At 50.1% G+C, this 71,852-nt stretch overlaps 1 long non-coding RNA gene across 1 annotated transcript; it reads right to left on the reverse strand.

Annotated features, from left to right (window-relative positions):
• Positions 1–2,569: 2,569 nt before the first annotated feature.
• Positions 2,570–25,949, reverse strand: LOC113595149 (uncharacterized). Its single transcript, XR_003415616.2, has 3 exons — positions 25,824–25,949; positions 21,457–21,526; positions 2,570–4,580 (listed from the first exon to the last, which is right to left on the reverse strand). It is a non-coding gene; the product is annotated as an uncharacterized LOC113595149 (long non-coding RNA).
• Positions 25,950–71,852: the final 45,903 nt, after the last annotated feature.

Consider the following 71,852-nt stretch of genomic DNA (forward strand, 5'->3'; position numbering starts at 1 on the left):
CCCGGGTGGCTCGGTCGGTTGAGCGTCAGACTTCAGCTCAGGTCATGATCTCGTGGTTCGTGAGTTCGAGTCCAACGTCGGGCTCTGTGCTGATAGCTCAGAGTCTGGAGGCTGCTTCGGATTCTGTGTCTCCCCCTCTCTCTGCCCCTCCCTTGCTGCTCTCTGTCTCTCTTTCTCTCAAAAATAAATTAAAAAAAAACATTTAAAAAATTTAAAAAAAGAAGTAGGATGTCTACAGAGTACAGGTACAGTGAATGGCCCCAGGACCTTTCTCCCTTCTTATCAGCAGGACACCTGGTGCCTAAGGTCACCACTGACAAGTGTCCCAAAAGCCACGACCTCCCCAAGTATTCCCATCGTTTGAGAGCAAAAGGGGAAGAAAGGAGGAACAAAAGCTGGAGGGGAGTAAGATCATTCTCCCTGCCCCAATTCTAGTGCGATTGTCTCACCAAATGTATTTATCAGATATCTACCATGTGCCAAGGACGATTTTAAAGAGTTTTATTGAAGTATACATGCTATAACACAGAATGCATATATTTAAGAAATGTACTATTTTCTAAGTTGCGACCTATGTGTTAGCCTGGAAGACCATGACCGAAAGCAAGAGAACAATGATCATCCCTCCGCCTACCCCCTCCCCCGCCCCACACCCCTACCCCAATCTGCACACGACTGCTCGTCTGATTTCTGACATAGGCTTGTTGCATATACTGTAATTCCCTAAGAACGGAATCACCCGTGTTCTGTGTGGTTTCTTTCATTTAGCACAATTATTTTCAGACCCGTCGTGTTGGAGCATGTATCCGTAGTCAATTTCCTCTGACGGCTTAGTGTTATTTCCTTATATGGACACATGGCTGCCCATGCACCTGTTGGTGGACATTCGTGCCCTTTCCATGGGCTGGTACCAATAAGGCTGCTACCAACGTTCAGGAACCAGGCTAGTAAATACTGGCAAATACCAAGAAGTGGAAAGCCTGGGCCATAGGGAAGTATATGTTTAACTTTCTATTTTTTTTTTTTTTTATTAAGTCAACCGTTTTATAAAGTGGCCATCCGGGGGCACCTGGGTGGCTCAGTCGGTTAAGCGTCCGACTCTTGATTTCGGCTCAGGCATGTCACGATCTCACGGTTCGTGGGTTCAAGCCCCACATCAGGCTCTGCTCTGACAGCACAGAGCCTGCTTGGGATTCTCTCTCTCTCTCTCTCTCTCTCTCTCTCTCTGCCTCTCTCCCATTCTCTCTCTCTCTCTCTCTCTAAAACAAAGAAATAAACTTTAAAAAAGATAAACAAAGTGGCCATCCGTTTTACTCCCCTCTAGAAAGTTCCTGTTTCTCCACATCCTCTCCTACACTTGAAAAGGTGGATTCTTTTCTTAAATCATACCCATTCCGATGGGCGTGTAAAGGTGTCTCTTACAGTTTTAATTTCCATTGCTCTGATTACTACGGACGTTGGCCATCGTTGTTCACGCACCGGCTCGCCATGCATCCATTTTGCTATGTTGGCCGTTTGGCACGAGAGCTACAAATGATGTCCTTCCGGCTGGAACTCACATACAAACGACAGAGCCATGAGTCACCGCCTGGGAGGAGAGAATTGAATATACTGGGAAAATGGGAATAAGCCTTCTGGAGAAAATGCAAGCGGCTTCCGTCCAAGCGATGCCTAATTGTTCCTCGTGTGAGATGACAGAGCTCAGCCACTGACAGTGAGGTGTGCGTCCTGCCCCTGAGGACAACTGTCCGTGGCACTAAACACAGCAAAGACCTCCTAACAGTGCCCTCCTCCCCACTGGGAGGCAAATGTGATGCAGGAAAGAGCCAGGACCCTGGTGATGTGAGTGATCTGGCCGTTCAGCTCCTGGCTGGCTGAGCGAAGGTCAGAAAATCCACCCCCAACAAGCAAGATAGTGCAAGAAGAGCAAGATAATGACCCAGGACTAGAGGGGTCCAATTGCTTAGATGGTCTCCATCCCAGTCAGACCCAATCTGTGAACTCTCAGCCTTTGAATTGCAATTGCTGGGGGGGAGGACATTTGGAGGACAAGGAGGGGCACACAGTCCCGCTTGGGGTGCAGGGAACCATAGAGCAGCCGGAAAGTGGATGCTCGTGTCGCCATCTGACCTTGGCGAGTCGTTTCAGCTCCGAGCCTCGGCGTCCCCATCGGCACCTGTTCACCAGGTGAGCGATCATCACGACAAACCCCGGAGGGGGCACTGTCGCATCTGCACGATGCTGCAGCGGCTGGGATTCAGTTAGTTTTTCCCAGAGGATAATGTGGATTCACTTTTACCAGATCCTACAGCTGGTGCTGCTGTAACTCTTACTATCTCGCGTTGACTACACGCAGGGCTCTGCTCCCTCTTTATTCTCCCAGCAGAGTCACCTCCACTTGGCAGCTGGGGAAACAGAGGCTCAGAGAGGCTCGGAGATTTGGCCAAAGTCACACAGCGGTAACGCAGGGATTCGAACCCAGGTCTGCCCACATCAGGAGCACTGTCTGTACGCACGGTGGTCTGGTGCATCTCCTCCTGCCCGTCCTCTGGCATATCTACCTCTTCAAACTGCCCTGCCTGGGGACAAATAACGATCAAGCTAACACTGGACCAGATGTCTCCATTCAGGATCGAACAGCCGGGTTTCCAGACATCACCCCAGGCTGGAGGGTCTGCTGCTCACCTCGGCCACCCTCTGCTTGCAGCGTCGGGAAGCTTCCAGCGACGGAGTGGCTGTGCGCTCGAGGCAGGCTCATTCTGGCAGTACTCCTGCTTAAGCGTCATTAAGTAGAAGTTGCTGTTTCTGCTACAGATGGGCCGCTTTGGTTTGGGGACATCGATGTGCTATGTTTAGAGATCGCATTCAGTTTAAACGTCGCAGCCTGGCTCAAAATATTCCCAGGGGCTGTAAGCATGCAATTTTCCATCTTCATCAGTATTCCTGCTGCAAAGTCCCAGGGAGGCATTGACCACATCAGAGTCTGCTCATCCCACTGGGGGATCCTCAGTGTTCTGAGAATCTAGGACTTTGCACTATCTCCTTTTCTGTCTCCATCTCTCTCCAAGTGGATTTGGACTCAGGGTCACGGACGGACTCAGGGTCATGGACTGAGCCAGACGGAGTGAATATACGGGTTGGTTCCCATGAGCCTGGGGCAGGCACAGAGAGGAGTCTCTCCATCAGTGATCATGCCCAATCCCAGGGGACATCTCAGTGGCAGGATATCTTCCCCAGGACCTTTGGAAGGCCGCTGACCGATAATTAAGCACGTGGGTTCATCACAGATTCAACAGGAGGCAGCAGAGGCAACGTTGACCTTGGGTCTGGAGACGCTGGGGTTCAAGTCCCATTTCAGCCCCGGTGTCGTTTGGAAAAGCAAATCTCCGGTGTTGACTTTGTTGATCTACATTCGCTTCGAAGGATTTATCCTACTGTAACGTTGTCCCTTCTCGGGATTTTTTTTTTTTCTAATTTCAAACCATTTACTAGACAATAAACACAGGTAATAAAGGAACTAAGCAAAGAACACCGAAGAGTGCGTCCGGAAGCCAATCCGTCCCACGGTGGCCATGCGTCGTTTCTCAAGCCGTGTGTTAGTAACGAGAATCCCCAATATTGTCATCCTTTTGGCCAGGCGGGTCTGGGCGGGAGTCTGTATCTATTTAATGTCGCCACCTCGCTGTCTCTGCAGCAATCCGGCATCACCTTGTAGCAGAGACCTCCGCCGACCATGCGGGACCCTGTTTGGGGCAGCCGGTGCCTTCCCTCCTTGGCAAGTCAGCGGGACAGCAACGTCAGGGCGGCCCCAGCATCTCACGAGCAGGCAGCCTCACCTGCCCAGACGCAGCCTGTCCCCGTGCCAAGGCGAGCCTGGTTGTACAGAGCTGCCTCTTACACGGGAGTTTCGAACAGCCGCGAGGGAGCCCCAGATGGGAACTCTCACTGGATGCAGAATCGCAGGGAGGCTGTGTGGCTCTCCCAGAAAATTAGACTGTGTTCTGTCCCATTAGGTTTCCTACGGCCCAAGCAGCTCATTGCCGAGCGGGGTGACCGGCTCCCTCTGAAATCCGTACTCCCCCCGAGAGAGAGGTGGGGACCTCACCATCCCCGTCCACGACTGAGCCGCCTCCTCGGCCGAAGGTAAGTATTTTCCAGAGACAGAGATGATGGCTCCGGGGAGACCAGGAAATGCAGCCAAGTTGCCCGAGCTCCTTCCAAGTTTTCCTGCTCCCAGTTAAAAAACCCGACAGTTTCTTCCGCCTCATATTGAACAGGCTACTTCCCTCGAGGGTATTAGTGTTATAAGCGTGCGCCTCAGATGCGGGGTGAGACCCACTATGGATTGCATTTACCAAAAATGCCTGCAAGGACGCCGTCCACATAACCTCACTGTGACATGGGGCTCTCGTTATCCCGCGGCGTGGGGCTGGTTTCCCGTCCTTGATCTTGGGCAGACGTGTGGTTCCGGTAGAAGTTACACTCTGTGACCTCTGAGGCCTCATCACAAAAGGCCCGATCCATCTTTCCAAGGAGGAAAGGTTTGGAGTTCATCAGCGTTCGTTTGGATCCTTCCTCTCCTGTTAAATAAGTGAAAATAAATTTGGCACATTTTTACAAAAACAGCATGCAGGGTGCTGGTGCGTTTTTATAGCACATTATCCCCATTCATTCGGGGATCCATTTATAGCCACCCTGTGGGGTGAGGACCGAAGAAATGACAGTCTTCCGAGATGGAGAATGCAGAATTTAGGATCTTAGGGTTTGAGGTGATTTTTTTCTTTGTTGTTGCCAAGCGTCTATGCTGCCTGACTTTTCCAGAATAAGCATCTTTTAAAATAAAAAGTGAAGTCATAACCAAAACACAAAGGGGCGTTGGCTGATGGAGGCACACATACGTTTTGCCTACAAGCTGTCACCTACCCATCACTACCCACGCCTCTAAGGAGCTCTCGAAAGGAGATTTGGGGGCGCCTGGGGGGCTCAGTCGGTGGAGCGTCCGACTTCGGCTCAGGTCCTGATCTCACGGTCTGTGAGTTCGAGCCCCGCGTCGGGCTCTGTGCAGACAGCTCGGAGGCTGGAGCCTGCTTCTTTGGATTCTGCGTCTCCCTCGCTCTCTGCCCCTCCCCCACTCACACTCTGTGTGTGTGTGTGTGTGTGTGTGTGTGTGTGTCTCAAAAATAAATAAAAACACTCAAAAATAAGAAAATGTCGTCTTGAGAGGAAGTAAAATCACAGCCGTGAAAAGTGCTGGAATCAGGACCGTACTGTGCAGGAACAGGTGTAGCAACCACTCGCCCCTGGGTCCCTGGCAGCCGCAGGCACGGTTCCGGCCGGACCGCATGCCAGAACTGGTTGGTGCTCCTGGCTGGTTCCTGGTAAACTTTTGAACTCTCTCCCTTCTCCTCTCTCTCTTCCTGTGTGTGTGTGTGTGTGTGTGTGTGTGTGTGTGTTTAAAGCATACAGACCTAAAACGGACCTGTATTATTAATTTTCATTTGCTTACTATAGGCTAAGCATTTTATTCTTTAATATTATGTTATGTTTATATTATACCTGATAATTTTATTTCTATCTTATATTTCCATTATTTTATAGCACTGATGGCCTTGGTAGTCAGGACTCCACGTCATGGTGAAACGCCAGTCCTCCTACCCACAGTGACAGGATTATGTCTTCGATGAGAACGTCACTGTCTGGGACATTCTCACTCACCTGTCTCCCCTTGTCACTCACCACTAACAACACATAACAACTGCAGTCACCCAGCCTGTGACACATGTGGCCGCAGTAGCTGCTTTTGAAGTGGGTCATAAATATTAGAGATTGTGGCAGAACCTTTAAGAATTTGTCATGTCCTGTCCTCACCCCAGAATCACCCAGAATTCTATACCCGGCTGACGAACAGCCATTTTTCTTATGGGCTTGTTGATCTGGGTCCATTTTTTCCAATTCACCTTAAGAAACTGCACATCTGTGAAGGTTGTCCTGAAAAGATGCGGGTCAATTGAACCAAATACCTTTCTAGTTTATTCTCCCTCTTCTCTTACATTTAGCTGGCTCCCATCCCATCTGCTCCCTGGGATCAATCATTTTGTATTTCTTTGCTTCTGAGTGTGGGCTAAGAAATGACTTCACATATAAACGCTGTTCTGTGGCCACCGTGGCAGTGTAGCTGACAAGATGCTGGTTGGCATTCCTGTGCTATAAGGAGGCACAGATGTGGGCAGATGGCTAGCGCGGGGCACGATGGCAGTGTGGCCCCCACTCTGCAGGGATCCCATGTCCTCAGTGCTTACAAAGGGCGCTGCTCACTCTAGTTTACGCAAAAGCATCAAGGCCAACTTGCCCCAGGTTTATTCTGGAAACCAACAGCCATCATCCAGACCCTGGTCGGGTGACAGACTCAAACAAATACCTATAAATTTACTTTGGGATTCAGACCTACAAAAGCTTATGAGGTAAGAGTTAATCAAAGATAACTTTTGAAGATAGAAGAACCTATTTCTTGTTCTAATAAACAGGAACTAATCATACTACCTAATGTAAACCTTTATTGTTCTTGATCACCATAAAAATCTATTGAAAACTAATTAAAACTAATTAGAGTCAGAATTTCTGCTATATGCAGTATAGAATAGTCAATATACTCAGTAAACAACTCTGACCAGTATGTACTGGGGACTAAGTGTGATCTGTAGAGAAAGTGGATGGATGAACGGATGGATGGATGTGTGGGTGGCTGGATGGATAAATGGATGGATGGATGGATGGATGGATGGATGGATGTCTTGGTGGTTGGATGGATGGGTGGGTGGGTGGAGGGGTGGACAGATGGATGAATGGATTGATTAACCACTGGTCTGATCCTTTCATGTGAAAGTTGGGAACACAGGCCTAGAGACTGAATCTGACCTACCAAAGGACGTACCTCTTTCTCACAGACATAGGTTCCAGCTATCTATTCAGACATGTCCTTTCTGAGTATCTTAGTCTGTTCTGATTATTATAACAAAACACCACAGACTGGGCGGCTTCAACATCAGAAATGTATTTCTCACAGTTCTGGAGGTGGCAGTCCAAGATCAAGGTCCAGGTGAGGCCCACTTCCTGGATTGTAGAGGGCTGCCTTCTTCCCAAGTTCTGACATAGAGAGCGGGGAGGGAGAGAGAGAGAGAGAGAGAGAGAGAGAGAGAGAGAGAGAGAATGCACACACCTGGGTGTCTCTCCTTATAATTCTATCAGCTGGGGCTCTGCCCTATGACTTCATTTCAATTACTTCCCCATAGGTGCTATCATCAAATACAGCCATATCGGGGGTCAGGATTTCAACCTACGGATTTGGGGAGAGGGGAACACGATTCAGTCTATAGTGACTATAGATTCCATTAAAAAAAAAACAAGCAAAATCACAGGCTAAGTCATTTCAGTCCTTCCTCTCCTCAGAGAGCAGAAGTAGTCAGCATTTTAGGACAAGGAGTCCCCTCCTTCTGTCAAGAACCATCCTGTGCCCTGTCACAGTAAATGCTCCCACAGCAGCTGAGCAAATGATATAGCTCCATCCCTAAGACTTAACATGCCTCCAGCAAGTCCCTGGCCTCCAGGGTCACATCCCCTGCAGGTCCCTGGATAGAGTGTTTCACACTCAAAACAGTGAACAGACCCCAGCCAAGTCTAAAGCCAGACAGGTAGGCGTCAACGCCCTCTGCCTCGAGCTTAAGCCCTAGCCTGTATCACAAGAGGGGCGGTGGGTTTGGAAAGAGGAATTCACACAATGGCTGCCAACACCAGATGTGTCTCATGCACCCTCTAAGAGCCGGGAAGCCATATTTGGAGGATGCAGGAAAGAACAGGCTAATAGAAGTTTAAAGAGGAGCCTTGGAAGGGATGCTGGAGACAGAAGACTGAGCTGCCATCACTCTCTCTGAATTGGCAGATCATAGTTCTGACAAATGTGCTGAAGGAAATTACAGGGCTGTGGGGAGGGAGCTGAGCGCTGTCCTAAACCATGGGCTCCAAACTCTACAACCGGGAGACGCTGGCCGTCAGGAAGATTCCTCTGCCTTTCTTGTCACCTTGCACCACTCCGTTTGTCTTTCAGACTTGGATCCATTGCCACCTCGACAGGTGTCTTTAGACTTCTCTCTTGCTTCTGTCCCTGTTTCACAGAAACAGATTTCCCTTTCCATTTGTTTGCTTTAATGTGGGCTGTTTCTCCCGGAGCGGGCTCAGAAAACCCACCCCTCCACTCTCAAGCAAGCATCGATCATTCTGGATTCTTCCCCAGGATCAGCCCTGGTCCCCACCAGCACAAAAGTGCTATCCCAACTCCCCACTCCACATAAATCCATGAGGGCAAGTTCCTGTCATACTCGCTTTGAACAGAAACAAATTAAAAATCCAGGATGCCCCGATGATCGGGTTTGAATTTTCACCCAGTGTTCAGCATCTGACCAATACTAACTTAAGCTGAGCAAATTTAAGACCCCCAAATAAATTTTGCCTCAATAAAAGAAATAATAAATTCAGGTCCTAGTAGAAAAAATATATGGGTTTTATTGAGAAACATAAATCAGGTGAACTAGAAGAGTTACTTATTTTAGCAAAATAATTTTTCAGAATTCTCTCTCAGAAGGCAAGAGATTGGATTGGGTGAGATAGACAATATACCCCATAAATCAGAATAATTGCATTATTTCACTATCTCGGTGGCTCAGTTTTCTCCTGACAAAATTTTTTAAATTGGAAGATCATTTTTTACATTTAAAACATTTTATAATACAGTCAGCCACCTGTAAATGATAGCTATATACATATATATATGTTCTATAGAACTACAAATACTTCCATATAATTACTAAGATATATATGTAATTCTAAATTTATGTTAATGTGGAAATGCTGAGGTTCAGAGCCAATAGCCAAGGAATTCTTGAGATGTCTTTGGTACAAAAAGGTGGCTTTATTAAAGCACGGGGACAGGGCCCGTGACAGGGGTTGTGAGGGGTGACTGATTATATACTTTCAAGCTGGGAGGGGGTTAGGGACAGCACATGTCTTCAAGGAATCTTGGAAACAAGGTTTCCAGGACCCTGAGGGGGGCTAGCCATTGTTAGGAAAAGGTCATTTATCACTGTTTAGTAAACCCTCAGCTATGAGATCCTTCAGATGTATATCAGGGGGCCATATGCTTGGAGGATGATTGCTAACATATATTTTGGGATGTAGAGATAAAGGAAGTTTCCAGAGCGATTTTTATATGATAAAGTAGACTCATGGGATCCTGGAGGCCAGGATAACGTTAAGCTAAGATTGTCTTTTGCTCCTAGCAGAGTGTCATCATTAAGGCAGCTGAGGTCCTAGAGGAAGATCATTCTACCTGTTTTCAGGACCTGTCAATGGGCTGTAGTAGGGAAATTTACTTTTTTTGATTTTGCCTTTGTCTCCCACATCATATATAATTTATATACACATATATATTTAGATAAGATAAATGTATATACATATCATTTATATTTATATGTTAATATAAATGACATATGTGTGTGTGTATATATACACACATGTATATAATTCTAAAAAGTTGGCTGTGAATTCACGGTTGACTCAAAACTCAATGGATACTATGGGGATCAGGCCATCAGGCCATAAATTAGCACCTGCACGGGGTTGCAGTGGTTTTTGAGAGACCAAGCAGGAAATTGGAGCTAGAGTCACGGTTTCCCAAGTCCCATTGTTAAGTGGGCAGATCTTGCCTTTTGAAATACACTCAGCCCTCCACGTAGGATAAGCTCCCATCCACCAACAACTATAAATTTGGCTGAAGAAGAAGATTAAATTTTATTATGTTCCATACAAATCATTTTCAAGTCCTAAAACGGGGCAGGTAATTAGACTGAATTCTCAGATCCCTTTCTATCCGCTGGGCCGGTGTGAGAAAATCAAGCTATAAACAGCAGTGGCATCTAGAAAGGAGATGTCTCCGCTGGCGTCTAGGCTTCCATTATCAAGCTATCAATTTTTATATAACTATTTTCAAATACTATTCCTTTCTTCTTTTACTCTTTAAAAACAGGCTCGTATCATCATATGTCTCCACTCTATTTTTATTACCCACCCTCTCCAAATCCTAACTCAAACGCATTGTGGTTGCATTAGAAGGTAGACAGATTATGGCACGTTTCCATCACCGAATATCAAAACCAGAGCTAAGCCACCTTGCACGTATGCTACACTCAAGATTTATGAGAGCGATATTGAGTAAAGTTTAATTAATGATGCAAACAACACCATTGTGCTCCGGGGACATTTAACTCCAACCATCTGCTTGGCACGGACACACACAAAAATTAATTTCTTCTCATCATCACAAGGAAAGGTATAGGGAGAATTAAGATATGTTTTCAGACCTTCTTCTTGGTCCAACATCTGTTGAAAGAAATATGCATTTTGGTGGTCGGGAGTTATTAAAATAAAGGAACTGACATATTAGTTGCTAACTAAGGATCAAACTTTGTGCTGGGCCTTGAGCACACTTACCTCATTTAATGAGCTTTTCCCCTGGATGTGTTGGACGGGGGTGGTGGCCATCTCTCCAGATCCCCGTGCACCCCATCTCTTTCTATTTATAGCACTATGATGGATTGCATCATTAGCCTCCACTTTTACACCTGCTGTCATGGGAAGATGCCAATTCGTCCCATCAAAAGGCCCTTTTGACTTGGAATTCAACCATGAGCCTTGCTTTGGCCACAAGAAAGAGACATAAGTATTGGGGATCCACATCTGAGTCTCAGATTTCTCAGTACATCCACGGTCATTTCTATCATGTATTACCTCATTTAAAAAAAAAAGAAAGAAAGAAAGAAAAGAAAACCATTGGTGTTCTTGTTGCTCTGCTGGGCTCCTGTGGGCCTCTGACAATGCCTGGAGAAGAGTGTGGCTGTGCTAGCCCACTGGTGACAGGGGGACAAGGACAGATGCGTGAGAAGGAGAGCATCTCCAACTCAGCCACCTCACAGATGTTGGAGGGAAAATAAATGAGTAATTTTAATATATCTTTTTTTTTAAGTTTGAAACAATCACAAAGTCACACAACAGTTACAAGTATAGTGCAAGAAATTAGGGATGCATGGGTGGCTCGGTGGGTTAAGCATCCGACTCTTGGTTTCAGCTCAGGTCACAATCCTATGGTTTCATGGGTTCACGCCCCATGTCCGGCTCTGCGCTCGAGTCTGCTTGGGGTTCTCTCTCTCCCTCTGTCTCTGCCCCTTCCCCACTCGCACTGTCTCTGTATGTCTCAATTTAAACAATTAACTTAAAAAAAAGAAATTATTTTTCCCCCGAACTGAACAAGAGCAAATTGCCAATCTAATGCCTCAACCCTTTAAACAACTGAAGTGTGTGTTTCCTACACCAAGAACAAAACCACCAAAGCCTCACGACAGCCATCAACATCTTCACACCCACACATTACTGATATTTAAGAGTCAAACTTCATTCAGCTTTTTCCAAATGTCACAGTCATGTCCTTACAGCAAAGCAGCCAATCCTGCATTATGGGCCATTGGTGGGAACCTTCTGAACCTTCTCTTTCTACTGGATTGCTGGATTGCTACTCTAAGTGACCAGATGCTGACGGTGGTGTCTGTGAGCGCCTGGGGGGGACCTCCGTCCACGCTGCCACAGAGAATAGCCGAGCCGTGGAGAAATTATTCACTGATTTTCTCTCCAGCATCTGTGGGGTGGCCGAGCTCCTGCTAGAGAGGCTCTCTGACGTGTATCTGTCTGTGTGCCCCTGACGCGGGGCACAGCCCTTGAGCATCCAGACCCAAGGACACAATGAGGCACTAGACCGAGTGGCCACAAGGTGCCAACTCAAAAACAACTTCTACCTGGAATCCCAGAGCACCCATCTGGAAAGAAGGTGTTCTTTTCTCTTTTGGTCAGGGAGTCTGAATGTTGCTGCTTGGGGTTTTATCAAACAGCCATTCTCTACCTCTCCCTACTGTGCCGACTCACAGTAAATGTTTATAATGGTTTATTATCGCGAGTGTAAACCCTAGCTCAGCCACTTCCTAGCTCTCAGCCTGTGTAACTTCATCTTTCGGTGTCTCAGTTTATCCATCCATAAAATAGGTACTGGAAAGGCTGGATGGCCCCATGACAGTCCCAGTGCCCAATCCACTACAGATGTTCCACGATGTCTCATATATACGGAACACCGTCAGGGCTCTATATAATTACCAGCACTATTGTGGATAGTGTGCCTCAGGTTGCCTAACAGAGCCACAAGCCCACAAGGCCCCCCATGTAAGCAGAAGAGGAAAAAGACAACGGAAATCCAGCTACCAGGACTTCCGATATTTACTGTAAATTAAAAATGATCCAATCAGACATTTCCAGGAGAAAAAAAAAAAAGCTCAACTTGAACTTTAATTATCTACAAAGACAGTCTCCTGTGACCTACACATCCCTTTGCTGCTAGAGGGAATTTTCTGATTAACTCCGTTTTCCATTAAAACACAAGTATTAATCCACTATGGGAACACGAACCCAGTCACTTAATACTCGTGATGCACACAATAGAAACAAATTAGTGTGAGTGTGTTAGAAAATACTCAGTTACTCCACGAAAATATGACTTTTTAAAAGTTAAATTAATTAGGCTTATTTCATTTTTGTTGCCTTCTAATAAGGTCATTTATAAGAAAATAAACTCAGGCTTAAGAAGACAGTATATTTCACGGATTGAAGCAAGTAAGGCAGGAGGCTTCCAAATGAGAACCCATGACCAGGCAAAATTCAGCAATTTAATGATTATTAAATTAAGCCCAGAAACTTAGTATTATTTTTAATTGCTTGGGATTTTGATTAATCACCGTCTTTAGGACACAGATTAGTGATTCGCATACCAAGGCTTCCATCCATCACTTGCCTGCTCCTTTTCCATTTTCAGTGATGATTTATCAGCTCCTGAGTGGAATTAAAGATTCTAGGTAATCCCTAACATCCCCCTTTGTGTGGAAGAGAGGAAGTGCATTATTTCACAAAGGCTACATCTCCCCTGCCCGTGCCTACTGGGTTTTTGTTTAATCTGAGCTCAGCAGAGACCAAGGAGGTGGTAGGCTGCCCTGATGTCACAGTATGACACTCTAGGTCTTGTCATGCAATGACGTAATGCATTCTATCTACAGAGCGCTTAGCACATCGGAAGGACTTTCCATATAGTGCTATAAATAGAAAAAGATGGAACCTGGCTTGTCCATGAGATGGCAGTCTAAAATAATGATCCAAATTCCTTTTCAGCTCATTCTGCAACCGAGGACATGCTGAAAAGAGCTAAAAATTCTTTGCATTATTGACCCAACCCACGGCCAGTCTGTAAAGCTCGACCATAGCCACATTGCTACATGGTTCAACAACTTGGGATGAGATTGCTTTGTTTAATCAGCCAGGACTTACTGAGAACCACTTGGATGCCAAGCACTTGCCTGGACACTAGCACTTCCTAGAGGAAAACGAGGTCCCTATGATCATGCAGCTTATTTTTTTTTTTTTAGAGCAAAACAGACCGTTAATCAAATAAGTAGACAACATGTGAGATGGTAATAAATGCAAAGAAGAAAAATAGATGCATAAAGAGGAGGAAGGGATAAAGAGTGAGGACAAGGGTTGTTATTTTAAATAGGGCGGTCATAGAATGCTTTACTGAAAAGGCACCAGTGGAGGTGACAACGGGCATGCATGATGACAACGACATTGGTGATGACCACAGGTGTCCTCTGTTGTGGCTGTATTCACCACGTGGCATGCCACGTCGGAATCTTACAACCCTGCAGAGTAGATTCTGTTACAGACTCCTATTTTAAGGGGAACACAAGGTTAAATTCCCTTTTTCAAAGTCACCCCATAGTGACTGTGTTGCCACTGAAGCATTTTTTTTAATCATGGACCTGCTGGCACCTGGTATGGAGTGATAGCAACCAAACACCATGACTCATTCTAGCTGACTGCTTAGGAGTGCACTAAGTTGAAAAGGGCATAGTCACTGGTGGATGTATGTTTAGATACCAGGAAGATCTCCCATCACTTCCTGCATTCCATCAGAGCCAATGCTTCACCTGACCAGTGTTTGATCTAGGCATTGTCTGCCTTGTTCTAGTCATCTTTCAGAAGATGCCGGGAGCATTCGAGAAGTGCTGTGGCATTTCATGGCCATACCTTGCTGCAAATACTAGATGAATGACAAAATTTAAGCTGGATGTTTTCCAGACACCTGCTGGTGACCAGAGTGCATCTACATATAACAATCCACAATGTCTGAGCAGCAGGACTTTCTTGGTCCTCCATGCTTTCCTGTCAACTGGCTGGTCACACCGGGAAGCTAGCAAGGAAGAGAGGGTAGACTAAGACTGGGGACGGTGGAAATAAGTTCCAGGAATCCGGGGAGGGGTCAGAGACACACGTAATTAGTTAGACATATTCAGTGAATGACGAGACACCTTGAGTGAAAGGTAAAGCCCGGCTAAATAAGGGCAATTAAATCCAGCCAATGACAGTAAAGAACCCAGATGCCACTGGTCACTGCTCACTGTTTGGAAGTGGAAAGAGCAGAAATGATTGCAATTTATGGCTGAAGATGTTTTTAAGAATCAGTAAGTAGCCACCTCAGGGAATTGTGCCACTCTGTCTGCCTGCTATGTTCTTGCTCCAAAATTTCTGTAGCTGACTCCTTGCTATTCAAGTTGCCACTCAAGAGAAGCTTTTCCTGACCTTCCTCCCAAAGCCACCTGGCTTCCTCCAGGCTACTTCAATTACATTATCTGATTCTTTGGCATCATCAAATTATCCTTGGCTTAATTACTCGTGTATTTATTCATCTGTGTGCCTGCTGTCTTTTCTGCTAGAATCTAATGTCCTAGAAATTAGGAATCTCGCCTTCCACACGAGCTGCTGTTTTCTTAACGTGTAGCACAGTGCTTGGCACATAGTGGTTACTCAATAAATGAATGGCCCTTACAAGTGAAGAAGCTGGGGAAGAGCAATGAAGTAACTTGTCTAAGGTCATGGACATTCCCAGGGGCAGAGCTAGGTCTCAAATTTAAGACTCTTGGCTATTGGTAGGTTCTGCTTTCCAGACTCCTGGTGAAAAAAAAAATCCTTTCCTATGGATGTTTAATGGTGGATGTCAAACTGAATTGTGATGTTTTGCAGATAACAGTCCTGGGAAAGATTATACGTATTTCTTGCTTTGTTTTGTTTGCTCAGGAAAGTTGTGCTACTCAGATGGTTCGGCACTGAGGCTCTTCTGGGGCACACAGATTTCACCTCCAGAAGAAAATCTGGAAATGTTTTTTCTTCTACAGATGACATTAACAATTTAGAAAATGGTTTGAAACATAAAGGCATTTCACAGAAATGCCAATAAGACTTAGCAAATCTCATTAATGAGATATACTAACTTGGAAATTACCACGATCCTATTTCCCAGTGAAACTATTGTAATTAAGTCAGCGCGTGTCTGTGTTATTTAGAAAAATGAGTAATTACACTATGCCCTTGAGACATATTACTAATTGGGTGCATTGAGCTAACACTTTCGCAATCTTGCCTGGTACTGAACTTGATAATCTGATGCCCAGGACCACACTCAGGGCAATGGACTGCCTCCTACAAGAACACAGTAGTGCCCCAGCAACACTGCTGGTGAACTTGAGGTCACACAGCAAAATGACAACTGACATACACTCCAACTGTTGCTGATTATGAACGGCACAATGCTTTTAATTCAACACACAATGACTAAGTAACACCGACATATCAGGCCTGTGAGGAACACAGGCTTTATGGGTGGCATGTGTCCACACGGCAAGTTGGCTGCAGAAGGGTATTAAAAAGGGTCAAAACTCAAAGATGCATTAGTATCACAAAATACGGTATCTGAGCTTACAAGAAAATTTGACTCCAGTATCTAAAGCAGATACGGCACATACAAAGGAAGTCAAATCTAGCTCCTGACCCATTCAGTACCTCAAAGATGAATAAGCCTAGAGATCTAATGTGTAGCTATGGTTAGTAACACTGCATTGAATACTGGAAGTTTTCCAAGAGGGTAGATTGCATATGGCCTCAACACACGTGCAAAACTGGTAATGACATCAGGAGATGTGCCAATTAGCTCAACTGTAGTAACCAGTCGCTAGAAATATAATACGTATAATGTATATGTAATACGTAATCATGTTGTACACCTTAAATATGTACAATTTTTACACTGGGACATTTTAATGAATGAGAAAGAGTGTTTATCAGGACGCCTGGGTGGCTCATTCGGTTAAGCGTCCGACTTTGGCTCAGGTCATCATCTCACAATTCGTGAGTTCAAGCCCTGCTTCGGGCTCTGTGCTGACAGCTCAGAGCCTGGGGCCTGCTTCGGATTCTGTCTCTCTCTCTCTCTTTCTCTCAAAAATAAATAAGCATTAAAAAATTTAAAAAAAAAAGTGTTTATCTGACCAAAAGGGAAAGAGATAAACAGTCTTGCATTCATTGTCCCTTCGAATTACATCCCTCCAGAAGTTCTAGGCAGGTTGTGACTAAAACTTTTCTTTCCAGCTGAGATGTTAGTGTCTCTGCCTATAGGAACTGAGTGTTTCTTCTGTTGATTATCCCCTGAATGCACAATTGTGAGTCCCCCAAGACCAGACAATCACAGCAATGTACAGAGAAGATTGATCATCAGAAAATGTACCAAGGTGGAAGAAAGGACTATCAACAAACAGTCAAGACAGTCCTTATCTTTAAAAAGGAAGAGGAGGGGCGCCTGGGTGGCTCAGTCAGTTAAGCGTCCGACTTCGGCTTAGGTCATGATCTCATGGTCCGTGGGTTCGAGCCCCGCGTGGGGCTCTGTGCTGACAGCTCAGAGCCTGGGGTCTGCTTTGGATTCTGTGTCTCCCTCTCTCTCTGACCCTCCCCCATTCATGCTCTGTCTCTCTCTCTCTCTCTCTCAAATATAAATTTAAAAAAATTTTTTAAAAATTAAAAAAAATAAAGAAAAAAACAAAAGGGAGAGGAAACAGTGTTCTGAGATGCCCATCATATTAGAAACCCACCCCATCACCATCTATCCCCGTGATGGCAACACTGATGAGCAAATGCAGCCACTCAGACTACAAGTGTCATGAATATCGGTGGATTGTGAATATACGCTTAAGAAATATTCTTCCACCAATGAAGACCCACTTGTTACCCAAGTAAGATGTGAGGTGACTCTTCTGGGTCAGAGTAGGCTTGAAAGAGCTATCAGATGGATGCTTTCTTTAACTCACGTTAATAATTTGATTACGTCCTGCCATTCTCAATACAGAAGACCTGAGTTCTTACCTTACTATCTTTAAGGCAGGAGGAACATGACACTCCTGAGATCGTCATGGGGGGTCAAGTAGCCTTACTGAGGAAAAACCCAATTGTGAAACAGTCATTCCACTCCTAACTTTGGCTAGTTAGTTCAACAACAAAGGGCACTGGATCTTGGACAAAGGGCTGCAGGTAGCTCCAGAAAGAATCCCCGCCATCATGGGACATCCAGTTTGGATTACACAAGCTGTTGATGGTGAGCTACGGTTATCCGTGCCTTTCGTACAGAGAAAGAAAGCACGACTGTACCAGAAGTAGTCTTATTCAGGAAGTCCTCCAGAGTTGCATAACTCGGTTTATATACAGAACAGTTACATATATATGCACACACTCACACATATACATGTGTGTGTGTATATACCCAAATAAAACAGAAAAAGTGTGTGTGTGTAAATATATATGTAAAATAAATATATATGTAATAAATATGTCTAGAAAACATTGTATACATACACGTTTTCTGCTTTATTTTCAATACTTTCTATCGCCATGTGTTCAAATTTACTAGTATTTTTTTTTAATTTTTTTTTCAACGTTTATTGATTTTTGGGACAGAGAGAGACAGAGCATGAACGGGGGAGGGGCAGAGAGAGAGGGAGACACAGAATCGGAAACAGGCTCCAGGCTCTGAGCCATCAGCCCAGAGCCCGACGCGGGGCTCGAACTCCCGGACCGCGAGATCGTGACCTGGCTGAAGTCGGACGCTTAACCGACTGCGCCACCCAGGCGCCCCAACATTTACTAGTATTTAAAAAAAAATTTTTTTAATGTTTACTTATTTTTGAGAGAGAGAGAGAGACAGAGTGCGAGCGGAGGAGGGGTAGAGAGAGACACACACACACACAGAGAATCTGAAGCAGGCTCCAGGCTCCGAGCTATCAGCACAGAGCCTGACGCGGGGCTCAAACTCACGAATTGTGAGATCGTGACCTGAGCCACAGTCGGACACTTAACCAACCAAGCGACCCAGGCGCCCCGGCCAGTATCTATTTTGCCATTAACGCCCTCCAGTGAACATCTCCCTCACTGTGGTTTCCATCCTTAGAATTTGACTTGAGACTTTTTATGTCTCCCCAGCCGTTAGTGACGTGGATTTAAATCATACACTAGTGAAGCTAGAAAACAGTATGATGTGATATGTAAACGGTTTCTAAAACATTTTGCGTATGTAGTGAAAGGTCAAACGACCGAGAGAAGGCAGAGCTCCAGGAAGGGGTGTCAGTTAGCTATCGCTGAATAACACATCACCCCAAGCAGGTGACATAAGTGAATCGTAAGCATCTCTCGTGATGCTTGCTGGTCTGTGCATCTGTGGGTCAGTTCTAAAGATGCACAGATGCTTCGACCCAGGAACGTCATCGCTAGGTACACCCAAGTGCACACAGGAAACGAGTACAGCAATGTTCACTTAAGGGAACTATCTGGAGGGATCTAGTTCCCATGCAAGGAATCCGTTAGCTGACTTCCATTTCCTCGGCATTAGCTGTTAGAACACTTATTTTTTTATTGCTAATTTTTCGTTATGTTTTTGCTTATGTTTCTGCATAATTGCGTGGTTTTCATCCTCATTTACTCACATTTCCTCACCATGAGTGTTCATTAAAATATTTTAAATGAAGACTTCTTCTGCCTTTCTAACCCTGTGCGTTGGGTCTTTGCATTTAACAGCTTTTAAAATTCTTATCACAGCATTTCAAGCAGTTTGCGTGTTACATTCTATTAAGACGATTCTACCTAAGGTTGTCGCAATTCAGAGATTACAGCTTCTGCAGGATGGTTTTTTCTTTTTTTTAGGAATATATTCATATATTCACTTTGTCAGCCATCAAACACATCCCATGAGCCTACGTTTAACATCTCATTTAATAGCATAATTCGACAAAGGGGATAAAAGAAGCAATTTTTATTAATATTATGGAATGGGTTTTACAGGGGTATTAGATAGGCACATACTGTCATCCCAAAGCAAACATTTCTGTATTTCTAGCACTGCCAGCAAGGCAAAAAGAGGAAAGGGGGAGAAAGAGGCAGGACATGTGAGAACTTCTCCTAATGATGTAACTCTGGTTGTATAATGCCTTTTTTTCTCACGCAATCTTTCCAGTCTTTTCTAAAAAGAATCCAAAATTATCCTCCCAAATGTGACAAACACCATCTGTGTTGTTCTTGGGGTTTGAAAACATCACTACTTGATCGAATAGTTGAAGAAAATATATGCCCTATGCAACATCCACAGACGTTACCATTATGTGCCCAGACAGTATTTCCTGAGGGCGTAGAGACAGAAAATCTCATGGGTACTCCTGAGGCACAGTACCTGGAACAGAAAGACTATGGTGACAGCCTGGCCTCTCTCGTTTCTGGCCTCCCATAGCTTGCACCCCCCGGAATGTCTCCCGTCCTCTAAGCCTGTGTCGTTCAGGCGGGCTGGCCACAGTGATGGGTTCTGGTGGGTCTGTGATGCAAGACAAGCCAAACAGAGCCAGTGGACCAGACAGGGAAGAACGGTGTCCTCCCCAAAGTGACCACAATGGCAGGACGGACACTGGGAGCTGCTGGTGGCCAACTCGCCACCAGGAGGGAAGATCCTGCTGGAGACGATGCCAACCCAGAGGAGAGACAGGAGATAGGCTGCTAAGGACGCTGCTTGGCACCTGCACCCTGACGTCCCTGGTCCCCGCCCCCCTGCACATCTCCATCCACAGGAGGAGCCCGAGTCCCCTTTTTGCTTGAGTTTCAAAGGGCACAGCACCAAGCGGCAGCCACTGGACAAAGCCACCTGACCGACGCCACGGCAACCCAGAGGGAGTCTTCCAGTGGGGACACGAACGCACAGGACCCCAGTGCAAAACACAGAGCCAAACAGATACAACCTCTGGAGAGAGAGGAAGACCACTGGCTACCTCTCCAGCCGTCACTATCTCATACCTCATCCTTGGCAACAAGGCCTGCTCCCAACACTCCCAACTGTGAATCCTAAAAATGTCAAATATGCACCTGACCAAACCCTCTGAAGCCAGGACCCACTGGGGATCAGGTGGGATCTGAGGGGAAGACCAATGGAGGGTTTGTGGAAAGGTGGTGTTCCCTGGCAGAGACAGACAAGAAACATCTCCCTTCCCGCCTTTGGGTGAGCTGGGTGAGTTTGTGATCTCTGGAGGAGCTGCAGCTGTCTTGTGATCATGAGGAAACAAAGTTGGAGAATGACGGCCAGTGGCCTGGGTATCGTGGAGTGGAAAAATAGAAACATTCTGGATGACACCGCTGCCCCACTGGATTCACAAACCAACGGACCAACCACCTCCGGAAGTTTTGTTACGAAAGGGAATTATACCATGTCAGCCACTTTCGGGTGGCTTTCTACTAACTGCAGCTGACGTCATCATAAATAAGACACAAGTCTCGTGCCTTCTCCCTGGTTTTGCAACTGAGGCTTAGGGGATGTTCATCAGGAGTGTGCACGTTTCCAAAAGCCCCTGGGTATATAATAAGGTTGCATAAGGAAATCCTTCCTCAGTGATCGTGATGGAGCGTTGGGACTGAGAATGAGAATATTGAGTTTGGAATGATCTGGTTCTTAACCAGTGGCTATCTACTTAGAAAGTTTTGACCACTGGACCTCAGTCACCTCTTCCTCACTAAGGCAGACAGAACACAGCCCCAGACCACAGGTGTTGGGGTCGGCAAGAACAGAGCCCTCACTGCCCAACCCCACGGGTGGTGTTCCGGCCAATTCCTCCCGCACTTACACACTCACGGACCCTCTCATTAAACAAGTACTCATCAGCACTTACTGTGTGCCTAGCACCGTAGAACCCAAATCCTTTAAGGGTTGAAAAAGAAGAAAAAGCACGTTCAGGCTCTGTCATAACCACACAGCAGGAAAGCAGCTGTAGAAGATGCTAGATGCAAGTGTGTGGCTGTGTTTTGATAAAACTTCATTTACAAAACAGAGGACGGGCCGGGTTGGGCCCACAGCTGTGGTTTTCCCGCCCCCGATCTAAGAAAAGGACCCCTGATCTAAGTTTCCATGCATCTTACATGAAGGGTCCCAGGTAGATATGGCTGTGGTGCGTGAAGTCTCTGTCCATCGAATGGTGACCTCTTGGTTCTCCACCATGAAAGCAGAAAAGAAGAAAAAGACAAAAGATGAAATTATTGGGGCGCCTGGGTGGCTCAGTCAGTTAAGCGTCCGACTTCGGCTCAGGTCATGATCTCGCGGTCCGTGAGTTCGAGCCTCGCGTCAGGCTCTGTGCTGACAGTTCAGAGCCTGGAGCCTATTTCGGATTCTGTGTCTCCCTCTCTCTCTGACCCTCCCCCATTCATGCTCTGTCTCTCTCTGTCTCAAAAATAAACGTTAAAAAAATTTTTAAAAAAAGATGAAATTATTAACGGAACCCTTGGAAACTGAGGCAGGTCACCAAGCAGTTTACCAACAAGCTATATACATTCTGAACTTCATTCGCTTTGAAATGTCACATTCCTTCTGGGAAGTGCCAACAAATCACAAGGTCCATACATAATTAGCTCTGTGGAAAGTTGGAAGCCACACGTGTGGTTACAGTGTTATTCGTTCGATGAGAATTCGTGGTGCATTTGGGTGGGTTGTTGTTATTTCCTCCTCTGTCACTCAGACTTCAGTTTCGCTGAGCCACCATGCCTCAGGTCGCACAGGGGACCTTTTCCGTTCTCAGGTCTTCTCCATGGTTGGATAAGTCAGGCTGAGGAATCTGAATCTCTGCCCCAAGTGGGCCTCTCAGCCTTGGGGCTGTGGATGCAAAAAACCTTACTCCAAAAAAATCTTTGGGCAAGACTGGCTACCTGCCCCAAAAGAATTCACTCCCAGACCCTCATGGGGACCTTCCAAAAATGAAACCAAAAAACAAACAAACAAAAAAAATGAAAGTGCAGTCCATTAAGCATCTGACTCTTGACCTCTGGTCATGATCTCAAAGTTCGTGGGTTCGAGCCCTGCATCAGGCTCTGTGCTGTTGGGATTGGGGATTCTCTCTCCTTCTCTCTCTGCCCCTCCCCTTCCTGTGCTCTCCTGTGCTGCCTTCTTGGAGTGAGGAGACCATGCCCAGTTTAAAGGCTTCCCCAGAAATCCTGCTCTTAGCACAGAGACGGGCCCCTGAATGTTGGTAGCAGCTTTGTTGACGATAGTCAAAGCCTGGAAACAATCCCAGTGTCAATCAACACGTGAGGAAATAGACAAGTGGAGGTACATCCCATCCCAGCAATAAAATACCGCTCAGCAATAAAAAAAAAAAAAAGGACTAAACTACAGAGTCATGTAGTCATGCATAAATCTCATGAGCATTTGCAAGAAACCAGACCCATCACGGTGCATGAAAACACAGATAGGATATTCTAGAAAGGACAAATCCAGTTTGTAATGAAAAACAAAACAAAACAAAACTCTGTGCCTGGGCACAGAGTTCCTATGTGTACTGACTAGGAAGGACAAAAGAACAGATTTGGCTGGGGGCTGATGAGTGTTCTAGATCTTTTTTTTTTTTTTTTTTTTTTTGGAATGTGCTAGATCTTAAAAGTTTATGTATTGACTTTGAGAGACAGAGAGGGAGGGAGAGAGAGAGAATCCCAAGCAGGCACTGCACTGTCAGTGCAGGGCTCAAACTCACAAACAGCGAGACCATGACCTGAGCTATAATCAAGAGTCAGAGACTTAACCAACAGAGCCACCCAGGCGTCCCTCTATATCTTGACTGTTACGTAAGTATGTATATTTATTTAAATGATTCAAACTACACATTGAGCATGGGTGTGCTTTGCCACCTATAAATTATTTCTCCAAAAAGCTAATTAAAAAAAAAAATCCATACGTTCCATAAACCAAAGTACACGGAGCTTAAATCCATATCCCGAGTATCACCTACACTATTTTCGCCATCAGCGAATCCAAGTGTTGTCTTCTGCTGGATAGCCAGAGCCCTCAACCCCACTGCCCTACTTCTCATGTTGGAAGCTTCTGCCTAACCTCTACAAGCAGCCAGAGCGAGCCTTTAAAAAAAAAAAAATGAAATAACTCATGTTATCCCTTGGCTTAAAACCCTCCAAACACTTCCTCTAGAGGGTTTGAGGGTTTTTTTCTTGGTTTATGACACAGGTTCAGCGGTGAATCACAGAGGACACCCCCCCCCCCCACATACACACACACAGTGCGGGGCCTTAAATCAAAAACAAATGTATTTCTCGGTCAAGGCAGTGACACATAGAGGCGGCCAGCCCAGGGCTGGCATGGGAGACCCGGACAGCCCTCTTGGTGCTCTACTGTGTGAAGCTTCCATTCTTGAGGTCAACTCGTGGTCCAAGATAGATGTTGGGGCTCCAGCCATTACATCCATGCTCTGGCCACCAGAAAACAGGAAGGCACACCTCCTTCCATTAAAAACACATCAAGAAACTTTCAGGCACCACAAACGCTGACACATAGGTCGCTCATAGGGTCACATCTATCTTATGCAAAGAAGTGAGAAAATATAGTCATCACTGTGCTGAGCTATCAGGGTTCCTACAGCGAGGAAGGGAAAGGAGAATGGATTTCAGCAACCCCCCCCTCGCCCCCCGAGGCCTCAGGTGTCCATCAGGGTCTGCGGGGCTCCCGTGCCCACCTTCCCCGACTCTTGTGGGCCTTCCTCTCCAGACACCTGCCCTTCTTGGTGCACCTCCAGGCAGCAAATTGACTGCATTTTACCAGCCCTGCCCTGGCTGAACAGCCCGTCCAAGGACCCATGCTTTCCTCCTCTCGTTCCTGCTCCTACTCCAAAGCCAGCCTTCCTCAGGACCTTCAGGACCCACCACCCAAAAGAGCTCAAGCTCCTTCACTATTCCCCGACCCACCAGCCTTCCGCATTGACCCAGGGGATCTATTTTGCCTAGTCAAGTTCACAGAGAAGAAGAACGCCTTCACCCAGGGGGAAAAGGGGGGGGGGGGGCTATTTCAAACAGCAGAGAGGATGTTTGTGAAAAACGGGGCGTCGCTGGGCTGTCTGAGAACCTGCAGCTTCAGAGAAGGGCGATTTCCAGGGAATTTCCGGCTATGCGCAGTGACTTCCGGGAAGCACAACCGACTTCAATGTCACTTAGCAATGCCCCTTCCGGTGCGTTTAGAGGCCGGCGTTAGGCGGAAAGGCTCATGGGAGGAAACTAGGCGGAAGGGCTCATGGGAGGAAGCGGTTGTTAGGTGTGCCCTTGACTTTCGGGAGTCAGCTCATCCTGGGACAGGGAACCGAGGGGCCGCGCGAGCGAGGAGCAGAGGCTGTGCACCTGCAGAGCGGGGTTAGCCACCTGCCCCGCCCCCCCCCCCCCCCCCCCCCCCGCGCTCAGAGGTGCAGACCTGCAGACCCTTCAGCTCAACGTGGGCACCATTCTCCTCGGCACTTGGCCCGACCCCGAGACTCCCCGGGAGCCTGTGTCCTGCAGGGAGGGCTCAGGTGCCGACAGCTCCCAGGACCCAGAGGCCGAACCTCCCCTCCGTCCTCTCGCCGCCCGCCCTGCAGTCGCCGAATCCACCAGACCACCCCGACGCCACGTGCGCAGAATAAAACTAGTAGCAAGATAATACCAGCTGATCTCCTCTGGAACTTTCTAGGCGCTGTGCTACGTGCCGGTTAACTTCCCTCCGCTCCAAGAGTCTGTGCCTTTCTGCTACGGAGAGGGGGCAGTTCAGTTCTGTCCAGGAGAACTCGCACCCACCTCCCCCAGACGCCTGCCCCTCTGAGTCCCTCAGTCTCTACCTGAAACCCCAAATTGCTCTGAAATCAACCTCAGGTGCCCGCGGAGAGATCCCAGATTTCTGGCAAGAGACAAGCACTGTGGGCGTGCCTTCCTTTGTGGGCCATGATCGGCGCTTGGGACCCCTCAGTTGGGGACCAGGGGGCGCAAAACGCTGGGTTTCCTCGTCCTGAGTCTCCGGACGCGCAGTTCGCGCAGAGGGGCGGTGGAGCCCCACTAGTGGACGGTTCGCTCCGTCATCTGTCCTCCCTGATGGACGGAGCTGGGGCAGGGCAGGCCCTCATTTTAAGGGCCAGCACTCCCAGCCGCAGAACCTCAGTCTGACCTGGGGCGGGGCGGGGGGGGGGGGGGCGCAGAAAGCCGGCGGGGGGCGGGGCGGGGACAAGCAAAGGAACTTTCTTTCCCCTTGGGCACGCCCCCTTCCCTACTCCGGGGCGGCACCTGGGAATCTCAGGACCAGCCAGGCTAGCGCCCCGCGCGCCCCACCGCTCCCAGCGGGATCTGCCAGTCCGGGCTGGGGGCCCGCTCCCGGGGCGGCCAGCCCTGTCGCCGGGTCGCCTAACTCCAGGTTCGGGCTCCCTACTCTGGAAACGCCTGCAAATCAGGGGCAATCTCCCGAGCGCCTGCGCGACAGCCACCAGCTCCTGCCTTACCTCGACCCGGCGGCGCCCTGGGAGCGCACTTTGCGTCTCCAGTGTCAGCGCCCTGCCCCGGCCGGTCCTCCCCGATCCACCCCGGCTGGCGCTCGGCTGGCCCTACCCCCAACAACTCAGTCACGGAGCTTCGGATCCCGGCGCGCCCGCCACCGGCTGGGGTCCCGGCGGACCCAGCCCACCTGAGCCCCGCCCCCAGCCCCGCCCACCCCGTTCCGCCCCTGGCCCCGCCCCCACCCCAGGCCCGCCCAGCCCACCTGAGCTCCGCTCCTGGCGCGCTCCCCTCAGGTGCACCCTAAGCTCCTCTCCGGCCCCGCCCCGCCCCACCTAGCGCACCTGCCTTCCTCCCTGGCCCCGCCCCCAGTCCAGGCCCACCCCACCTGCCGCTCCGAGTCCCCCACAGCCTCAAGACAACACCCACCGCTCACCTCCAGCCCCTTTTCTTTCCAGGACTGCCCCCTCTCCGCTGGGCGCCTTTCGGTCCCGAGGGCCGGGTCCCACCGCCCAGGCCCCGATGCGCCCCCAGGTTGGGTGGTGAGCGCCGGGAGCCGGGAGGAGAACGCGCGGGGTGGAGCATCTCGTGGGGTCCCAAGCGGCGGTGCGGGAGGAAGACCAGGAGGGAGAACGCAGGGCCCCCTGAGGGATACCGTCCTTGGACCGAGAAACTTCCTCGCGGCAACTCCTTTCCTCGTGCTCTGCGTCGCAGCCCTGAGGATTGGACCCAGACGCTCAGCGACAGAGAGGGAGATGGCCCCTTTCAGCATCTGCCTTGCCCTTCCGAGAGGCTCTCCTGTCGCCTGTGCCCGCTAAAGTGTCTTCCTGTCCTCCGGGGCACGTGTGTCTTTCCGAGACCTCCACTGACTAGGCATTTTTGCCTGTTCTGTCCAGGCAACGTGGTGTCACTGATGTAACGCATCAGTGTGGTCTCCCCGCTCCCGGGGATGTCCCCGCAGGCCAGCTCTCTGTGGGCTGCACTTCGGCAGTGAGAAGGCGTTAGTCCAGTCCTGGGACAACACTGTAAATTAATATCGTTGTAGGGGACAAGAGCAGGCCGCCCCAAGGTGGGCTGCTTTGGTGTAAAAGTTATTTTGAGTTCAAAGCAATCCAAACTCAGCAGATTGAGGAAAAAGCTCACGTGCCCCTCCCGTTTCCCTGCCGGCCTGCGCCCCGAAGAGAGCTGTTAAGAAAGACTGCTCTTTACAAGAAACTGATCTGCATAGTAAGGCAAGCTTTGTTTTCCAAATATCTCTTCTGTCTTCCTGCTGAAGGTCTTCCTTCCCTTTGTATCCTCAGACCCTAGGGCTCTCCTTAGCTCTTATAAGCCTCACGTTGGCTCTTTGGAGTGTCCTGTCTGGCTTCCCGTGGATGACACTAAATTTGATTTTCTCCTGTTTATCTGTCTCCTATGCATTTGACTCTTAGCCCATCGAGAAGGACCTTGAAAGGCAGAGGAAATTCTTCCTCCCCAACATTGTCCATCAGCAAGCATGCAAAGATGTGTGTATATGTATGTGTACACATGCCTGTCCATGTACACGTATATGTTCTGAGATGCCGTGCAAAATATTTTTTTTAATAACTTATTGTCACGTTAGCTAACCCAGCGTATACAGTGTAGTCTCGGTTTCCGGAATAGATTCCCGTAATTCATCACCGACATACAACACCCAGTGTTCATCCCAACGAGCGCCCTCCTCCGTGCGCATTCCCCGCCCACTTCCCCTCCAGGAACCCTCAGTTTGTTCTCTGTATTTAAGCATCTCTTATGATTTGCCTCCCTCTCTGTTCGAAACAGTCTCCCTTCCCTTCCCTTCCCCTGTGATCTTCTGTGAGGTTTCTCAAATCCCACCTAGGAGTGAACACATATGATATCTGTCTTTTTCTGACTTACTGTGCACACTGTATTTAACATTGTGGGTTACAGTCAAAAACGTGATGCCAAGCACCTGGAGTGTATACGTGGCAGGAGACTCCCTGCGTGCCTGGGTAGATGTGTCTTTCACGTTCGCTGTTGCCAAACTGCTCCCCAACCTGGAGGCGCCGGTTGGCAAGTTGTGTGTGAGGTTTGAAAGTTTCTTTACTTTCTGAGAGGAGAGGATTTCCCAGAAGCTTGTCTTTGTGTATCTCATTTTGAGGTGACATACTTCTGGCTGGGTTTTATAGATCCGCAGTTGGTGTTTCGTTTTGCAGAGAAACACTCATCTTTATGGCTCACCATTTAATTTCCCTGCTGTCAGGAGGCAGAATTAAGTTATTCCTCTTTTTAAAAGAATGAGATAAGTAGGGAATCATGAATGCAAAATGCTGTATTTAAACATCAGCAGATACACTGATGGATCGGCTGTCACTGAGATTATGCTATAAACTGGAAGAAAGTAAGATTTAATCGTTTGCAAAAAAACCCAAAAATAGCGGTGAGGGATTCTGTGTACTTTGACTCTGAGTGACTCGTTACAGAGGACTGTTATTTTCCAGTTAACGGAAAGAAGAAAAAGTACAAAGTGTAGGGAAAAGCCGTTGCCTTCAAGAGCATGTGAGGTCTCCCAAAAGGCTTAAATAATTGCAAAGCTAAACACGGTCACGGGCTGACTTGTGTCCTCTCAAATTCCTGCTGAAGTCCTGACCCCCAGGACCTGACGGTGTGTCTGTATTTGGAGACGGGACTTTAAAGGAGTAATTAAGGTACCATGAGGTCAGGTGGATGGGCCCTAATCCAACATGGCTGGCGTCTTTAATAAAAGAGGGAAGACATGGGAAGACACGGTCCTCAGAAGAAACCAGTCCCCCCGACAGGAAGGTAGAAACCAGCCCCAACGACAGGAATCTTTCCTTGCCTTTTCCAGTTTTTGGTGGCTCCTGCCATTCCCTGGCTGTAGAGGAATGGCTGCCATTCCCCATATGGACTCGGCCTCTTCTCTGTGTCTTGTCCTTTTCTTACGAGGACACATGCTGTGGGGATTGAGGGTCACCCTGGCTAATCCAGGATGAGTGCATCTCAAGATCACTCACTCAGTGACCTCTGCAAAGAAGCCTTCCAAACAAACTCACATGTATAGGTTCCAGATAGACGTATCTTTTGGAAAAACCACCATTCAACCCACCACAGGGCCCACCCAGATAGTCTAGGGTGATCTCCTCATCTCGAGATCCTTAATCTGATCATATTGTAGAGACCCCACTTCCAAAGAAGGTCACATTTACAGGTTATTGGAATTAGGTATGGCCATGACTTTGGGGGGTCATTGTCATTCACCCAGTGGGGGCATTGTGGGGTTGAAATCGTTTTATCTGTGCAAAGCGCTTGCAATGGTGTCTGAGAAGGTGGCCAGTAAGTATTGACTAAATGCTTTCATTGACCACATTTGTATCAAAAATGAGGGGAAAGAGGGGCGCCTGGGTGGCGCAGTCGGTTAAGCGTCCGACTTCAGCCAGGTCACGATCTCGCGGTCCGGGAGTTCGAGCCCCGCGTCGGGCTCTGGGCGGATGGCTCAGAGCCTGGAGCCTGTTTCCGATTCTGTGTCTCCCTCTCTCTCTGCCCCTCCCCCGTTCATGCTCTGTCTCTCTCTGTCCCAAAAATCAATAAACGTTGAAAAAAAAATTAAAAAAAAAATGAGGGGAAAGAGAGTTTTGAGATAAACGTGAGAGCACATTTCTTTGTAACAGAGAAGAATATTCCAATATACAGACTGCACACAACAGATTTCCAGCTGGGGCTGATCTGGAAGCCTCCCAGACTCTGTCCAATGCGTCCCTCCTTTGCTTAATTTCAATCTGTACCCCCTCCCTTCAATAAGCCACAACCAAGAGGAGAAGAGCATCTTGAATTCTGTGAATGCTTTGCTCAAACTTGACTCAGGGAACCCCCCTGAATGGACAGTTGGTGTCAGAAGTGAGGGTGGCCCTGTGGAGGGGTAGGTACCCCCTACCTTTGGTTCTTTGAGTTTTGCAGTTTGCCTCCCCCTGGCTAAGGCAACGTGATGAGTGTGGCTTCCCTTCTCCTGGGACACATGCAGATTTTCACTTAAGATTGTGACTCTCGCCGCAGGGGACCCTTCTGGCTGAGAGCTCACGCAGGGAACCGGGGTCTGAGCATTGGGGAGCCATGTCTGCCTTGGGTGATGTTCCCCCCCAGGTGCTTCGATTATTTTTCTTCTTCAAGGGAGAGAAGGGGCTTCTGCTGGTTTCCCTCTTCCCTCTTGGTAGCAGGAGACCCAGGTATGCATTGGAGGACGGTGTCTGTGGTTCAAGAGAAGCCCACCGTCGTCCAGCTGGTGGGGACACAGGGCTAGTTGGTAATGTCCGGGTCTGTAAGGGGACATGTATGAGCCCCCGTGGCCATCAACCTTCTGTATTTGGTGCCGGGGGGCGGGGGGGGGTTCTCTGCTTTGAGAGAGTTTCAACGAGCTGAGTGACGATCACTGCTGTGGATATTTTTCCACTCTGTTTTCTTGGTAACAGTTCTTTCTTAAGAAGTGAAGTTATTTTAAATTGAAATGGAGACAGCTTATAATTAAACATTTGCAATGAAAGCACATTTATCGCCAAGGTGGCCACGTCTTCCATTTTGAACAGATACCACTGAAGCTAAGTATACCACCGAAACTGCGAGAGGAATATCTACACCCTGTTAACAACGGTGGTCTCTATTCCCTCTGTTTTCCTGGGAGCCTTACCGACAGCAGAGAAGACAAGTGAAAGCCGTGACATGGTGCTGAATGGGAAAGTGCCGGGTCCATGAAAAGCATTCTCCCCTGTGGGCTTTTGTTGAATGGCCTTTTCATGAGTTGAGAAAAGTTTCCTCTATTGATGGTGTTGGCTGGTTTGGGAAAATACCATTCCTTCCCTATGAATCCTCTGGACCATTTCCTTTAAAGATGAAATTAGGGAGTGTCTGGGTGGCTCAGTTGGTTAAGCGTCCGACTCTTGATTTCGGCTCAGGTCATGATCTCATGGCTTGAGGGATCGAGCCCTATGTCGGGCTCTGTGCTGACAGCATGGGGGAGCCTGCTTGGGATTCTCTCTTTCTCTCTCTCTCTCTCTGCCCCTCCCTCACATGTGCACACACGCACTCTCTCTCTCAAAAAAAAAAAAAAGTTAAGAAAAATAAAGATGAAATTAGCTGTTGGAATAAAATCTCACTTTTATGCCTGCTTTACCTTTGGGATTTTTTTTTTTATTTTTAGTGGGAAATTTAAAAAGCAGTACAAGGTGCCAAGTAACTCAGCATGGCACTCTTGGTCATTTATTCCAGGGAAATGAAAACTTATGCGTGCGCGTGCACACACACACGCACACACATACACACACAGACCTGCGTATGAATCCTCATAGCAGTTTTATTCGTAGTAGGCAACAATTGGAAACAACTCAAATATCTTCAGTGGGTGAGTGGTTACATTTGGCACATCCCAAATCCCAAACGGGATCCCCCAATTTTTCATCCTATATGAACCCCTTAATATAACAATCTTGAAGGGAGAAAATTATAGGGAAGGAGGACAGATTTGTGGTGGCCAGGACCTAGGGACTGGCAGGGACACAGGGACAATTGGAAGGATGGGCTCTGGAATTAAGGTGGACATGATGTGGTGAGGAAGCTACTCTTGCTTGTGGTGGTGATTAGACACATTTTCACGGGTGAAAAAAATTACGTGGACCTCCCGCGTCTTTATTCCGTGCATTTCTTCCCTGCTTGAGTCCCACGATGCTTCTTGTTACAAAACCTAATAAGTGGTTTTATTGTTTCAAATGCCGCACATCTTATTATCTCACTTGAAAGCCAGTGCTCGCTAATGCACGTTGCTGCCTACGTTGTAAAATTCATTGGGTTTATTCCTCCTGGTCTGCATTGGGATTTATAGTTTCTCTCTATTATGAAATGAACATGGTTTTCTGCCATGAACAATGACAAGAACCAAGATCTCAAATCGTGTGACGTGTTTGTTTGTTTGTTTTTAACGTGTGTGTACGTGTACTTGACGTGCTGCATTCCGTATGTCCTCTTTGGGTCTAGATCGTGGGGAAAGTGTCCGAACGATATGAAGGACACAAGTGCACAGTGCTATCCAGCACCCTTGCAAATTATTGAAAACGATGTAGACCCCCACCTTGAGCATCTGTTGCCGTGGAACAAGCGGTACCACCACTTAGCCACCCGAAACAGCCAGTAATTATTGTCTCACAGCTTGTGTGGGTCAAGCATGTACCCACGGTGGCTTTGCTGGATGTCTCTGGTTCAGGGTCTCTCACGACGTTGTGGTCAAGCTGTCAGATGGGGGCGCGGTCGCGTCAAGCTCGACCAGGAATGGAAGTCCCTTCAAGCTCACTCATTGGTCATTGACAGGCCTCGGTTCCTTGCTGTCTGCTGGCCGGGGACTCGGTTCTCTACCACACGGGTTCCCGTCAGACCTGCGTGTCTTCACAACATGGTAGCCGGCTTTCCACAGAGCGAGTGATCCCAGAGACAGCAGCCAAGGAAGAGAGGGCTCAGGATGGAACTGTGGTTTTTATCACCTGATTTTTCTCTTCTGCCGTTGATCATGGGAGGGGACTGCCAAAGAGCCACTGGGACGTCCTGAGGGCTGGTGACCATGCTGTCCAAGCTCAGGAACGTGGATAAACTGCCGGGCATCACACAGTGGGGCCCCTTGCCACTGGAAACAGGAAAGAAGAGAATGTCTAGGAACTGTGGCTTCCAGAAGATACTGCTAAGTACACATTCTACCTTTTGTATCAGACAGAAGGGAAAATACAAAAACACACCTTTGTCTGCTCATCTGTATAGGAAGATGATACCCAGGAATCTAAGGCAGCTGACGCCAAGGTTGTTTACCTGAAGCAGGGGGGCCTGAGAGGAGGGCACGTGGGCAGAGGAGTAACACGTCTTCTGCATCCCGAATGGTCTTCACTTGTGGATGCAGGAGAAATGTCAACAAAGATAAGGACTAAAAAAAAATCACACCCCTAAGCGTAAAACGAACAAATGAACCCAACAGTATCTCACACAAATACGATAACAGTGCAGAAGGGAAGACACAAAACACAAACACAAAACACAAACACAAAACACAAACCAACCAACCAAACACTTAGAAGTTAATGAGAATAGAAAGGAGAGAGCTAACCGAGGCAGGGTCACCAGGAGAGGCCTCTCCAAAAGTTGACCTGTGAGGGGCGCCTGGGTGGCTCAGTCGGTTGAGCGTCCGACTTCGGCTCAGGTCATGATCTCACAGTCTGGGTTCGAGCCCCACGTCGGGCTCTGTGCTGACAGCTCAGAGCCTGGAGCCTGTTTCAGATTCTGTGTCTCCCTCTTTCTCTGACCCTCCCCTGTTCATGCTCTCTGTCTCAAAAATAAATAAACGTTAAAAAAAAAAAAAGTTGACCTGTGAGGCAAAGAAAGACAAAAAAAGAAAAACAAATCAGCCCAGCGGAACATTCTGGGTCAAGAGGACTTAACCCTGAAGGACTCGCAACACCCAACGGAAAACAACAACACCAGTACATCCTATAGGAACGTGGGCGAACACGGATATTTCCCCACGGAGGACGCACAGGTGAGAAGCACATGAACACGTGCTCAGCATCGCGAGCCACTCGGGACATGCAAGCCCAGACCACGGGAGAGAGAGCAGTACACATTAGGATGGCTGAAGCCAAAACAAGGGATGCCACCAAACGCCGGTGAGGACGCGGAGAAGTTGGATCTGTTTCAGCAGGTGGACGCTTGGGCGGGCGCTGGTATGGCCAAAACACGGAGTACCCCTCAGGCGCACAAAGGAACAGCTTCGATGTGCAGAACTGCCTGAAAGGGCACGAAGGACCAAGTGCTTAGTGCAAAACAAATACTGACCGGAAAATGTTACATCCTCTAAGACTTCACTTAATTTCCATGTTTGACATGACAGAACAGCAGAGATGGTCAGATTCGTGGTCAGCGGGGAAATGGGCAGAGGGGGCAGTGTGGTCGCTGGGTGTACCAGCCAGCTCTTCGCTACCCACGGCGGAATTCTGCATCTAATTTACCACTGGTTCCACGAATCCGAATACGGGGTTAAATCGTAGAGAGCAGCACGCACATGAACTTGGGCTAAAAAAAAAAAAAGGCTGAAATCGAATAAGGTGTACGGTCGAGTTAAGGGTTACGTATTAATATTCATTTCTTGATCTTGACATTGTACGTCTGCCACGTCAGACGTCACCGTTGTGGGGAGCATACACGGGCTCCTTGGTCCTATTTTTACAACTTCCCACAAGCCTAAACTCACTCCAAAATAAAAAGCTTACATGTAAAAAAATACGACAAAATAAGCGTATAGAAGCTACTTAAGTCTGAGAGCAGGAGGACAGATGTCCCAGAAAGGCCACCTTTCAGCAGGTTAGGGGATTTGGAGACAGCCAAAGTGCTGATTAAAAACTGCATACGCTAAAAAGAGAGACTACCTGCTTTGGTCGCACTGCATCACAGAGCTGCAATCACCAGCCATTATTTCCGAGCCAATTTTCACGCGAACAAGAGAGGCGCGTAACACACATCGGCCTTGCCGGCTCCAGCAGCGGGTAATTAAAACGCTATGCAACCCCAGCACCCCTGTCAGATTGCTCCCTAAATAAAGATGAGCCCCTAAATGTGCCAGAAATGCACATTTCTGTGGGCGCACCACAACACAACACTGGCCTCCCCCAAAGATGCGAGAAAACCCAGACAGCACTCAAGGAGTCCCGAGTAGAGCACCCTGTGGTTTTTCATCCACAAACTTATTTTAGGACTTCAGCCTGCTATATTGACACTTGCCAGTTTCTTTCCTCCTTGGCCCCAGATCACCCAGTCAACACACAGTGCGGATGACCAGCGATAACTGTCTTTGCTGGGTGATAGGAAATATATATATATATATATATATATATATATAGGAATGTATATATCATATATCCCACACAGTGGACAGCCGCCCAACACGTCCACGGCCATTCAACCACCCACCGCCAACAACCCAGCACGTGGATGCTGGTGAACACAGCCAGCAAACCCGGTTCCACAATGTTCGCTTAACGTTCTGAAGTTACGCCATTTCCCGGCACACAATAAAAATCCGGGGATAAAAGGATCGATGCTAGGATGCACGCTCTAGTAGGGAAGGTAGAAAAGGTGAAGGGAAAACCCATTAAGATGTTTAGTTCAGTTGACCCGAGTCAACTCAGGAAAACCTTTACTGATGGGTAATTTCTGAAGATGAAAGGGAAGCACAGACCCAACTAAACAAGTCCGTGAAAGAAACAAGTGGCTGTCACTCAGAGAAACAAAGCGAGAGAATCCCGAGTGTTTCTGTTGCAGACGGAATGTGACAGGGCACATTTTTAAGGCTCTGTCAATACCATTAATATTTATGACCCGTCTCGCGAAAACATCCGTCGAGAGGCACATCCATCAAAGGCTTCTGTTCGGGGATTGTTTTGTTTTGTTGGGTGATGAGTCCCAAATGACAAAATTGAGTGTTATTATATAAAGGGTTTTATTTGCCTCCGTTGTACACACACCCTTCAAGATGGCAAAATCATCAGGAGGCTGTATTCTGAGAATATATTGTTCCTTTTGAGAAGAAAAACCACCTTTCCTCTTACCAGGTGAACTAAGTTATTTCCTGCGCCCGGCCTCCAAGGCGCCGCCTCCAAGCTGACCATAGAGGGACCACCCCTTTCCACAGTTGGGGGGCGCTGGTTAAGACCCTTTCTTTCCACCAGCTCCCGCACCCATTTGAAACCCAGAGACATAAGATGCATTCCTATGCCCAGGGGAACCTAGATCTTTCTCTATAATGATGTAATTCTGGGTTCCCTTGTGGGTGAAATGAGACAACAATATATGCCCACTGTTTGTCCCATGACATGGGTCTAGTGAACGTCAACCGCCGCTTCTCTTCAGCATACCAGTGCCCTTAAAGGGGGGACCCTTAAGAGTAATGGTGACCTTGAGAATACTCTGTAACCAGGGGGCCAGGGTCACTGACCAGTTGGATTAGATGCGGCTGTAAAGAATCCTTAGGCCCCTGCCCTCCCCCCGCACCCCGGAGGGAAACGCGCAGGAAACGTTGCAATGCACTCCCCCCTCCTTTTTTTTTTTTTTTTTTTTTTTGCATATCTTAGCGCGGCGCCCTGCACACCTCTCCCCAAAGGGCCTTAATTTCACAACCGGCAAGACGGCGATTCTGATTGGCTCCTGCGGCTCCTGCCCAAACGGACCGTCCCCGGGGCGCCCACTAGATGGCGCGCGCAGACCAGCTTGTGGCCACACCTGCCCCGCGCTCCCCTCCCCCTGGAAGGTCCCTGCACACCTGCCCCTGCGCAGTCTTCTTCCCACCTACCTACCTACCTTCCTCCTCAAGCCCTTGCCCCCTCCCCGCCCCCCGGGGGGCCACGTGTGAGCCAGGAAGGCGCCCCCCGCAGCCCCACCCCGCGCTCAGCGCGGCACCTGCCGTGGGGCACCTGCCTCGGGCACCTGTCAGCCCGGAAAGGTGTCGCCTCCCTCCGCCAGCCCCACCCCCCGCCCTGCCGCTGGGTGGAGGCCCTGCTCCATGGTTGTCACGGAAAAGGACGCATGCTCGCTGCAAACATTCCAAAGGGCTCCAGGAAACCTCAGAATCCCGGCAGCCCCGGCAGGGCCTTCGCTGACGTTCTAGACGCGTCCCTCCACATCTAAGTCCACGACCCTGCACAGAGATGGCCGGACGAGTGGACGGCAGACGACCTCGTGCTTTCTAACAATGACGTCATCCTCTGTGCGCCGCTACTTTCTCAAGTGCTAAGTTTCCCGTTTTGCTTAGATTTAACAGAAGGCAGTGAATCCAATGTGAAATGTCTGAGCTTCAAAAACCAATCACTACAAGATACGCTGATCGTTGAAACACCTTGCTGTGGTCCGGCGGAAAGTTCCAGGCAAAACGAGTCACTGACTGGAGCGCCACCTTATGTCTATTATTATACTGTTTCATTTATTTATATGTTTGTATTTATTTATTTACTTATTTTATTTATGTTTTCAGATTATTGGGGCATAAGTGGCAAATAAAAATTGTGTGCATTGATGGTATACAGGGTGATGTTCTGATGTACACATACATCGTGGAACGATTACCACAATCAAGCTAGTTAGTAGCAGTGACCTCACGTAGTCACCATTTTCTGTGTACGTGTGCGTGCGTGTGGCGAGACCACTGAGGATCTACCCTCTTAACAACTTTCAAATATACAACACAGTATCGCTAACTGAAGTCCGTCCTGCCCACTAGATCCCCAGCATTCACCCATCTTATTCATAACTGAGACTTTGTGCCCTTGACCAACATCTCCCCGTTTCCTGCAGCCCCCACCCCCTGGCAAACATCACTGTGTGTTTCTATGCATTCAGCTCTTTTAGATTCCACGCAAAAATGAGATCAGTGTTTGTCTTTCTGGGTCTGGCTTATTTCACGTCGCATAATGTCCTCCAGATTCATCCATGTTGTTCCGAATGGCCGGGTTTCCTTCTTTTTAAAAGATGACTAGTGTTCGTATATCTATTCCTATATATCACATTTTATTTGTCGACTCATCCATTGGCCGTTTAGGTTGTTTCCTTACCTTAGCGGTTGTGAATAACGCTGCTGTGAACGTGGGTCCGCACATACCTCTCTGACACAGGACAGCGTCTGAGCTGTCCAATGTGGCGGCCGTTGGTCACAGGTGGTTATTTAAAGTAAAATTAACTGACATTAAATACCATTAAGATTCAGTTCCTCAGTTGCACTAGCCGCATTTCAAGTGCCAGAAAGCCACGTGTAGCTGGTGGTGACCTTATTAGCACAGATAAAGAATTTTCTGTCACTGAAGACAGTGCTGGCCTTAACTGACTCCCTTCTTTGACAGATGCGTGAACGGTGCCCTTGGACTCCTTCCCACTTTCCTCTGCTTAGATTTATTAGTTTTACATATATTTTTGTGCTTAAATTTGTCACATTTGCAGAAGCTGACGCCTCACTCCAATGCTAATCCATTCTTCACATCCTCCATTAAGCACCCCCCTAACTTCACCAGTCACCACGGTTCCAGAAAGGATGGGTCTGATCTTTGATCACCGAAGGCCCCTTTTTGTTGAGAGCTTTCCACTTTTTATTCCTTTAGTCTCAGTTTAATGAGGTCCCGGGGGGAGAAATGAGATAAACCAAGTGGTCAGCCGCTGTGTTGGACCAGAAGTCCTGAAATGCTTGGTGAACTGGGGAGTGCCGTTCAGATGTGGGGGACAGGTGGCCAGTCCTTCCTTCCACACACCCGATGGAGGGCCCGTGTGCTGGACTCCACGGTGGGAGCCAGGACGGGTGAGGGAGACTCACTTCTTGGCATCGGTGAAGGCAGCAGGGACCTTCCATCCAAGGGGGAGAATTCTCCTGCTTTTGGGGGAAGGTTCTTTCATGGAGGAGGAAGTATTCCGTCCCACAGTCAAAGACCAAGCGAAACCATTGACACCCTTGGGTGGAGCTACCCTTACCTTCATTTATTTATTGAGACCCAGCTGGAGAAGCTGCTGGTTCTCTTCTGAGACCAGGAGCCAGACTTTGGAGCAGCCCCAGGGAAGGGGTGCTGTGGCCTCGGGGGGGAGGTCTGCCACCTCTCCACCTTTCCCAGGACCACGTTTGACCTTGGAAGATGTCACCGTGGCTGGTGACGATCATGCAGTCCTCCCCTCCCTGCCAGGGAGCTCACAGAGGAGGAAGAAACCAGCACTAGAATCTGTGGGCAGCAAGAAACAGGATGCCCTAGTGTCTAGGGTGGGAGTCCCTTCCCCTGAGCACCCTGTGGGTCCCCCTGGGGCTGCTCTGAGTCTCCATCTGAGGGCAGCCAAAGAAAATTATGGCAAGGTGGCCCCTGTTCCCCTCCACATGTCGGGCTGGCCCTGACCTTGCTGGCCCTCTGACCGGCTAGGAGGGGAGGGGACAGGTGCTCTGAGCATTGCCTGTGATGGGGCTGAGTCCGCCCAGTCCTCCACAGAGGCAGTGACAGGCTGCTGTCCAGGGTGCTTATCAGTCACAGAGGCTGTCTATGCCATGGAGACGCGTTTCCCAGGTGCAAAGGGCCAGGGCAACCCAGCAGGCTGGGTGTTCTTGCAGTCTTCCTAATCATAAGCCTCCTGGGGACAGGACCCCATCACATCACATGTTTATAACCCCCCCCCCATGCCTACAACAGTGCTATGGACACCACAGGGCGAGGGGCTTAAAGTCAAATTTCTCCAGGAACTGTGTTCGGACGGGGGTGAGTGAAGGTCATGGAGGTAGGAGAAAAGTGAGTGAGGGAGGCCCTTGACTGGGGCTCATTCCCACCTACAGGGGACGCCATTTGGCTCCCCTGTCTCCAGGGGACAGTCACAGTCCAGGATTTCTCACTGCTCCACGTTTTCATGATGGCCGTAAATTTTTAAGATGAATTTAGTTTTCTAATTTTTAATTGTTATCTCAAATCTTTTCTTTTGAGTTTATTTTATTTATCTTGAGAGAGACAGAGACAGCTGAGTGGGGAGGGGCAAAGAGAGAGGGAGGGAGAGAGAATCCCCAGCAGGCTCCACACTGTCAGCGCAGAGCCCAAAGCAGGGCTCGAACCCACAAACTGCGAGATCATGACCTGAGCCGCAACCAAGAGTCGGACGCTTAACCACTGAGCCACCCCAGTGCCCCTGTAACTGATTTAAAGCGAAGTCAAGTTTGTCTTCAGATCCAGGTGCCCGATGACATCATCCTCGGGAGGTTTCTTTCGTTGGATTTCCCGTTGCACACATCACTCACTCTCTCTTCTGTTCGTGCACTCGTACGATACACAGATTCCCAAAGTGTGTGCAGCAGACAGCATGTGGAGCAAGGGAATGACTGACAGGCTCCTGAGCCCTTCCAGTGTGGTTTCCTGGCTGGAGGGGGGTCCTTGTCTGTCCCTGTGGTTTAGCACAGGTGAGGCCAGCTGAGGTCCACCAGAATATCCCAAGGAAGACCGTGAGCTCAGGCCTGAGTTTCTTTGACAACTGCTATTTTTTCTTCTTCTATAACCCCACCCACCATCCCCTGAGGAAAAGCATGGACTGAAGACATATTTTTAATAACAAGTGCTGTAGAAGGAGAGCGGCCCCTAAATAAATCAGTTTACATTAAAAAAGTTTTTTTAACGTTTATTTTTTTTTTGAGAGAGAGAGAGAGAGAGAGAGCGCTCGTGGGGGAGGGGCAGAGAGAGAAAGAGAGGGGACAGAGGCTCCCAAGAGGGCTCTGCATTGACAGCAGTGTGCCAGACGCGGGGCTCAAACTCATGAACCATGAGATCATGACCCAAACCGAAGTCAGATGCTCTACTGACCCGAGCCACCCAGGCACCCCAAAATAGTTTACATTTTTGACCCCTTAGCCAAGCTCTCTAGATCCTGGAAGGGTTGCACAATATGCCTTGGAGGAATGCTGAAAGATGGTCCATTGGCCTCCAAGCTGCTGGGGAGACGGTAACAACATGAACTTAACTGTCCATGTGGAAATAAGACAGATATAGATACAGCGGTCGGAGGGGACGTATCTCTAGACAGTGATAACGTACGCGTGAGTTTCTTTAGGAAGCCTAGGAAATGGTTGACTATTATGGCATTTTTTGCTGTTCTTTGAGGTTTTTTTTCTTTCGTTTTTCCTTCTTTTATGTCATTTTCCGAAGACATGTTTAAATTAAAAAAAAACCATAAGGACACTTATATTAAAATCATTCCATAAAAGCCAAACAAACCGCCTCACCAAGCTCAAGGCTTGTCTAAGTCTTTCTAAGACTCCGGGAGGCAGAGGGTGACGGGCACCAGGTCTCTCTGGCACCACTTATCTTCCATTTCTGCTGCCCCTGGTGATCTCCCCGGGGACCTCGAGGGACTGATTGCTGCCCTAGGGCCTTCCAAGCCAGACAGGGGGACAATTGCTCTGGTGATGACTCCAGGAATGTGTGACTGTGTGACTGGGGGCAAGACCCCAGACATCTCTGAGCTTCCGTGTCCCCCCATCTGCCAATCAGATGTGTTTCAGTAACACAGAGAGTTCACAGATGATACCTGATTTGGATGGCAACCCTGGAGATCATTCCATCGAACTCAGCCTCCGAGGGAAACTGAGGCATCGCAGAGGCAATTTTAGCCAGCTCATTTTTTTTCCCTGTTCTCCAGACTCCGAGAAAAAATTCGTTTATGAAACCTGGCCAGGTAGGGGCTGTGCTGACTAAAACCCCACATCTCCCGAGTCCCAGCTTTCTCCTGGGATAAGGAACAACTACGTGGAGAGCCACCTGTGAAGATGACCGTGGCCTCCATTAAGTGGCCGCCACGGATTTTAGTGGCGCGGCTGCTGGATGTCACCATCCCAGCGTGGGCACACAGACCTTCAGTAGCATCAGACCAGCAAGTGCCTCTCAGGTAATTAATCATCTGTCAGAGAGTCACTTGGACGGAGGCAGTTGTTGGAAGAAGGCTCCTCCTTCTTCCATTGCCAATTGATTAAGTGTTTGGTTCCCGGTCCCTGGATTACACAGGGATTCTGATATGAGCTCCAGTTCAAAGGGCATCACTTGTGACTGTGCAAACAAGTTCCTTCTAGAGTGAAATTCCTGCTAATCACCTCTTCCAGCAACATTTGGCTTTGGAAATCTGATTTGCAAAGGGGCCGCTAAGCCAAGCTTTCGGTAATTGCTGGGATCAGGAGGTTCTCCCAGCTGCATTCTTCGTGTCGGCAGACGGAATCTTCCCTGACTCCACAGACAGCACTGCCGTCCTCCCAGCTGCTTGGAATACTAATCTAGGAGGCGTCCACGATGCTTCTACATTGCTAACAACCACATGCATCTGGTCCATGAGGAAGTCACAGTGCCTCCGCTCTCCAGAGCATATCCAGAATCCAACCACTGCCTTCCATCTACACTGCCAACACCCGAGACAAGGGCACCATCTCTTGTCAGGATGAGGTGACGCCCTCCGCGCTGGGCTCCCCGTCTGCCCCGTCACACCTTCATAGCACTTGGCACGCCCCCCAGTTGCCTCGTGACACGTGTTTGTCTGCTGACTTGTCTCTCGGTCCTCATAGGAATGTTTCTTAGTTCCAAGATGGCAGCTCATATTTGTCACCATCATCCATCCTCATGACCTAGAAGACCACTTGACATCTAGGGGGGCGTTCAGCAAATAGTTGTCAAAGAAAGAGCAGTGGGAGGAGGGGCAGAGATAGCCAAGGTCAGTCATATGGCTTTCCAAATGGGTGCTGTCTTCCAAGGAGCATATGTTCAGCCTGTGTCCTTTCTCCCTCATTCCATTCCTCTTTTCTTCTGGCTTTTCCCCTTTTCCTCTCCTCTTCACCACCCTCCCATCTTTCCAGTGACAGCTGCATTTCAGGTTGGTCAGTGGGCGTTGAGGAACAAGGCTAATTTAACCTCCCCTGGAAAGATATATCGGGATCTTCGATGCAGAGTGTGTGGGAAAGGTCCTTCGCTATAGAACCATCTAAGTAAGCACGTGATCATACACAGAGTTGGGTGCCCAGGAGACAGGTGTTGAATGAGTAAATGGAAAACATTAACAAGCTAACTAGACATGCAAGGCCAGGTAGGATAAGGGGGCAAGAGGGAGATGTGGTGAATGAGTAAGACAGCATTGGACGCTGTGGGTCACCCTAGAGGCCCTTTTTATAAAGGCTTCATCCAGAATCACACATTGTGGATAAGTGAGATGGGTGTTGAGAAAAGCAAGTTCCCTTCGACATTTCAGCAGGTTTGTTGTGACCGCTGCAAAGACTGATGAGGAATTAGACCAGAAATCAGGGCTACTTGGGGGAGTATGGCAGTCATTGAGCCAAGAGCTAATGGCAGCTTCAGCCGAAGATCGAGTTCTCCAGGGGGCATCGGTACAAAGTGGCCGTAGTCCGGAAGGAAGATCTGAGAAGGTTTGATTTTGACTTTCATATTGCATATGAGAGAATGAGGACGCCGAGATTTTTGTCTAGAAAAACAGAGAGGACCGAGCTGCAACTGACTGAGACGGGAGCGCTTTGAGGAGAAGCAGTGTTGATGAGCTTGGTAGGGCGATCATCGAGAGCGGGGGTTGGCAAACCATGACGTCAGGCCAAATCTGGCCCGCTGCCTGGTGTTGTAAATAAAGTTTTATTGGAACAAACCCACGCCTATTTGTTTGTGTATTAACAGCAGCTGCTTTCAAGCTACAACAGCAGATTGGAATATTCATTCTGAATATTTTTCTATTGCGATGTCTTCATATTATTTTCCCTTGAAGTGTATAATCTGCTGCTAATCCCATCTGGTGCATTTTTCAATTCAAATACTGTATTTTCCATCTCTTGAATTTCCATTTGAGTCTTTTATTATACCTTTTATGTCTCACCTTGTCATATCCATGCTTTCCTTTATATTCCACAGCATATAGTTGACATTAATAGTAACTATTTTAAGGTCTGTGTATGCTAAGTCAATGATCTCCATCATCCGTGGATCTGTTTCTATTGGTTGATTTTCTCTTCTGGCTATGGGTCATATTTTTATGCTTTTTATTATGCTTGGTAATTTTTTATTGGCTAATGGACAATGTGAATTTTGCATTTTTGAGACATAGATCCATTGTATTTCTTTTACCAGGATTGGACTCTTTTCTTCCATGATGTTAAGTTCCTTGCAGATCATTTGATTCTTTTGAGACTTGTTTTTAAGCTTCATTAGGGCAGGTGCAGAGTAGTCTCTGCTCTAGGGCTAATTTAGTCAAATTTTAGATTTTTAAAAGTGCGTATCTATTTCTTTTTTTGAGAGAGAGAGAGACAGAGCCTGAGTGAGCGAGGGGCAGAGAGAGAGGGAGACACAGAATCCAAAGCAGGCTCCAGGCTCTAAGCTGTTAGCACAGAGCCGGACTCGGGGCTCAAACCCATGAACCGTGAGATCATGACCTGAGCCAAGGTTGGACACCTAACCGACTGAGCCACCCAGGAACCCCTAATTCAGTCCAATTTTAAAGGGAGGACCCATCTGACAACTGTATCCAATGCAGAGTATGATATGGTCCCTCCATCTGGCTGGTGGGAATGTGGACTGTACCTAGTCACGTGTGAGTCAGAGAAGCAGTTCAATTTATGGCTTTTGGTGATGCTTTTCTTGGCCTTGGGAACTTCGACCTGTGTACACACAGACGGCACACAGCCTGAGAAGAAAGGGGGCCGATCTTTCTCCGGACACTTTCCTTCCAGCCCAGTTGCCTTAACGACCTTCACCCTTACTCTCTGTCCTTTGGGTCAGCCTGACTTCTGGATGGTTTCTTCCTCCCCTGGCTGCTACCTGGAAAATGCCTGCAGACACCCAGCTGTGACAACTGTAAGACTCACATTGTGCTGTCCCTTTCTCTCAATGAGCACGGTCTTGTGCTACCCACGGTTGCAGTATCTGAACACAGGTATGTCGTATATTTTGTCCGGTTTTCTACCCACGGGGGATAGGGAAATTCTGAGAGCAGTGAATCCCTCATGGACTGGCTTCATGGGAAAGCAGAGAGCTGCGGATTTATTTTACTTGGATAAGGCAGATCGTAACCAAATAACTGAATAAATAATTTTGAGATGGCTGTAAGTGGGCAAAAAGATAGCGTGAGTTATGCGTAAAAATAATGGCGGGAAGCAAGGAGTCAAGAAAGGCTCCCTCTCTGCAGATTAACGAGACGGTACGTGCAAAGTGCCTGCCGCAGCGACTCCAAAGATGAGGTATAGAATGGGTTTTAGGCATCGCTAGCATGTTATTATATTGATAAGCCAAGTAGGGTGGTGTTTAAGAGCATGATCTCCCGGACTTGAGACCCAGGTCTAGTATCTCACCACTTGACCTTGGACAAGCTGTCTGTCTTCATACCCTCACGTGTAATGTGGGATATGCCAAGAGCGTCTCCTCCTAAGGTTGTTGTGGGCCTTCCATAAATAAATTATGCAAGTGTGAACGGTGCCTCTACCTTGTAAACCCTCCGTCGCTCTTTCTAATCCTTGGGGTTGCCTTTCCGGGGCCTCCTGCACCGGGGGGGTACGCATCTTGTTCCGCGTGGTACCTGTGGCCACCTGGAAGGTCACACCCAGAGGTGACCCTGCTGTGCTGCGCACTTTGAAGGAAGCTCTCCCTGGCGTGCTGGCTTTGCGATTATGTCACAGTGATGGGCCGGAGCGCGGTCAGCCTCGGCTGGATGGTCACAGGTGCCCTGACGACACCGCGTCCCTGCCCTAGAGGCACCTGTGAGCCTGTTCACTTTGTTGGGAGCGGAGAGCCCCTGACTTGGGTAGCTGCAAGATGTGTCTGTCTGTCTGTCTCTTTGTTCTGTCTTTCTCACTGCCTGTGTTGGTATTTCCGTCTGCCGATCTCTCTCTGGCTGCCTTCAGGCCCTTGACTCACAGCTCCCCGCCTTGTTCTGTTTGCTTGTCCCTCGGCGTCTCCACCCTGGTGCGTTTCTTCCCTTTGTCACACAGCCAGCCGTTCTCTTCTTAGACTTCATTTACGCCTGCGTGTTCTCTGTAACTCTTTATTCCCACAACACTTCCTACCCCCCCTTCTCTCCCCTGTCCCTCCCTGTGTTTGTCTGTCCTTGTCGTCTGGTTGCTCCTGCTCCGTTTTCCCATTTTCTCTGTCCATCCGTGGGCCCCACCGAAGGACTGGGACCCGCCAGAGCCCGCAGCCAAAGCTCCCCTGCCCGCCCCAGTCCCCCCCCCCCCCCACCCCGGCACCAGGCACCAGCCAGTCCTCGGGAAAACACCGCACAGAAGGGTTTATTCATATTTAAATAAAGTCATTACTGTGGACTGGAATTTCAGTAGGTCTATGCTTTTTCCTCGGGAGGGCTTCTCTCGGTGGTGCATCTAATCGGGTTTGGGTTTTCACGGAGCAGCTGTCATTTGCTTGCTGAATCTGTGGCAAGCCCATGTTTGATTAAATTTTAATTTAGCCCAAGATGTATAAGGAGATTTATTTCACACAACAGAGTAACCGTTGTAATTAAGCGGAGCTTTGTCAAAGGGGTAGCAGTAAGGTCCAAGAGGGGAGTTCGAGAGATACTTCCATAATTATTATTTGCTGCAATGTGAGTATATACGTGGACCCCGCGGAATCAGAAGGAGCAAAGGACATCAGAAGGCAGGGGACGCAGACCAAAATTTCCCCTCGTAGGTACTGTGTCTCTCTCTCTCTCTGATTCTCTTTCTCTCGTCTCCATGACTGTCTTTCTCTCCACTTTTCTACGTCTCCAGGCTTCACCCTTCTCTGCCTTCCTACCTGCCTGCATGAGGGACTTTTCCTGTTGTTCAAAAACATGCATAACAATTACACCTCAATCACGTTAAAAAATGCAAAAAAAGAGAGAGAGAGAGAGAGAGGGTGTGTTTTCTTTTCTGTCTGTCTGTGTCTCGCTGCCTGTCTCGTTCTACAGAAGCGACGGGTCCCTTTCCGCCCAGCTCCGATCCTGCACCGGGGGTGGGTGCCCACGGCCTCGGGTCCTCTCCGAGCTCCGCTTCGCCACCAGCCAGAAACCCCGATCTCCTCCGTCGCTCTGTGCGCGGGGACTCGTTCGACCCCGGAACACAGAAACCCGATTTTGGACCTGCTGATTCCCATCGGCGACAGAGCCCTCCTAATGGGATTTAATTAATATCTGTTTGGGGTTTTGTTTTTTTGTTTTTGCCTTGAGGCTGAGATCACGGAGTCAGAGTAACACGGGCAGGTGTTATCTGGGATCCCGGACTTCAACAGCTGGAACAGCGGAGGCTCGTTCTTGCTCCCTGGCCGCGGCCGACAGGGACTGGCTGGTGCTTCACTGAGCCCCATCCTCACCCCGGGACCCGGGCCGCTGCAGCAGCCACTGTCCCCGCGGCACAGACGGGAGAGCAAGGGTTTTTGTTCTCTTTCAGCTTCTGCTTAGGAATGAGTCCTCACTGAGCTCAGTTTCTTGGCCAAACATACGCATCCAGAGGGGACAGGAGGGCAACCCGACCACGTGCCCCGGAGAGCAGGTGCACGTGCCCACCCTGTTCCCCTCTTCGATCCCCAGAAACCCTTTGAAAAATGTCTTATTTAACAGCTGAGGTGGCACAAGAGACAAAGACCTTCCTATGGTCACAGAAGCCAGGAGCTGGATGCCAACCTGCTCTTGACCAACTGACCCAAATACGTGGTCCAATATCACCACGTTTCAACCTGCTGTTTAACGTCCTAACACACGTGTGCACACGCACACACACACACATGCCCTCGTGTGTTCACACACACGCGGGCACATGCACACTCGGGGGTGCACACACGTGCGTGCACGTGCTCACACACACCTGCTCAAGGACATTTAGAGGTTGTTTCCAACATCTCCCCGTTAGAACCAGTGCTCCAGCGAATATCCTCTCCAGGCTTCCCGGGTGACGTTTTCTAAGTAAATCCCCAGGAGATGAAGTGCTAGGCTGTCCATTTTCGTGACCATCTAGAATGTCCACGTATCCCGAGCTCTGTGTAAGAGGAACATGGAGATGGAACCAACACCGTCGATTAATTTGTCCGCGGAGAGTCTGTGGGCTGGCGTCTCCTTACAATGACTCCCGGCAAATGCCAGATGCGCCCTTCTGTCACAGCCAGATTTCGTCAGTGCACGGAGTGTCCGTACTCTCCGTTAACCTTGTGTTGGCTGTGGGGAGTTCGAGGAACCTGGGGGGGATCTTGAGCCAAGGGCCAAGCAAGAATTCTGTAGACGTCCTTGGTACAAAAGGGCGATTTTATTTTTTTTTTTAATTTTTTTTTTCAACGTTTATTTATTTTTGGGACAGAGAGAGACAGAGCATGAACGGGCGAGGGGCAGAGAGAGAGGGAGACACAGAATCGGAAACAGGCTCCAGGCTCCGAGCCATCAGCCCAGAGCCCAACGCGGGGCTCGAACTCACGGACCGCGAGATCGTGACCTGGGTGAAGTCGGACGCTTAACCGACTGCGCCACCCAGGCACCCCAAGGGCGATTTTATTAAAGCACGGGGACAGGACCCGTGGGCAGGGAGCGCTGCACTAGGGTTGGGACAAGACTGACGACATACTCTTAAGCGAGCGGGGGTTAGGGAGAGTGTAAGTCTCTAAGGAATTTGAAAGCAGGGATTTGGGGACCTTGAAGGGCTCGCTGCTGTTAAGATATGGTTGCTTTTAGTCTTTAGTCACACAAAAACATTAAGGCATCAAGGCAGCCGTGAGTTCCTTGAGCAAGGTCACGTGCTACACGTTTCAGGTGTCTATCAGGGGGCCGCAGGCTGTAAGGAGATTTAATTCATGCTACATTTCTCTTGCCTTTGTTTCCATCATCAAACCCACCGGAGCGTCAATATCTACACAGGGGAGAAGGAATCACGGCTCCCTTCCCTTCCTGGAGGCAGGTGTGGAACCAACATATTCTGGCATTTCTTTCCAGCTCTGAGATCCTGCTTAGTTTCAACGGTCTCCACGGCTGAGACATCAACAGTGGCAACAGTGTTATTTAAGAAACGGTGACCGTCTATCTGAACAGCACAAAGACAGACGGAAGCCTTGTCTTGTGGTAGATGGTGAATTATTTGAAGGCTCTGGCATCACAGGATGATGCGGGGGAAACATTTAAGTGGAGCAAGAGTTTTATTGTCGTGCCAAAAGTGGGCTGGGAGTCCCTTTGGGATTCTTGAGAGGCTGTTTGGGAAAATGGGTTAAACGTCCGAGTCGCTCGTGAAAAGCTAGGCACAGGTGAACACAGCTGCAAAGAAATTTGTAAGAAAAGCATAAGCCTGGATCAGTTGTGATTTTCTTTCATTTTGGCTCATAACCTAGTCACCTCCCTTTGAAACTGTGCCTGGGAATATCACTGCAGGCCCTCTCGGAAGGCAGCGAGCATCTAGGGAGCAGAGACCAGTATTAGTCTATTCTGTTCCCCTAGTGCTGGCAGGGGTTTGCCCGGGCTCATTCTGTATTAATAAGAACGCTTTCAGGCACAAGTGTCAAAACAGAACAAAACAAAACATGTAAAAAGCAAAAACCAATTTGCACTAAGAAAGCAGTTTCTGTAGCTAAAATTTCCAGGGATGACGGGCTTCAGGAACAGCTTGACCCAGGAACCCTGCCATTATTTTCAGGAATCTGGCTCTGCTGCCCTTGAATTTCACTTGAAGCAGTCATTCAAGGGAATGAATTGGCCAGGTTGGGGTCACGGGCCCCCCTGTGTCACGGGCCCAAAGTGTCAGCACCACCCCAGGTGCACGTACGTACCTGTAGTAGGGGTGTGTGCACCCACATGGAAACTGTAACTGTCTGCTTGCTATTGAGAGGAGGAGGAGACATGCAGGGTGGGCACAATCAATGCTGGGCGGGGAAATCTGGTAATGTTCCAGTGTGCACACAAAACTTAACAAGCAATGCTCGCAATTGGATGACCGTGTTGTGTTGGAGGGAGGAAAGGAGGCCACAGGACATGACCCCGGCTGACCCTTGGCTGACCCCGGGGCTGTGGGAGGCCCCTCCGGCTCCTGTCCCTGGGATGGGGCTCTGCCTGCCGTTCCACGGTGGGAGCGGGCTTCCAGGCGGCGGCCTTGAGAGGCGTGTGGCGCTGAGACCCTATGAACTGTGCGGTGATGCCCGCTGAGGCCTCTCCGTGAACCCCAGGATGCAGGCGGGCGGGGGAGGGGGCAGACAGTGCTCCGCCCAAAAAGAGCCTGGAGTCAGGTTCTCTTGCTTGTTTGTTGCACCTGCCGCCTGGGGCTCTGCTCCTTCCGGCCTCTCTCCGCCCCCCAAGCTGGGCGGGTTTCAGATTTCACCCCCAGGCTCCTGTGTTTGCAAAGAAGTTGAATTCGGCCCTTTATTGTGGAAACAGGGTCCCAGGTTGTCTCTGTAGACAGTGTGATTATTCCTCCATCCACATTTTATCCTGCATTTGGTAAGTTACAATATCCATTCCTACAATTATTTTTTATTCATGCTGCACTCCTTAAATACACCTGTGTATAGATTTCCTCTCCCCAGTAAGGATGGAATTCGTGGAGACCTGGGCTGCGTCTTATACACTCTTGGGTTTGTCTCCAAAAGGGCATTCACAAATTCACAGAAAGTGTGGGCGTTTTGTCCACACAAAATGAACAAACCTTTCTGAAAATTTTATTTAAAAATTTTTTTAATGTTTATTTATTTTTGAGAGAGACAGCACGACCAGGGGAGGGGCAGAGAGAGAGACAGAGAGAGAGAGAGAGAATCTCAAGCAGGCTCTGCAATGACAGCACAGAGCCCATCTCGGGGCTTGAACCCACGAACCTTGAGATCATGACCCGAGCCGAAGTCAGATGCTTAACTGACTGAGCCACCCAGGCACCCCTGAAATTTCAAAGAGAAAGGAAAACAGTTTTATCTGAGCCCAAGTTAAGACAGCTGTCCGGGATCTACAATTTTCCCAAAAATAGAGTGGTCTGGGGAAGGAACATTTGGTGCAGGGTGATATATGTTTTTTACCCAAAGAGGTGCAAGTCATAATGAAGGACATTCCAGAAAGTTATAGACCTTATCTTTTGATTTTAGTATGTGCGAGGCTGTATGACTTTAATCTTATGGGAACCAGGGAGGGTTTTTTTTTTTTTCCTTATCTTTATATTTGGAATGCTTCCATTAAAAAAAAAACAAATTAGACCTACAATGTGTGCTTGGGGCAGAAACAGAGCCCCAGCTTGGAGGTTTTGAGGCTTCCTCTTGACCTTGGTAAATGTTAAAGTATAACTTCCCTAACATTAAAAGTTGAAAATCTCTTTTATCAAGGTAACTACTAAAGAATGAATGAGCCAATGAACAAATGAATGAATGAATCCAGAGGAGAGAACGCATATTTTTAAGAAGTTAATTATTTGGCTTTTCCAGATTCAATTGACATTGCTTTCAAATTCTTATTCCGAAATTGTATTTTGTAGACAAGCTGCTTTTATTTGGAGGTTTCATATCCATGAAAAGCAATCATCTGCAAAATGGAAGTAATAACTATAATGGTTATTTGTAGTATTCTTGAGAGGATCAACAGAGAAATTAAGTGCAGTAAAACCTTGGTTTGCGAGGATAATCCGTTCCAGAAACATGCTTGTGATCCAAAGCACTCATATATCCAAGCGAATTTCAAAAACCATTGGCTCAGTTGTGATCATGTGACATTCGGCATCACCTACGACTTGTATTACAAGACATTGCTTGTTCATCAAGTTAAAGTCTATTAGAAATGTTTGCTCGTCTTGTGGGACACTCGCAGAACGACCTTCTCACAATCCAAGGTTTTACTGTATAAGGAACTTGGCCCGGGGCTGGCTGCTCGTCAGTATATATAACACCTGCTGCCTCTACTATTCATGTTGGATGATCTCTTCCCCGTTCTGTGTCTGGGGACAGTGAGGACTGACTGAGAAAGCTAACTGGGGACCCACTTAGTGCCCTCCGGGAACAGTGAAAGCTAGAAGGCGATCACTGAAGCAATTATCCGTTGGGTAGAGTCTGGTGGAGGCGACCGTGTCGTTCGGGGGACCTCGCTGCTGAGCGGCATTTTGCCCGGCTTCCACCGGCTCTCTAGTTGACTTTCACTCTTCGGACGCGTGTGGAAGGAGCGCCTTTCCCAGAGTCCCTTTGTGGACCTGCCTGGTGGCTCTTTACTTCATTCCTGGAGCAACCTTTCATAGCATCGGCTGCAGTAGCTGCATGGATGCAGCCCTTGTTCATTTTCCGCCGATTCTGTTCTGAGCTCTGTACGCAGAGGGTCTCGTTAAGCCTTCACGAGGTCACCACGCGGTGGGTACCTTTGTTCTCCCCGCGTCCCACATCAGGGAACTCGGGCGCGGGGGGAGGGAAGTGCCTTGTGGCGGACCCGGGGACGGACTGTGAAAGCCGTTTGCACGCCCGCACTCCACCGCCGGCTTCACTGGGGACGCCCGGTCTGCCAGCCGCCTCCGCAGGTGGCTCCCCGTGCGACAAGCCTTGGACTTCCCGGCGAGGACGAGCGGGTGCACTCTTCCCCCAGCCTGCCTCCCCCTGCTGAGACAGCGGACAGATGGCCGGTGTGACGGCGCCGTCTGGCTCGCTCGAGGGAGTGGCCGGGAGTACAGCAGAGAAGTAGCCCTGGCCTCGCGGGGTCACTGGACCAGGGTCGGCAGCCGGAGCCTCCAGAGTCCGGTCGTGCGACAGGTGCAGTCAAACCCGCGATGGGTTCTTTCGCTTGAGTCGGACCTTCTGGGACTTGGGATCCACTGACACGGGGCCGAGCCAGGCCCAAAGCCAGACCGTCCAGTCCCGGAGCCTGTGCGCGAGACCTCCCCCCGCACAGCTTCCCACGCACCAGGTTCCGTCCCCGGTTCCGGGGATGTGACGAGGTCAGAACAAAGGCGGCCGAGACCTGGGGAGTCTACGGTCTGATGAGTAGTTAGACATGGAAACACAAGCACCCGATGAACACGGGCTGAGCATCGGGGGTGGGTTCCCGCAGGGCAGACTGGGCACGCCGTCCGTCCACACCGTGGCGGGCAGAGGAGCCCCGTTCCCCCCAAGAAGCGGGTGTGGAGGCTGAGACAGGCGGGTGTGGTGAGGGCGCTGCGTGGCTGTGAGCAGGGGTGAGGGTGAGGACTGGGGAGAGGTCTGGGGGGCTCCCGTGGGAGGGGCAGTGGGGGGGGCGAGAGAGCCGGAGGCGGGGTCAGGGTCAGATGGCCGCGGGCCGCGAGTGTGGACTTAATCTTAAGAACAAAGGGCAGGAGGCTTTCCAAGAGTTGCAACCTAGGGGAGAAACACTGCGAGTTCCGCTGCCATACGAAGGATGCTCTTCACCTGTCGTGGGGGGCGTGGACACGGGAGGTGGGTGGGCAGCCGTGGTGGCTGTCCACGCGCAAGACAGGGTCTCCGTGGCGGTGGTCGTGGGGGCAGCAAGAAGGTGGCAGGCGGGGGAGAAGTCCCGAAGGTGGCCCCCGCGGGACCCCGGGGATCGGCAGCGGGAGACAGACGCTGCCGTGGGGCCCGCAGATCCCTGGGCTTGGAGGGGACCCTGGTGACGGAACGGGGCTGGCGGTCGGCTCCGGATGGCAGAGGTTGCTTTTCCGCGACCGGTTCTCCTTGTTCTGTGTGTGGTTACTTTCCTCCTCCTCCTCCTCCTTCTTTTTTGTAAAGAATCTTTTTTCTAAATGTGTCTTTTTGGGAGACAGAGAGAGAGAGAGCGCGTGTGAGCGAGCTAGTGGGGGAGGGGCAGAGAGGGAGAGAGAGGATCCAAAGCGGGCTCTACGCTGACAGCACAGAGCCCGATGTGAGGCTGTGAGATCGTGACCCGAGCCAACACTGGCCGCTTAACCGACTGAACCGCCAGGCGCCCCAGTTACCGGTCTTAATTTGAAACTACAGCGAGGGCCGCGTTCACGGTGTTGATGAGCTGGGAGGACAGGCGGCCGCCCACCGAGTGACCCTGGAGCGGAGATCTGGGGACTGTTGGAGAGCACCCCGTGTGGTGTGGGAGCCCGGCCGCAGGCTGGAGCGAGGGGGCTGGTGGCAGGAAGGGTCCTGGGAGGGGTGACCATGCCCCTGTCCGTGGGGGCGGAGGAGGGAGTGCGGCTGTCGGGCCCCGGGAGCTCAGCCTGGGATGCACCGTCCCCGGCTTCCCAGAACTGCCGAGCCGCGGGGCCTCCGCACTGGGTCCAGGCAGACGGAGTCTCAATGGCAGGGGGAGAGGGACGGTGGCAGTGGCCTGCTCACGGGCTCCCCTGTGTGTGACCTGCGCCCTCTGCTCTCCCGCGCAGGACACGGAGGTGCTGAACACGGCCGTCCTCACCGGGAAGGCCGCCTCGGTTCCTGTCAAGGTCGTGGCCATTCAGGAGGACGGCTCCGTGGTGGACGTGTCCGCGGCTGTGGAGTGCATGTCTGCGGATGAAGACGTCGTTGAGGTACGAGGGGTCTCTCCGCTGGGCCTCCCAAGGGGCCGGGCCTCTTGGGGGCCCCTCCCCCTGTCCCAGGGTCCCGTGGGGGACCACACTGAGGAGTGGGGGGCCTGGCTGGACCTGGAGGGGCCGTGCAGGTGCGCTGCTTCCCTCGCGGAGTGGGGACCCCTGGCACCTCGAGCAGAAATATTTCTCTGTCTCTGTCTCTGTCTCCAAATACCTTCTCAAATCGTGCCAACTCCCCTCGTCATACACGATTTCCCGGTGTATTTTCTCTAAGTGATTCACTTTTTAAACTGGGAGGTCAATTTTAGCCTCACTGCATGACAAGAGAACCTTGACCTTGATGTACTTTTTTTTTTTTTTAACTTGCATTAAATTGGATGACTGGTGACAACATGTTAGGTGTCACCGAACATGAGCATCACGTCCCGGCTCACAGTGTGAGGAGTCGGCGGTGGGGTCTCTCTGCCGGTCCCATCGTTCGAGACCGCGCATTCAGCCAGGCACCGGCCCCGCCGATTCCTTGCGGAGCTCTCTCCCTGCGTCATCAGATTTAGAGTTCCTGCCTACCTTGGGCACACTGGTTGGCCACTTCCTGTGCTGCAGACGCTTCGTGGAGAAAAGGCTCAAAGCCTCAGAAGGTCTTTTCTCTCCTAAGTCGCTAAGGGCACCCCCGGGGCCCATTCATCTTAGAGAAAACCATAATGCTGAGCATGCCGTCTTTCCTGACATTCCACTGGCTCTGCTTACAGGTTGAAGGAAACTGGGGCTCAGGCTTAAGGACCTCACACGCAGTGTGTTTTCTGGCAGCAGAGAGAACAGGTCTGGGAGGGGCTCTCTGGTCTGGGAGGGGCTGATTGTACACGAGCCTTTGATGGAGCCTGTGCCTTAAGTCAGAGATGCCTGGGGAAGAAGCAATGAGTTTTGTGTAAGGCATATTTACAAACGAACCCTACGGAACCCAAATTGGGGGCGGCCCAGTCCTGGTGTTGGAACATGACTTCTCCCTGGAGACAGGAGAGGGTGTTGCTTAAAGCCTGTGCCCACAGCCCTGCCCCCCTGGGCACATTTGATCCGACCAACCGAAGCCTTGGCTATTCAGAGTCTAGAAAACTCCGCACCACCAGCCGTCTGTTCCAGAACGGCAACGACAAGAGGGCTGATGATTCATTTCCCTCTGTCGCCTTCGACAATCCACGTTGCTTATCACTCCCACGTCATTTGCACTGAAGGGTGACAGAAATCGCAGAGTTTGGAGACAGGCTGTACCAGTGTCCTAAGGTCGCCAGGGCCCAAGCAAACGGCTCACCTGTGCGGCGCCCCAAACCTGTGCCCCCTCCCGAGGGCCTCCCCAGGATGGGGTCCCCAGGCTCCTGCCCCGTAGGACTCCACCCTCCAGAGGCCAAGGCCAAGCCCCTGGACGGCTGGGCTCCAATTCCTGCACTGCAGTCACGGGAGCGTGTTCAACAGACCCTCTGTTCCGACTTGACAGACAAACCAGTTGGGAAAACGGGAGTGATGTGCTCCGTGGCCACTCCCGCAGCTGCGTGGAGACGGGACTTTCTTTCCAGAAAAGCACAGCCTGACCTTCAGAGGAACATACTGAAGTCACCAAAGTCAGCTGCCTCATCCCCTCCGTGGGCTGTGCCAGCTTCTGTTCCAAACCTTGGGGCCCGTAGCAACCAAGGAGGTTTAATTAATTAGCGGTATGGCATTTTCCAGGCCGTGATGCCAGTCCTGGGGATGCGTTTCGCCACTACCTCTAGGGGACTGGCCGTGTCCAGAGTTGTGCTGTCCTTCCGCCAACGCGGTGTGTCCCAGGGGCCTCTCTAACAGCAGACGCTTTTCAGCACCGTGCGGAGAAGTCCCCCGCCTCCGCCGGTCCGTGGTATTTTCAGTCCTGTGCAAGTGCAGGGAAGGCCGGCCGTTCCCAGGGAACAGTCTTGTGGGGATTGCCAGGGTCTCCTAGAAATTCTGCAACAAAAGATTGCCCATGGGGCAAACGCTGTGCAGTGAGGTTTCAGCTGCAGGGAGAAAGCGCGCATTTGGGAAAAGGTCCACTGCGATACCCTGAAAGCAAACTTGACTTTTGATCTCAGACCTGGGACCAGGGTGGGGTGTGCGGGGCACTGGGGGCCGTCGCGGAGTCTGGAATCTGGAAGAATGCAGTGATGTTCAGACACTGGAAACTTGACCTGATCTAACAGGGTGAAGAAAAGTCCTACTTTTGTGTTTATTGATTGATTGATTGATTGATTTTCATGTTTTATTTTATTTTTGAGAGAGGGAGAGAGAGAGAGAGAGCCCCAGCAGGGGAGGGGCAGAGAGAGAGGGAGACACAGAATCCGAAGCAGGCTCCAGGCTCTGAGCTGTCAGCCCAGAGCCCGAGGCGGGGCTCGAACCCACGAACCGTGAGATCATGGCCTGAGCCAAAGTCGGACGCTCAGCCGACCGAGCCACTCACTAGCACAGACTTTGGGAGACACAGCTTAACAGCAACGTCAGTGTGAAAAAGCCTTGACATTTTTCTGAGTGGTGATGAGACCCAGTGAGTCAACTGTTTGAGGAGATTGTTGTGAAGGCAGACTTGATCTTCGTGGGCATTAATCGGTGCATGACCCCGGGTTAGAGGTCACACACGTGCTGACCACAGGCCAGGTCTAACCCAGAGAGGGTGTGTGTGTGTGTTCGGCAATTTTAAAATGGAATCAACTACCACCGTGTCCAAACTGCCCTTTTCACCTTGAAATCTGGATTCCCAGCTCCTCTTGGGCAACGACGCGTTTGGGCCACCCTGGGTCCTTACTTCTGCCCGTCAGCGTCCTCTGGGGCTGCTGGGTCCAAGCCATGTGTAGACGGATGCAGGCCCCACCCTCCCCCTCCCCCCTCTCATTCCCCCACGGAGGCTGGCGGGGCATTTGTCATTTCTCGTCGCCCTCTTGCTGCTGGTTTTCTGAAAGCACATTTCGGGGGAAAGTGAGGTATTTCTCGTGCCCTGGATTCTATAAAAAGTCAGCCACAAATGCTGATCTCACTCAGTCACCCTGACCGGAATCTTGTGTCTTTCTAGGCGCGGGGGGGGGGGCAGCACTGGACGCTGGACTGTACTCTGCTCAAGGGTGTTGGGCGGGGGGAGGTACCGGGTGTCAGTGACAGAGGGGTGGTCGGAGCCCGTGTGAGCGTGGGGCCTGGTGAGAAGGAAAGGGACAGGGGTGGGGTGAAGAGGGACACAGGACAGCTCTCTCTAAGCCTTCCAGGGGCCACCGTTCGGGAGACAGAGTACATCTGTGCCATTTAAGTCCCCAGAGTGGAAATCAAAAAGAAGCCGTTCTAGCTCAGTCGAAAGACAAAGAAGTCAGAGGCAGGGAATCCTCTGGTCAAGATTTCAGTCCGAAGATGTCCGCTCAAATCCCGACTCCACCTTCCTCTCTACTTGACCTTGGACAAACTGCTTAACATCTCTGAGCGCAGCGTCCTGACCCATACAATGAGACGATAATTGTATAGTGGAAAGATTTGTTCTAATACCAGAAGGTAAGGCAAACTTGCCGATACTCAAGGTAATCCCTGAAAATCCTTTCAAGGACACCTTAGCTTTTAGAAGGCTCCCCCCATAAAACAGTTGGTGTGTTTGTTTATTTTTCTCCTTAATTTCTTGCATTTGGGGCGTGGGCAAATTTCCTGCGGCAATGTATGGCCAGGGTTAGATTTGCAGGTGGTGTCGATAGAATCACAAATAAATAAGATCAGGGAGAAGCTGAAAATGTGTTCAATTTTTCCCTCTCTGTCATATTCTTTTCTCCTCTGTATCTTCTGATGGAAGTGTTATGAAGGAAATCTACATTTATTCTGAGCATAGATACTTGGATTATTATTAAACGGTTAAAATGGTATATGAAACTATTCCAGGGAGGGATCTGGGGGGAAGGTAAAATAAAATAATGTTTATAAAGGGGTCACACAGTGCTGGAGGTGCATTATTTCAGCAAATATTGTATCTATATCTATATGGCATCGACATCTGTATCTTTATATCTACACAGCTGAACCTGTAGTTGACCGAAGGACCCTTTACTCATGATGTGTCCCATGTGCCAGCCCAGGGTCTGATACACATATGGTCCCCAAGGAATATTGGTTGAACGTGTGAATGAAGAAATGAGACAGTGATTCAGAGATGGAGAAAGCTGTTTCAAGGATGCCATCCAGTTTGTCGGACTGTCACGAGTGAACGTCTTGTCAGGGAAGCTCCTCAAAGAGACATGGGCGGGCTTGGGTCAAAGGGATGGACGTTGGGTGCCGCCTTGAACTTGAGTCCTTAGTTCCAATGGTTAGAGGTCTTCTTCCGTTCATGTGGAATGCTGTTATTCTAGGAGCCCTTGCTGTGCGTGTGCAACGTGGAGGGAAACGTACAGAGCCGTAGAACACGCCCAGATGCACCGGAAGCAGCTTCCATGAGTAGGCGCTTACGTGGTGGTTAATGCATATTAGTGGCCAACATTCACGGGGCCCTCATGGGACAGGTACTCTTTCAACAAAGCACATCCCGAGTGCTGACATGTTTAACACTCACAGCAAGCCCTCAGTGTACGTAATACTACCACTCACGCTGTGTAGACACGGTAATGGAGGCACAGAGGGGTTAGATATCTCCCTGAAGGTCACCCAGCTGGGGAGTGTGACAACCGGACTTCCAGTGTAACTGGCTGACACCAGGGCCTGGGGGCTTAACCCCTGGGCACCGGGGGAGGTTCTTACGAGCTGGTAGCGAAAGGCCACGCCTACCGCTCACCCATCAGAGAATCAGCCCCCCCCCCCCCGCACCCTTTTCCAAACGGTAAAAATACCATACCCCCAGGAAGACACCTTCTGCGATTTTAGTCAAGTGTCTTTGGAAGTCTTCACGGGACAGAAAATCGTGTGACAGGGTGTGGCTATGTATTGTCATCTTTGAGCGTCTGTCTTCCTAGTCAGCTCATGCTCGTGGACTTGTGGTCTTAATTTGATGAATGACTGTGCTGCTGGTCCCTTAACTGAGGTCCCCTGCACGCCCTTCGTCGGCCGGTACGCCAGGCCGAGTGTCTTCAGCTGGATGTGATCCGTGGCAACCACACAGAGCCCCGTGGCACCCCTGGGGAAAACCGTCAGCTTTGAGATATCCGCTGCATTTCCAGGGTTAACGTTCGGCAGCTCCGAGAGGGCTCTGTGGCCAAGTTTTCGTCAAGTTTGAGTCTTCCAAGGTGTAACAGAAGGAACGTATTTCTTAGAATCAAACAATGCTCTCGAGAGACAGGATCGAACTGCCATCATTGAGCTAAGAATACCATCCTTCAGATGGGTGGCGCTTGGACAGGTGTGGTAGCTAGTTGGGTCTGGCGGTGATAACTCGAATTCTCTCATTAGTTATTTTTGGGCATTTTGTTTGCGTGTTTGCAAGTCACAGAAGCCCGGGTCTCCCTTGCTGGAACCCCTGAAGAGAATGTGTTGGCTCACGTTGCTAACAGGGTCCCGGATGACTTCGAGCCAGATTGGACCAGAAACTGACCAGGATTTGGTTTCTCTCTGCCCCTTGGTTCCGATACCCTCTGTCTTGCGTGTATTCTTAGATGGACTCCTCCTGTACGCATCTCCCAGCCGCTCAGGGGTTTCTGCCCCTTCATATTCGAGCCAGAAAAATGAAGCTTCTCTTCTCTAACTCTGTCAACAAGAGTCCCAAGTGGAACTGGGTCTAGCGTCTGTTCTTGATCCGGTGGCTCTGTGGCCAAAAAATGGGATATGAGCCTCGGTCTTGCCTGGGTCGTGTATCGACCTCTGGGCTGGAGATGGGACGAATTTAACCTGAAATACATGATGGAAGAATTGGGGAGCAGGGCGGTACAGATCCACAGGGACATTTCCAGCTCCCTGTATGCCAAAAACACCTGACCCCACGCGGGTCCCCGGATAGGCTGAGTTCCTGCACGTTTTCTCCCTGTGCTGCTGCTGTTCCCTGTGCCTGGCACCTGCTCCCCAAGCCCTGCGCCTGTGGGCATCCCGGTGTCCTCTGGGGGCCCCGACTCGGTGCGGCCACCTCCTTCCTGCCGTCGTGTGCCCCCACGGGTCCTCACCTCCGTCTGTCCCTGCGTGGATAATTACGGATTCAGGACTCTGCACACTGTCCGTCCTCGTGCATGTCGAGGGCAGGGTCTGTGTCCCACGGGTGTCCCTGTCCCCAGGGTCCATCAGAGTGAACAGCCACAGCAGCACACGTCTTAGGCACACACGACACCAGGCCAGACTCCGCTCTGCTGGTTTCAGAGAAGGCACAGAGTCCGGCCCGCATGACCCCACGCGGTGGGTGTGGGCGTCACCGAATCTTACAGCTCGAAACCGAGGAGCTGTGCTCGGTGGATTTTGAGCAAACGTCAGCCCGCCGGGTGTCCAAATTCATCGCACCAAAACGTGGACGGACATTTCTTCCCGTTTCTTCGCTCGCCTGTAGACAGACTTAAAGACAGATGTGTCTGGAAGTCCAGACCTTTGGGTAAGAGTTTTGATTTTTAAGTGTTGGGAAGTCATTCCGTTGAAAGAGCTCCGTAAGCACGTCTTGCCGGGGACTGTCAGTCTGGCCCTCCCGCCCCCGGGACAGCAGGTAAATGAGAGGAAGATGCCCCCCAACCCCAGGTCGCGGGTGGGGGTGGGACGGGGGACGCTGTCAGGACCCCCCAGGTGCCGACGAGGCGGTGGGCTCAGAACAGTCTCTGCTCTGACTTCTCCTGAAAGGGTCCTTGTCGGCTCTGGGCTGCAATGGGCTTCCAAGAAGCTCTCAGACTGATCCGAATTTTATTTAGCAGGAGACACAGAGAAATCCAAAGGAGGCTTAAGGCGATGTCTCTCTCTCTCAGCGATGCTTGGCAAAAATTCCTACCGAGAACACTGTTATTCTATTTCTGGGCATGAATTTCCTTCCTTTGCCCACCACCAGGAGCCAGGTGGCTAAGAATAAGTTGTCAGGCAGCTTGGATGCTACTGCCTCATTCTGTCCATCTCGGGTCCAAGGTCCGGGGCTCCTAGAGACATATTTGTTGTGCGTTCAGTGGGAGGGGAAGGGACCCTCGTCGATGGTGTGGGGCTCTGTTCACAATGTAAACTCCCACCGTGCAGCTTTGATGGTGGGCAGAGCGTATGGGTTCTGTTGATCACACGCAACCAGAAGCAAAACGAAGACTGAAGCCGTCAGCCCTGGCACGGCGAGCCAGTGTGGTGGGCGCCCACCCAGTGCCTCCATCCGGAGAATCTGCACCCGCCTCTTGCCGTCGAACCAGGGGGCACCGGAGCTAGGACATGAGACTCATCTTTGCTTATCCAGAGCCCTTCCGGGAGGCACCGTGGCCTTGCTCAGTGAAGGAAGGGACACCTTCCCGCTGATGGGGACCTGAGACCACACAGCCCTGGGAGTCTTCCCAGCAGGGCACGGCCTCTAGTGAGCAGGAAAGATCCCGACCTTGACTTGCAGCTGGCAGACTGCTGTGGCCACCCCTCTCTCTGCGGGACTGCAGGCTGGGGCTCCAGCTGAAAGTGGGGTCCCGGTGTCCCAGGGGGAACAAGCGATGACTTGCCCAAGGTCATGCAGCCGGGAAGGAGTGGTTGAACCAAGAGCCACCCCCGGGGCTTTGTGAAGCCACACCCTTTGGCTTCCTTCTGGTGCCCTTGGGCTGGCAAATCGGCCCTTCTTCCTTCACACCCGTGCATCAGTGTGGATACCAGACGTTTCTAACAGATGAGGAAGAATTGGCCGCTGAGTCATCTCAGCTGCAGGAGACACAGAGGTGCTTCTCCGTCGACCTCCGCGTGGCACAGCCGAGCACACGACCAGAGAAGCAGCTACCCACTGGGGTCACACGGCAGTTCAGGACATAACCAGAATCGGAACTCAAGCCTGCTGCCTCCCAGCCCGCGGCTCTTGGGGGGCATCTACTGAGGACTTTGGCTTTGCTTTGTCTTTCCGGCCGGAAGCCAGCCACAACCTCTCAAGCTGGCAGGCCCGTCTTTATCTGAACGCTCTGCTCGCCAAGGCCTTTTTGCCAGATGGATTTAACTGGGGCTGCATTCCCTGGCATGGGAAGAGACGCCGCCTGAACAGACATACGTTAGGTCTCTGGGTAAACTCTTACGGGTGCGAAGGGTCCCCGAGATTTAAAAGTTTAAGAGTCACGTGTGCAGACCAAAGAAGCTGTTCTTTTCAGCCAAGCACAGACTGGCCCCAACGGCCGCCCCGTGTGCAGATGCAGTGATAGAGGGCTGGAAATCACATGGGAGCAGTAATACCTAGCAATCGTACTATTAATAATGGTAAACAGATGTTAGCTGAGGATTTACTATGTGCCCGACCGGTGGACCACCTGCAGGATTTCGTGTAAGTCTTGTCCGTCTCTAGGCTCGTCCGTCAGCCGTGCTCTGGTGAGACCATCAGTCTTGTTAGCCCACAACCCAGTACTGATGACCAGGCCGTTGTTGCCCGTGTCGTTATTATTCTAACACAGTCACCACTGGAAACATCTGTTGTTGAACATGGCACTGTGCGCAGGGCCTCGCTTGATCGGTTTCTGTTAATTGCATCCATAAATTAAGTGTTAAAGGGGACGTAGAAGCCGAGAGGAACGCGGCGAGAGTGGGGGATGGGGCGCCAGCCGGGGCCCTGGTCAGTGGTGGGAACTGAGTCTGCATTCCCCTTGGCCACCCGCTCCCCTCCATGTGCCTTTTCCCCTCGGCTCTGAGACTGGCAAAGACCATGGGAGCCGATGATCTGTGGGGCATCCAGGGAGGAACAGGTCCCAGGGGGCCGTGGAGATGTTTAGCTCTCCACTAAGCGCTGTGCCCTGAGCCTCTCGGGGAGGGAGCTCCCGCGTCCTGAGCTCCGTGCGGTCAGATGACACAGAGTGTCTCAGTTCGTCCTCAGGACGCCCTCAGGGACAGTCACCTCCAAGGGGTCGGCCACAGACATCTCCTTCCTGTCCGTCAAGGCCGAGAACAGAGCTCCTCTCTCCAGGTGATGCCAACCTCTGCCGACACAGGGGGGACTGAGGACAGGACCCCTGGCTCCCAGGCCGCCCTCCACCCAAGTCCTAGCCCCAGCCCTCCTCCTCCATCGTCTGCGGAAGTCACTGCCGTCAGGGCCCCACGGTGAGCGACCTTTGCAGCTCACTTCCGGAAGACAGACCTCAGCACAGAGCAGAGAGGGTGGCCATGCGCAAAAGTAAAGCATCCCCCTGGCTAGCGCATTATGGGACCCCATGTTTATGTCGTGGCCCGAAATAATACACGGAGCCTCCGTAGACTGTGGCAGAGGGAGAGCTTGGGGACGTTCAACCAGCAGCACCCGTGACTCTGACCCGGTGACTGGGTCCCGGGACCTGCACATTCACTTTAGCACCACTTTTCCAGGAGGGGTTTCTCTTGGCTGATGTATCTTGTTGGCTGAGTTGTAGGGTGATAGCCCTGGGGGAGATGGGTGCAGACGCCCAGCCTGATGGCCCCACCATCTGTCCTCGTGGATAAAACAATGATTCAGGTTTTGCTAATTATTTTAAGTTTATTTATTTATTTTTGAGAGAGAGAGAGAGAGAGAGAGAGAGAGAGACAGAGCATGAGCAGGGGAGGGGCAGAGAGAGAGGGAGACACAGAATCCGAAGCAGGCTCCAGGCTCCGAGCTGTCAGCACAGAGCCTGACGCGGGGCCCGAACTCGGGAACTGTGAGATCATGACCTGAGCCGAAGCCGGACAGCTTAGCTGACTGAGCCACCCAGCCGCCCTGAAATTGGAAATTTTAATGGAAGGGGTTTCAATATAAAAATTCTAAAAATATGAAATATATTGAATTAACGTTAAACTGTAATCTAATATAAACAGTGAAGATCTATGTATATGTCCCAGCCTTATTTAGTGTCCAACTCCTATATCACCTGTTATCAGTATATGGGTCCGGATTATTCCAGACCTTCATCTGGGCGTTTTCGCACACATACGGGCCTGCAGAAAACGCAGATACTTGCTGTGTGTCCGTTCGCCTTGTGTTTGTTTCGGACGGAGAGGGAGTCAGTCTGCATTGCTCTCCACCAGGCTCCTCGGTATGATGTTGGGGATGGAATCGGCATCCTCATTAGCAGCTAATTATTCCCCTGGGTTCATTACCTTTCCAGCTCTGCCTTCCTTCCCCGAGTCTCACCCCAGGGGAGGAGGTGGGGGAGGGCTTCTCTCTGCAGAGGGGGGTGGACTCCCTGAGCCAAGGAGAGCGTGAGCTTTCTCCCTCCAGGCCATCACCCTCACCTTCCGCCCATCGGCCCTCCACCTCCTACCCCTGCAAAGAGGCTGCGGACGGACCACATGATCCGGGAGGCCCTGGGTGGGCGAGCCAAGACCACAGAGCCTTCCTCCCATCACGGAGAAGGTTCCAGGGGAAAAAGCCCACGAAAACGCACATACGCACAGAATGCTCGATTTCCCTCTGGGGGAGGGCGAGGCTGTCCTAGGACTGAGAGTCGGTAAGAAGGACGCAGTGATTCCCCGTGTTTCCTTCCCTGTCGTTTGCTTGAACAGATTGCCTTGGCGACTTCACGTACCAGATTGCGATCGGAACTACAAAGGCGCTTTAAAATCTGACTCCTGCCCGCTGCTGAGCGGCACGACGTCTGATTCTGTGCACCTGCAGCCGTCAAGGCAAGGATGGTTTTGCCAAAGACTGCGAATCAATTTTAAGCTTTCAAAGAAAAAAAAAGGGAAACAGAAGGTATTTGAGGTAATGAGTGAATCAAAGAATTCTAAGGAAAGTCTTAGATCCTCGGATTTTAAGGCAAAAAACCTGAGCGGCCCGTGGTGTCCAGTGGGACCCTGGAGGGAGCGATGGTTCTGCTATGACAATCGTCCCCCGTCCCCCGCCTCAACGCACCGTCACCGGGCAGGTGTCCCAGCAAAGAGGACTCAGGCAGGGTGTGGGCGTGGGGAGGGCGTCTCTGGGTAGAAAAGAAGCAGCTTGGGGGTGGGGGGGACACACGGGGAAGCTGACCACCAGTGGGGTAGTGCGTCTTTTCTTGTGGGGCTGTGAGAGGGACCACCCAGACCCCCTCACTGATGGCAGGAATGACTCCCCTGGATGCTCCACAAGAGCCTCCTGCAGAAACGGTGCCTGGATGGAGACAGCCACTGTCCCAAGGCCACTCACCCTCCTGGGGACGCCTGGCCGGTGTCCTTGCCACACAGCAGCCTCCTGCCTCTTCCAGAAGCTTCTGCCCTCCCTCGCTTTCTGCAGAGGTCCGTCCCCCACGGCACCTCTGGGGAGTCTCCCTGTGGACCCGTCTCCCCTCTGAGAGCCAGCCCCATGAGACCCCGCCCGTAACAGGTGCACCCTCTTTTCTTCAAGCAAAGTTCTTGTCCTGTTCTAACTTTCTCTTTTCTTTCGGTTTCTCTCCTATTTGAGAAAAATACCCGACGGCTAGAGCCCAGCATTCTCGGGGGATGGAATATCGATCATCGATTCCTGCCCATATTACTGGTGCAGGCTTGAGTCAGTTAGGAGGTTTGGGGAGTGCAGTAGAAAAAAAAAAAAAAAACCTTCTCAATCCTTTCTTAAGAGAAGCACTTAATAGTCCTGGTAAGCGCACAGGGCTGTCCCAGAGCAGCCCTGGGACGCGTCCTGGTGGTAGTTCCCAGAGCTGCTTCAAGGCCTGTGTGGTTCTCAGTAGGGACTTCCTGAGCTCTGTCCTACCACGTGGTCCCCATCCCCCAGGAGGAAATCCTGCTGAACTCTCGGCCTCCATGCCCCACACGCTGCACCGTGAAAGCTGTCTTTCCTCTCCCACCCCACAGGAAGCTTCTCCAGCTGACCTGGCTTTGGTCACGCGAATGCCCCCAGGTTCGTGTCTGTGCCCTAACCAATCACGCAGGCGAGGGCGGGTGATGAACGGGGGCAGGGGCAGGGCTCCGACACCCTGTTGTCCCAGTCCTTGCAGGATGGCGCCCTGTGTGAGCGAGGAGGGGGCGCCTCGGGCTTCAGGGAGCTTTGAAAGGGCCATCCTTTTGGAGCAATTTAGATCAAGTTCTCTTTAGAGCTTCGGACAATTTGGCAATAACCTCCTGCCAGATTTCATCCATACATTCGGAGCTCAGATGAACAAATTCTACATCCAATCAAGTCAGCGGATTCCGCCCTCATTGTCACCCCACGCCTTCGGTAGAAAGGTCCCAGTTCGTGGTAATGTTGGCATGCTCTCGGCTATTTTAGTCCCGCATCGCCCGCGGCAAGTCCATTCGCTTTCATTCGAGGTGAAGAGAGAAAATCAAGGTGTACAGGATGGTCTGATGAAGGTCTTCTCCAGCGATTCGGAATGAGGGAGCCAGGACCCAGGTTCCTTTCTGATCAGGAGAAGAGCTCGGGTCCACCCTGTGCCTGACCCCTGCTGCTGGACTTCCGGTGCTGAGCTGTCCAGCAAAGTCCTGAAAAGTTCAGTCGCACCGTATCATCGAAGGTATTTCATCACTGGTGTCCCTAACCTTCGAACTGCCATTACTTACGAGGTTGGGCAAGGCGAGTGGCTGGTACCTAGAATTTAATTAGGTCATCAGATTTATCAGATGACTTCACCTGAAACAATTTCCTGGATGGCCATGGCCATCTCCTGTATATGGAATGGACTACCACACGTTTGGGCAGCAATTTCTTATCGATCTTATCTATCTTTTTGAGAGAAACAGCATGAGTGGGAGAAGGGCAGAGAGAGAGGGAGACGGAGAATCCAAAGCAGGCTCTGCACTGTCAGTGCAAAGCCCAAGGTGGGGCTCAGACCCATGAATCGCGAGATCATGACCTGAGCCGAAGTTGGTTGTTTAACCGACTGAGCCACCCAGGCGCCCCACATCTCTCTCTCTCTCTCTCTCTTTTTTTAAACTCTACACCCTACACGGGGCTCGAACTCACAACCGCAAGATCAAGAGTCACATGCTGTACTGACTGAGCCACCCAGGCACCCCTTGAAAGAAGTTCCTGATCCTAATCTGCCCAGGAGAAATAACTTGCATGTTTGGGGAAGTCTCCTGGTCAAGGCTGTCATGCACAGCTGTTCAGGTTGTTCACTGAATAAGTACACACGGTTGAGGGAGTAAATGGAGACTAAACTTTAGCACTCTCTCTGTGTGGTAAATTAAAGGTGACCATCAATTCCTTGGCATGTCTTTCTCCGAGAGGTAGAGTCTATGTCTCCTTCCCCTGAATGTTGGCAGGTTCTGTACTTGCTGGACGAATAGAATTTACTAGCAATGAAGCCATACTAGCTTTTAGGATCAGGTGTTAGGAGACTGGTTTCTTCCACTTCTGCTCACTCAGAACACTTGATCTTGGAACACCATGTTATGGGGAATACCTAACAGCCTAAGTAGGTCCGATGTTGACAGTTCTTTCTTGTGGGCGTTTCTTTTTACAGCCACATTATGGATCCAAGCAGAATTACTCTGTCACAGTGGGTGCGCGCTGGCCATCGGGAGATTTGTGGGATGCAAATGTCTTTGTCATGTGGGACGCCAGGTCATGCAGAGGTCCCTGGGAATGTCTGGAACCTCATCTACCCTTTTTATCCACCCCAGGGTGAAAAAAATAAAAGGATTTACCCCAGGGTGAGACAGGACTCTGACACCAGCAGAAATTTCACTTCCTGAGTCTCCAGATAGAGGTTTAGTTGCACATTAGATAGATAGATAGATAGATAGATAGATAGATAGATGATAGATGGCAGGATGGATGAGAGATACATAGAATACACGTGGACGGATGGATGGATGGAAATCACACAGACACTCACTCTTTGGAGAAATTTTGCCTCTAAAGATAAACCCATCGCGTGTACAAAATTGAAGATTTGCACATTTGTTGGGCGTCTCTCAGCTTGACACTTACAGGAGAGCCACTTCGGGGAGGTGACGATTCAGGCGCGATCTTGTACGTTTATATCGAACAGCTCATACCTTCAAGGCCCTTTTAGATGCAGTGTCTTATTTGCTAGAACATTAAGGGTATTTAATTTCTCAAGATGACTCCTTAGTGGAAGGTGGCACCGTGACAGATGCTTTTATTACTCACGGTGGCCTTCCAACTTTACTACCCGGTTGTAGCCGTGGGGAAGAAGGCAGCGGAGGTGCGATGACCCTGTTTTCAGCTGCGGGAAGTAGGGCTCAGAGGGCGATTTGCCCGGGTCAGAGTCTAGCAAGGACTGAAGCTGTGTCCCGGGCCCCGGTCAACAGCTCCTTCCTGCGCCCGGGGTGCCATGTCCACGCAGACTCCCCACCTTACACCACAAGGACGTGGTGGCTAAGAATTGTCGTATTTCTTGTTCCGTCTTCCGTCTTCCGAGCTGACTACACATCTTTCTCTACTGGGTGTTGCGGAGGAGAAGGGGCGGGGGGAGCGTCATATATTCTTCTGAGGGAGACCGTGAGGTTTGGGCTGTTAGACTGTTAGACCCCCACCCTCCCCCACCCCACACAACCCGGGATGAGGCAGGTTGTGATGATCGTGTACAGCATGCGGCACCGCTGATGGGGATCAGAATGCAATTGGAACGTGAGCTCAGCGATTTAAAATACAGCCCGCAATGTAAAACATGAACTATAAATCCCCCACGCTACATTGAATAGGAAATCTCTGAAGCCCGAGCTGGCAATGGGTCAAAGGAGGCAAATTCAATAGTAATTTAAAAAAGGACAAATTCAAGCAATGACCAGATACCCCTTTATGCCAACAAGATTGTCGATAACATCACAGAACGTAAAAATGCATTCCAGATCTCTCCGTGGGAAGTGAAAATGTCAGGAAAGAATTGGGACAATCTGTGTGTTTATAATCGAGTGTGCCTTGGGGCGCCTGGGTGGCTCAGGTGGTTGGACACCCAACTTTGTCTCAGGTCATGATCTCGCAGTCCATGGTTTGAGCTCCGCATCGGGCTCTGTGCTGATAGCTCAGACCCTGGAACCTGCTTTGAATTCTGTGTCTCCCTCTGTCTCTTCCCCTTCCCTGCTCGTGCTCTGTCTCTCAAAAATAAATAAACACTAAAAAAAAAAATTAAAAAAAAGAAGAATCACCTTGGAAAGACATTGATCATAGACTTTGCCCCAGCACCGTCTCCCTCTCTCTCTGCCCCTCCCCTGCTCACGCGCTGTGGCTTTCCCATCCCTCGGCTGAGTCACCTGGTCTCGGGCGCCTTTCTCAAATACCACCAACGGAGTCCTCTTATATTCCCTTGGCAGCTCTCGGCCGCAATTGCAAACCTGGCTGTAATGGAGGCTAGGGAGTGAAGCCACTAGCTGGGCACATTTCCCGTCTCGCCAGATACATTTAATTTCAGTTACCAAAGTGGAAAAGCAGAAAGGAAATTGTGTGGACAGCCCAGTGGGCTATGGCAGCTCCCGTCACCTCTGCTCTTTCCCTGCAATGTTCTCTCTACCACCGAAGCCACCTTTTCTGAGTTGTTCTCGGGCTTCTGAGGAGTTCTGTTTCAATCCCTCATTGCGGCGGGCAGAATTTCAGTCCCTTTGTCCTTCGCCCCTCATGTCTCACGTGGGAATGTGCTACCTTATATGGTAACAGAGACGTTGCAGATGCCACACAGGTTACTGGTTCGTTGCTCTTAAAATAGGGAGATTATCCTGAGTCCTCCAAGGGGGGGGAGCAACTAATCACCGAGCCCTTAAAAGCAGAGCTTTGTACTGGCCGAGCCAGGAAGAGGAAGTCAGAGAGATTTGAAACGAGAAGGGTTTGATATGTGGTTGCTGAAATGAGGATTCAGGGGTCACTTGAAAGTCACAAGAGGATTAATCCTGCCAAGATTCTGGATGAGGCGGGAAGCTGTGTCTCCAGGAAGGAAGGGCCACTCTGCCGACACATTCACTTCTGTCTCGTGAGACCCACCGCAGACAACCCCCCCGTTGTGCCCGCCTACCCTAGGCTTCTGATTCAGGGAAGCAGGGAGATAATAAAATGGGAGTTTTATCCCACCACGTCCATGGCAATTTTTTATGCAGCAATCGAAAATGAACAGATTTGTAAGAAAAGATGACCGACCTGGAAGACAGGCACAGGAGCGGAGTAGGGTCTTTGGGCGAATGAGCTCCCCAAGGGACCACTTTCCCAGCCGGCCTCTTCTGAGTCAGTAGCATCCCCCCTCCCCCCCCACCCCCCACGGGCCCAGCAGGCACAGGGTAACTCCCCTTTTCCACGTCTGTATTGCCTCTTTCAAAAACAAAGCATGCATAGACATTCTTAATTTTCAGAGATAAATAAATAAAACAAACAAACAACAGAAAAAAGTTGTGTTTTGGTGCAGACCCAGAATCCTTCGTTTCATTTTGCTCTTTGTGGCCACAAAGGACCAAAATTTCAGGATCGGGGTCTCAGGACGGGGTCGCCCATGCTGCGGTTATAGATTACAGATAGCGCCCACCCAGATTCCCGTGATGGACCTCCAGTGAGGCTCCTCTCGATGCGTGGAAAACAATTCATTTTTAATTGTCTTTAGAAATCGTTTTTCTGGTGTATCAGTTTAGAACAATTGTGTTTATCAAAACCCGCTGAGCCACATAATTTACAATCCAACCAAAATTACTCTCTGAAATGAGGTTTCAAAGGAAAAGGTTTAGTTGCCGGGCGCCTGACGGGCTATGGTGGCAAATCCACGCGAGGTGTATCTTGCCTCGTGGGTCGAACAAATATTTATGCTAATTGTCAGGCCAACAGCTTCTGGTCCTTCCTGTTTCTTAGGTTGTTCAATTAGAACCTAAATATCACTCTTGCTATCTCTTTTCCCTCCCCTCCCCTTCACCCTCCCTTCCCTTCTTTCTGTAGACATTTTGGTCAATATTTTCTCACCTTTGGAAAGCCAGAGTGACCAAGGTAAATACGTGGTACTGACTTTACGAAATACATCAAGTGGCTCTGTTTCTCTTGGGAGGACAGACACATACACACACACACACACACACACACACAGTCGCTCCGGTGTGCACAGGAACAGAATGTTGCAGCTCAGGTACCAGAACACCTGTCTGGACTGAGGCACAGCTGTCCCCAGGAAGTCATCAGACATAGTTTCGAGGGGCTGTCTTCAGGTCCGGAAGGTTAGCAGGACCCTGATGCTGAACTCAGGTGTTAGGTTCTAACAAGCTGGCTGGCCCAGGTCGGCTTTTGCAGATCTCTGATGAGTTGGGTCAGCATTTCAGGGGGAGTTGGTTGGGGAAGCAAGAAGCTTGGTGAGCCTCTACTCAGGACTTCCTAAGGGCCAACAGGATCCCACCTCGAACAGTCAGAATGTCATTATCCCAACGCTACGTGGAATTAAAGCGTCAAGAAGCTAGTCATCAAATAACTCTAACCTGCTGCCTCTTGATAAACGCGCAAATACTTTTCGGTTTTTCCGAGGGCCCCTTGCCCCCAAGCCAGCAACGCTGGCCTCTGTGGGGTTTCTACAGACCCCTGTGTATCCCTGAACCAGTAATGGAGGCCACCACGAGCATCCGAGAAGATTCTGTGTGCTCACTGGCCATTCTTGAGCCTCATGTTTCGCCCTCCAGCCCAGAGCGGTGCCATATGTGAGGCATGAATCAGCGAGGGCTGTTTTCCCTAAACTCACTCGGGAAGTGTGGCCCGAAGGGGGGTAACGGATGCTCAGTCCTCCAAACAGTTAAGATACTAAGTTACTCTCATACTGCAGATGTCATAAAGCAGGCATGCACCTCCTTCGGGATCACCAGGGAGGGAACAGGTCGCTGCTAGGGTCACAGAGGCCCCCCCCATGAGGCAGAATGAAAAGGACCCCCACTGATCTCCAACTAACCGCGTAGAGGGGCGTGAGGACCTCTTGCGAGAAAGGGACCCCCTCTCCCTTTTTTGCTCTGCCTATTCCCCTCCAGCCCTGCCTCTGTCGGAGTTCTGTGTTTATTTGATGCTTTTCCCCATTTTCTTCCCATCCGCTTGTGGGATTCTGTTTCTATCTCCAAATGGCAGCGAGTTTGCATTGCTACGTCTAATTGTTAACCTGTTGGTGAGTGTAAT

Source organism: Acinonyx jubatus, chromosome D3 (assembly GCF_027475565.1).
Source record: "Acinonyx jubatus isolate Ajub_Pintada_27869175 chromosome D3, VMU_Ajub_asm_v1.0, whole genome shotgun sequence".
Classification (NCBI taxonomy): domain Eukaryota; kingdom Metazoa; phylum Chordata; class Mammalia; order Carnivora; family Felidae; genus Acinonyx; species Acinonyx jubatus.